This window comes from Trichomycterus rosablanca, chromosome 11 (assembly GCF_030014385.1).
Source record: "Trichomycterus rosablanca isolate fTriRos1 chromosome 11, fTriRos1.hap1, whole genome shotgun sequence".
NCBI lineage: Eukaryota > Metazoa > Chordata > Actinopteri > Siluriformes > Trichomycteridae > Trichomycterus > Trichomycterus rosablanca.
Window position 1 is genome coordinate 35,485,483 of NC_085998.1, and position 72,089 is coordinate 35,557,571.

Here is a 72,089-nt window from a genome sequence, read left to right on the forward strand (position 1 = left end):
AACTGGCTCATCCACCCCATGAGGAAGCTTTCATATTACACTACTGAACGTATGATAAGGCACATAAAGCCATTAAAGAATGGATCGATGTCTACACTCACTCCTGCCTCACTAAGCACTTTACGCAGTGTAAATCCACCACGTTTTAAAAAAAATTAAAGTTCAGCCATCAGAAGCACTTTGTATGCTTTGTGAGCAGCAGGTCATGTAAAGCACTAGTGGACAGTATGAGTTTACTAAAAGGACACTGTGGAAGTTGAAAGTTGAGGCATGAGATGTCCATCCTCTGGTTACCCAGTCGATACTCATAATCTTATCAACACCATTCGAATACTCATCTTGTGCATTTAAAACCATCAGTAACATATGTACAAAATATACAACATAGAAATACATAGATAATAGATTGTTACAACAAGTCCTACAAAAAAAAATGACCAGTATTGCAGATGCCCCTCAGTCTCTGCATTCCCTCCAATAGAAAATGCATCATAATCCAACAGTCCGTAATTGTTGTGGTAATTTACAAACATAATAAAGCTATCAAAAACAATAGTCTCAATGTCAAAATCACCTAAAAATGTTTTTTTGCTCCATTGGTTCTCTACAACAATTTTAGTTAATATGTACAAGCCCTATAAAATAATTTAATACATAACAATAATAATACACACTTTCTACACGCTGAGGGCGGGCGTAGTTCCTGGATGGAGCACAATGTGTGCTAACAGTCGCTAAAGAACCGGGTGTCGTGGAGGGGTCACAGGGACGAGGTTGTAGAGTCAACGATCTCTCTGCCGTTACACACCGTCGGAACAAACTGGGCACTCACCGACGCTACAGAAAGACAAACGAGATCAAAATAAAAGATCATTTCATTTATATACTATTTATTTTCTCTTTTTCCAACAACAATTTTGTCATCCTTAAAAGACCAGGCGCAGCACAAATCTTCTGCTAGTATATGACCACAAACTGGGATTTTGTCCTACATACGCCTTTTGATACACGGTGCCACCTAATAATTGTGTGAAAATGGTCGATCCCCAAGCCGTCAAAAAGCTGAGGAGGAAGGCAGGAGGGTAAACACACCAATCCATCACACTGCCTCAAACATTTACACATCCACCTACACCCAGGACCAGTTTAGACCCAGCAGTACGTTTTCTAAATGTGTTTGGGAAGTGGAAGGGTAACCAGTTTACACAGAAGAAACCTAAGTGCATTCAGACAACATGCAAAACTCCATATGTTATTATTATTAGGATTTTTTAACATGTTTTACACACTTTGGTTGCATTCATGACAGGAACGGTAGTTTGTAGTTACACAAGATTCATCAAATCAAGTTTTAATGTTAAACACAGTCATGGACAATTTTGTATCTTCAGTTCACCTTGGACTGTGGGAGGAAACCGGAGCACCTGGAGGAAACCTATGCAGACACATGGAGAACATGCAAACTCCACACAGAATGGACCCGAATTGATCCACCTGGGAATTGAACAAGGGAGGCGACAGTGCTACCCACCTGACCCTCCTCATGTTACTTTGCAAAAGACATTGACGACATTTATCAGTCGTCTCTATTCAAATCATAAACAATGCAAGTGACTGAAGGCTAACGGCCGTTCTTAGGAGCTCAGCAGTGGATGAGGTTTGAACCAGTGACCTTCTGATTGCGAGTCCAGTACCTTAACCAATATGCAACCACTGTTGCAGACACTTTTCTAATGTTGCCTGTCTTTGGTTAAATAAATAAAATACTGTTTTATAAAGTGTGTTGTGTTTCTTCATGTAATAGCATGTTTTGTTTAACAATTCAGTGTAAATTAATTTGTGTTATTTACACCATATGCTAACACATTCATAATAATAATAATAATGTAATAACAATACAGTTATTATTATTATGTATTATTACACCTGACAATAAGCTTGTTGGATATTCCATTCCAAAGGCATGGGCTGTAATATAAAATTGCAGCTCTTTAGAAGAGTCTGGCATGTGTCTGTGGGAATTTGTGCCTATTCACTTAATAAAAGCAGTTTTGAGGTCGGGCAAATTGTGGTTTAAATGGCTTTGCTTGCAAACAGCATTCCATTACAGCTGAAATGTCTTCAGTGGGGTTTAGTTTAAAGCTCTGTGCAGGCCAATGAAGTTTTCTTACATGAAACTAATCAAACCAAGACCTCATAGAACCTGCTTTTAAAATTGTTGTTTTCCCTGTTGCCACAAAGTAGAAAGTATAGGACACATTTAAAGAATTGATATTTTACACCTGTTAGCAAAGGGTATGACTTAAACTTCTAAACGGAATAAATAGGAGAGGTGTTCACATACTTTAGTGTATGTAATGAGAACTGCATTAAAACAGCAATCTGCGTACTTAATAAATAATATAATGTAAGTGCTGTAACTTTCAAGAGGTTTTCTTAAATAATGATGAACTGAGGTAGCACTATAGCCTTGCCTTGTCTTAAAGTTTACTAACTCAAAGACACTGACTGGTCTTCAGCCGTCCATCTTCTGCTCTTGACCTCACCGTCACCCCACTTCACCTCTCCGACCATCACTTTGTGTCCTTCTCTCTCTATCTCCCAACCCTTTCTACTTCCAACCACACTTACACTCTTACAACACGCCCTAATCTTCACTCTCTATCTTCCTCCTCACTCATCTCAAACGTCCTAACTTCATTACCTAACCCTGACATGCTTGCTACCCTTCCACTCAACTCTGCTACCAATACTCTACTCTCTTCTCTTTCAACATCTCTTGATCAAGTGATGTGATGTAGAAGTGATGTTAGATGGTTCCTCACCTTGTGAAGCGTAGTTAGGGGTAGGACCACTGACACTGAAGCGGTTCAGGTTTAGTCGGTGGGTGGGCACATTTTTCTGGGGTTGAAACATGATGATGTGGACCTTAGGAGCAAACATGCAGCCCAGAACCACGAACCCACTCAGACTCACCGATATACACATTGTGGTGGTCTGAACCTGGGAGAGAGAAAAAACTAATAATTTTTTTGTACATTCATGCATATCATACAATGATATTACAGCTGAGGTTACACATACTTATTGTCATATTTATTCTGTTTTTTTTGTGATCTAGTGATCTTATGCAATAACTCTATGATCCTTTCCCCTATTAATTTCCCAGCACTGGACTCTACATCTCTAAGTACACACATATGTATATATTTACATATGGTACATAGAGTGTTTTATTATATAGCTATATTATTTTTATATATTTTATTTTATTCTACCCTTTTTATTTACTCTATTTACTGTACTTACACTGTACTGGAGCTGCTGTGACACTCACATTTCCCCCATGGGGATCAATAAAGGAATCTTATCTTATCTTATCTTATCTTATCTTATCTTATCTTATCTTATCTTATCTTATCTTATCTTATCTTATCTTATCTTATCTTATCTTATCTTATCTTATCTTATCTTATCTTATCTTATCTTATCTATCTCATCTCATCTCATCTCATCTCATCTCATCATCTCATCTCATCTCATCTTATCTCATCTCATCTTATACATTTTTTGCCCAAAAAGGGTAAATTGTGTAAGATTATTATTCTTTAATTTTTTTGTCATGGCTGCAAACTTTCCTCCTTGTTCATTAGTAATTATGATTAACTACGTCTTGTGACTCTTTGGTGCTCATATTCAGCATATTGGACTAGTTTGATTTCACCCATTGAACAGAGCTGCAAGTATTCAAAAGGAAAAGTTTGGGAAGTGTTATACTATATAAATTTTGGAATTATACTTTGTGCCATATCTGAATAACCTTTAGTTTCATGATCGTTTGTACATACAGATGTCCTAAAATACACAAAAAATGGAAAAGTGGCCTCATTGCCAAGGTCGTGCCACCCAGTGCTATGACAGAATTCTTCTGAATTGTCAGATGTCATTTAAGAACCACCCAAAATAAAACAGGTCTAATGTTATTTAGAAGATGCATATCTTCTCAAGCAGGCTTTATATTTCTATGGGCAGAGGTTGCCATGCAAAAAACCCTTGGTCTAAAATTAACATGTTAAAAGCTTAACCAAATTAGAGTTAAGCAAATTGGGCATCAGTGGCATTGCAGATATTAGGCTACTTGCTTTCTATTGGTAAACTAAATAAATACACTATTTTGGTGTAGAAATATTTTCTTTGACTAGTTACTGTGGTAGGTTGCAGTGAAAAGAATTCTTTATTCTATTTGTGCTCTCAACTCTGTGTAAACTTGTACAAAACGAAATGTCCCTGCGTACAAAAAAGACACAAATTAAAAATGTTGGGACAACTTATAATGGTTATAATCCATAATCAATTCCCAAACTCACTGCTGCTTTTAAATAAATGGAGCCTCTTACAGTAGGACCAGGCTCATATAAATGTCCATGGTTTAGGATTAAAGTCCTGGCCATGCAATGCTGTTCTTTCTCAGTTTTCAAAGTTCACCTGCTTGGTTTTGTTTGACAGGGTCCATTCTTAATTTCTTTGATCTGGAAATATCTCTTAGTGATTCTTCAGCTGTCAGCAGCCTGAATGTAAAAGCAGGCATGGTGGACCTGGTCCTTTCTAACATAGATGCTTTTTTTTCTTCCTTCATTGACTGCAGCCTTGAAAAACTCTAGCAGAACAGAACAGGCTGAGAAACTTCTTGCTCACATCAGCAGGTTGTGGGTCTGTACAGCAGCGTGTAGTTAGCGAGTATAACTTTTGAAAGCAGATGCATTTTATCCATATGATACAGTACAGAGCTAATCACGCTGAACTCTGGGTGTAATCCCTGACTGGTTTTGGTGGAAGAGATGATAAGTGTTATTGCTTGCATTATGCTGATGCTTGAGGTACTCATTATAAAGGGCTGGCTGAGTAAGTGCCATCTGGGTTTAAATTTGCTCGCTTCTTTCATTTCACTGACTTGATGCATCCTTGGGGTGTGATGAAATGCTGTACTGTATTATGCATATCTTACAGCATCCGAGTCTGGGCCAGAGTACAGCTATAAGGGCTTTTAATTGTAATAATACACTATATAAAGTTTGTGGCCATCCCTTCTCATTTATTCTAGAGAGCAACATTTGTTTAATATTTATTTATTAGGATTTGGTTACTTTCATGACAGAAACAGTAGTTACTCATTACACAAGGTTCATTAGTTCACAAGGTTATATCAAACACAGTCATGGACAATTTAGGTGTCTCCAATTCACCTCACTTGCACGTCTTTGGACTGTGGGAGGAAACCGAAGCACCCGGAAGAGACCCACGTGGACACAGGGAGAACATACAAACTCCACACAGAAAGAACCCGGACCGCCCCACCTGGGGATCGAACCCAGGACCTTCTTGCTGTGAGGCGACAGTGCTACCCACTTAGCCACCGTGTTAGTCTGACCTCTAGTATGTCTAAAGCCAGTGTTTCCACAGACAGAAAGCTTCAACATGTTTGGAGGAAGATCAGGTTGTCCTTTCTGTATTTTTGCAGTAGACGTTGAAAGTGGGTTCTGACTGCCAGTCATGAAGCTGGAGCCACACTGAACCCTAGATTAATATTCTCAATATTCTCAGAGTTCTCCTCTCTTCCTTTACAGACTCATGATCACTTTTCCTTAGGCTTAAATGGCAGGATATCTAATTGCATTCTCAATGACAGGGTGTTTTAAAAAGGTAACCAGAATAACTTCATTGCATTGCATTGAAAAATAAGACATTTTTAACATGCACAATCTGTAAAGCGCCCACCTGCTGTATAGCTCGATAGGGAGCGGATATTACAATATCACGCCCACCTGCCAGGTCACTATCGGCCTTTGTTGTTTTGTTCTGAGTGCTTGGGTTGTCACTCGCTGGTGGACTGATTTTTCAGAAAAGAAAAGAACAAAGGCAGGAAAAAATAGGGAGTAGGCAGACAGCCACTTCAACACCTAAAGCTCTCTGTGAATACCTGCCCGGCATGCCACCACAACCCCACTGGAGGCAGCTTGTATCCAGGGCAGTTCGCTTGTAGCAGCCAATATTAAAAGCTTAAAAGCTATCGGCTCCCAGAAAAAAAGCTTAAAAGAACGATAGCAAATAACAGCCAGGAGGAAAGGAGCTGGGCAGAGACAAGTCTAAAATTTCAGTCTCATAAAGGTTAAAGGTGAAATCACATGCAATGAGCCAGTGGTGAGCTTGTCTATAAAGAAAGACTTTACAGGTCATCCTCTTGCACTTAATGAGGTGCAGAGACTGTCAATTTAGGAACCGGCACTGTTAGTCATCTGTGCCTGAATGCTCCCTCCTGACTATTAGTGACATGGCAGGTGGGCATGATACTGTAATCCATACTCTTTGCTAGTAATGTTACACAATCATAAAGTTAGTAATCCTACAGGCCCTTGATGAATTACGTTAGGTGGGTGATTAAAATAATAAAGACTGCAGTAAAGTAAAATTGGTTTTATTTAATTACTTAGTTTTAGGGTTAACTTCTTGAATGCCTGCTGGTTCCAGTAACACAAGGCGTATATAGTGTTGGTTTATCTTAATAATAATTAGACATATATTTTTTCCCTCAATTTACCTGACAATTTAGTCATATCCAATTACTCGACTGCATTACGCTTCCTCTCTACTTATGTTGACCTCCACTCTGACTGAGAAGAGCCGTGACTAACACATGCCCCCTCTGACACGTGTGCAGTAGTGAGGTGAGTTCATATGCGGATCAGCTTTGTGTACGGAGAGATGAACCCTGATCCACATTATCCCTCATCTTTGTGCAGGCACCATCAATCAGCCAGCAGAGGTCGTAATTGCACCGGTTATAAGGAATCCCCTCTGGCACACTACCATGAACAACAAGCCAATCTTGTTTGTTTGGGTGCCCAGCCTGCCAGTAGCAGAGCTGAGCTCCAAACCAACGAATTCGAGATGTCAGCTCTGGTGTGCTAGCGTGTTTTACCGCTGCACCACCTGAGCATCAAAAATAATTAGTTGACATATAATTAACTTCTTTTTTTACAGTATTTGCTGGGACATACCCTGTAGTCACTCGATGTGACGTAGAAGATGGGCAGGAAGGCAAGCCAGATGATGCAGGTGGTGTACATGGTAAAGCCAATAAACTTGGCCTCATTGAAGTTCTCGGGGCACTTGCGGGTCTTGAAGGCGTAGACAGTACACAGCACCACAAGCACGATGTCGTAGCTAAGTGAGAGCAGCATACTCGAGTCACGTACGTTGCACTTGAGAATGACTGTCTGTCTCTTCTCAGGCAGGGTGAATCTCCGCGTACCAGGCACCTCCAGCAGCAGCCACATGGACACCAGGAGAAGCTGGACAGAGATGAGCGCCAGGCAGATGAAGACCTGTGAGCTCGGACTGATGAAGCGTGGTCGCTGCACACCTCCCTCTTTCACGCCACTGAAGATCCGGGCAATACGGTTGGTCTTCGTCAGCAGTGCCGAATAACAGACGGCGAATGAGGTACCAAGGCCAAGGCGGCGCAGTGCACAAACTGCCGGCGAGGGCTTGGCGATGAAGATGAAGGTCATGGAGTAGGACATGAGGACTCCCAGAAGCAAGATGTAGCACAGCTCCCGACCTGAAGCCTTGACCAGCGGTGTCTCATTGTGGCGGATAAACACCGCGAAGACCAGCAAGGTACAAATGAAGCCGACACATGCAATAGAGACAGGCCCGATAGCCCAGGCGTCCTCCCACATAATATAGTCCTCGGGTAAGTCATAGCAACCACTCAGGTCCGCCCGCGGCCACTGACCCTGAGCACACGGGGCACAAGTGAACTCATCTGGCAGGTACTCGTAAGACTCACAAGGGGTACAGATCCAGCAGCAGTACTCGCCAGCCTGCATCTTCTTCATCTCATTTGGAGCGCAAGGGTCACTGCATTGTGAGGTGGGCACACCTGTTCCATGTGGCCAACCCATCAGGAGCTCATTGAGGGACAGGGTTTCTGCCCACTCGCCCACATGGACGTACCCATACTTATCATTACCCGGCAGCCTCTGGTAATTGAAGATGTTGTAGCGGCCCATGCCATCACCATACTGGTCAAACTTTACCACGTTCTCCGAGCCGTGTGGAGAGAATGGAGCTAAAAAAGAGAAAGATGGAAAGAGATTGAGCAGGGCGAAGAAGTAAAAAGGTGAATTAAATAAAGTAAGTGCAAGAATGTGAAAGAAAAATAAAGGGTTGCAAGTTAAGCTCTTAAAAATAAATCTCAGAATATGCTTCATATGCAATAGATAAAAAAAACACAAAAAAACAAAAACATGTCTCCTTCACAGTGTCAGTTTAATACTAACTTCAATTAGGATCAGGAGGTACTGCACGGTGGCTGCAGGCACACAAAGCAATTAAACAGCAGGCTGCTAAAACCATAGGGGAGCATAATGAACCCTCTGGTTACAGATTCTAAACAAAATGTCAGTATACTGAAATAGGACTTTCTATAAACAGCAACAGCAGCCTGTGAGAGGAAAGGCAGTGGGTGTTTGAACAGTTTCTTATTGTGTTTGGGTTTAAATACATTCAACACCCACACTCAAAAGCTACTGTAGGATCATGGATAAGGGACCATAATTTATTTATGCCTTATACACTTTTGGTTACATTCATGACAGAACAGGTAGCCACTCACCACACAAGACTCATCAGTTCACAAGTTTTAATGTCAAACAGTCATGTCTCCAATTCACCTCACGGGCGGCACGGTCGCTTGGTGGGTAGCACTGTCGCTTCACAGCAAGAAAGTCCTGGGTTCGACCCCCAGGCGGGACGGTCTGGGTCCTTTCTGTGTGGAGTTTGCATGTTCTCCCCGTGTCTGCGTGGGTTTCCTCCTCCCCACAGTCCAAAAACATGCAGTCAGGTTAATTGGAGACACTGAATTGCCCTATAGGTTAATGGGTGTGTGTATGTGTGTGTATGTGTGTCTGCCCTGTGATGGACTGGCGTCCAATGAATGAATGAATGAATTCTGTGCTGTGAGGCGACCCACTGAGCCACCGTGCCACCCTACCATAGTACATTACCATGATACACAGTTCTGTTTAAAGACTGTGTGTAACCCAGGTGCAGATTGGTCAGGTAATTCATGAAAACACAGGACTGTGTTAGCTCAGTGGATACAGTACTGGATTGGTAATCAGACGGTTCAAGACGGTCACTGGTTCAAGCCTCCACCACTGCCCTTAACCCCTAATAGCTTGAAAAAAAACAAATGTGTGCTAATATGAGGTAAAAATCTGGTCAAAAACGTTCAACTTCAGCCCTACTCAATAAAAATAAGTTAGATTGGTTTATCATGTGAGGAGCGTGAACATAAACGTAAACACTGGTGTCTCACACTGTTCTCAGGACGGTCTGGGTGTGATTCATCACTGCAGGCGTAATTGCCCCAAGAAGGAAATTGACTTGTCAAATAGGGAAAAGTGTTTAGGCATTATGAATCCCATCAATCAGGAAGATAATGCTGATGTCAACACACACATACACACACACACACACACACACACTCACACACACACACACACACACACACACACTCACACACACTGACAACATGCAATTGCTCTTTTCTGTGACTGAATATATTGAGAACATACTGTACGTCTTTGTCTAATGTGTTCTTTGATAAGCTGATGGTTATAGTATTATGCTTTAACACTGTTTTGCTGTCAGCCACATTTATGAATAACGGAAAGTGAACTGAAATAATGAAGAAAGTATTTTTTAACTTATGGATGAATGGGTGTTACGATAAATTAATCTTGATTGGCTAAATTAGGGGACAATTTGGCTTTTGGGATTAACTTCACCAAATTTCTGACCTTAATCCTATCAAGAACTGTACTACAAAATCAAGTCCATGCCTGAATTTGGTTGAACTTACTAAATCTGTTTGCTCAATCAATATGAGTGTTCAAAATTCCAATAAAAGTCTTGATGATGGTTGTAAAAATCAGCTTACTGAGGAAGAAATAGCAAAGTAATATACAGTTGGGGGAACACAACACACAAACACATATATATATATATTTTTTAATGCATTTTCTCCCCATTTTCCTTCCTATTTAGCACATTTAATTTGTCTTCCGCTGCTGAGAGACACCAGATTGTATCCGAGGAGAGCACGTCGCTGTACATGGCTCTTCCGACACCTGTACAGCCCTCCTGTTCTTGCCCCTGCTTTCTGCACAAGCGTTTCTTCCACCAATCAGGGTCCTTACACAGCGTATGGAGACCCACCCACCCACACATTGTCCGGCCCCCACCCTGCAGATACGATAGCCAATTAGTTTCTGCTGCAGGCACTGCCAATTATGCCAGCTAGATGGCGCCCAGCCGACAGGGGAATATCCCGCTGCGCCACCTGGGCTCCACAAACACATATTTAAGATGCAAAACGAGAATGTGAGAACATCCACCACATCACGATACTTAATCTTACTTAACATAAATTAACCTCATTTTAAATTAATCTCATTTTCCTGTTTTAGAGCAAAACATAACACGAATCTTTGTGCTCAGACGATGCTCCACATGCCCACATTACTTAAATTAAGTAATCAGTGCCTGCTAACAGGATAATTACCTTAAATGTAATTACTTACGACAAACACAAATTGCATTTAATCAGCTTGTCTGAACCTCCGGAGGACAGTTAAACATCCAGAACAGGACAAAACAAATGAGGTTTAATTTTCTACTTAGATGTATAAAGTGAATATAGGTTCTTAACAATCTGAAATAAAAACTGGCATACACTGTAAATAATGGGTTTCTTGTAAAGCTTTCTAGTTTATGATGGATAAGTAAGGGTTCTTTCATGGTGCCCTGTAACTAATCTGTGTAATTTTAAATGAAAACAATGGACACAACAAATAGGGATCATATCAGAGCAAGATTTCTTGAAAGCATTTCATCACTCCAAGAAAAATGAGTCAGACGCATCTGCATTTAACCGAACGTACTAAATGTTTCTCCTGTATGTCCGTCACAATAAGGCATAATTGCTCTCCTCTCTTTACTTTGCTGTCTCATTCAGAGCACTGTTTGTTAGGTACACTTTACACTCCTTACACACCATGGTGACACACCGGCCTGTTGCCCGTCAGTTCTGTCATGCAGAAACTGAGCTTGTGCAATCTGCCCCTTCACCTTCCATAACATCTACATCTACATAATCCACATCATCTTCATCAACACACAGAGAAAGAGAGCAACTTTCTGAAGTATTCTTACGAAAAGTACATCCTATCACCTGCAAACACTGCCAACAACAACACACACACACACACACACACACACACATGCTTACAGTTCCCTTCACAATTATTGCCAACCCTGGTAAAGATGAGTATAAATGGTTATAAAAAATACACCATTCCTTTAGAGGTATTTGGTCGTGTCTGAGAGACTGAGAGACGCTTATAGTCTGGATTTAGCACCATCTAATTTCCACCAATAGAGAACCCTAGTGTGTGTATATTTATATATATACTATAATACTTACTTACACACATACATACACACAAAAGCGTATACATACAGATACCACACAAATAATTTCTTACTGTTGCATGCTGTAGGATACTTGGATGGCTTGAGTAATGTAAAATACTTACATTTATACACATAAGCACTAAACTATCACTGCACTGTCCAGGGTTCATACTCAATGATTAAGTACAAAGGGGTGTAACTAATTGCCCATTAATCAACCAAATAATCAAATTTTATTATTAATATGTTTACCTAGATGTGTGACATGTGGGTCCTGTTAAATCTAGTGCAAAGCTAAACATTTAACAATGAAAATGAAAACAATACACAGTCACATTAGGTGGGGATGGTGTAGAGATGCCTAGCTGCTAGGGTTCGGACGACTTACCATAATTGATTGAACCACTGATTCAGCAATTACCTATGTTCTGTCATCAATCTGTCATAAAAACTATAAAATAAAAGCGCAATTGGATTACTTAGCAAGACAATAATCTGAAACACTAAAACGTTACTTATATACATTATATATTGCTTATGAATGGCTCAAGAGAAGCAGAATAAAAGTCCTGACCTTACCTCTATAGAGATGCTGTGGGAGGACATTACACTGGCAGTTATTTCAGCTATAAACAAGTACATATGAAAAGGAAACAACTTTCCTTCAGAACCAGGGAGCAAAACAGAACACAAGCAAACAATACGCACAATGCAGATAAAAAAACATTAGAAGGCTTTCGAGCATGAATTTGATTAATGTGGCTGAATTAAAGCACTTCTGTAACGAATTCCTCAAAAGTTTCATGCAAGACTGATCTTTACTGGTCTGTTTAATACTAGCTTTATTTAATCTTGCACAGCTGTAGTGGAGGACATCCAAGAATGAACACAAATGATTCAATAACCGCATCGACTCATTTATACATTTGTGCATCAGTGTGAAAATGTATAATTGTTTATATTGTGTTTATGCATTCTGTGCAACAAAGAACTCATTTACTCTGCCAAGAATGTGTAACCAAAAACCATATGTTTTCACTAGACCAACAAAACTATCCTGGCATGTCAGGCTGGATGAAATACTATCTTAGAGTTTTGCATAACTCATTTAATTCCTCTACAAAATAAATATAAAAAACAGAATATATTTGATCTATTTACCCTATTTTGGTGAAATGAGGCCTGAAACCATCAGTGTCAGACTACCTAAAGACATAATGCTGTTGCATCTCGGGTAAACAGTTATCCAAACTCCTTATGGTGTAGTAAAAGTGGAGTTTATGGACTGGAGCCTCATAGTGGATTGGAATATGCCACGGGGAAGCGATCACAGTTAACAACAACAGATGGTATCTGAAAGACATGTTTCTGTGCATGCTCGCCATAATAAATCTCCCTCCCACCTGATCTATAAGCTGTTCCATGCAGGAGTGAACATGGCAGGACAGCCTTCTGTGTTTAGTTCTAGTTTCGTTGGTCAGACTGTGATCATGTGTAGGCGTAGGGCTCGTTTTGAAGAGAGTCTGATCTCTTATACACCTGAAAAAGTATATTTCATCCGGTGTCTTCATTTGCACTACAAAAGTCTAGTATGTTGAATTCAGACCTTGACTTATTCCTGTCGATCAGTCCCCAAGTTAATATATAATAATAATAATAAATACAAAAACTCAATAACAGGAATAATAAATATCAGTATGTGGTAAACAATTAAAAATCTGCACATCTAAGAGACAGCTTTTCTTGTTGTGTGGGCTCAGAAGTGTTATGTGTGGGTGGCGACAGTCTGAGATCTGGCCGAAAAGCACAAAAAAAAAAAACAACAACACACTAACATCCCAAATGGCCAGCATGATTGAGTCTGTGTGTCTCTGCCACTACATGTGCATGGGCATGTGTTTACTCAGTGGGTGTGAGATCACTACAATTTGATATCTTCAAAGTGGTATCTTCCTTTTCCTCAGCTGTGGACAGATCTTCCCCTTTTTGCTCTTGGATTACTTTACCAACTGGTGCCATGTGCAGACTAAATTACCATAGCAACAGCATGGTGGCACAGTACATTGGGACAGTGGAAGCCTAGTGGGTAAAGCTTTGGGCTATCAGTCAGAGGATTGTTGGTTAAAATCCAGGCTCTGCTATGCAGCCACTGTTGTGTCCTTAACCCTGTCTGTTTGAACCAGCAACCTTCTGATTACTAGCCCTGAACCCTAACCACTGTGTTACCACAACTTATATAAAAGTACTTTTTCTAGTCTGTACTGAAAAATAAAAACAAATCATTCTTCCCAACAGAATTATAACTTTTTGAGCAGCAGCCAGCTTTTCTTCACCGCTTATGAGCTAAACTAATGAAGGTTAACAAATTTGGCTTTTGGGTTTTCCAGCCACCTACTAAGCCAGCTGCCTAGAGGCAGGTGTGCCTAATTAGGAAGAAGCATTTAAACAATGTGAGCATACAAATATACATTTGTTATGCGAAAGCATGCACTATCAATAGGTTGTAGTATTGTAGTGCCCATGTTTTATCTTCTGTCTGTCCTTCATCTCTATTGTCTTGATTTGCTAGGTGTGTAAAAGCTAGAACATCAAATATTGTCTAGTCCTCAAGCCTGTTACAGTTTTTCCCAAATGTTAAAACACATTTCCAGTAACAGAAGCTCCATTTCTCAAAACTCCAAACATGAACTGAAGAGCGTTAAGTACTTCACTCAAAACCATGCTGTCTCTTTTCCTTCTACCCCCTATTCTTTCTTTCACTAAACACAATACACAGCTATCATACGCTTCTCATACAGTGCATCAAATAAAGACTGATATGATGAGCTCCAAAACTCTACCATCAAAAGTCTTCATGTATGGTTTGGCTTTATGATGCTGTGTTATATATTCAGATCCATACAAGTGTGTGGAAAGGATTTTTCTTGTTTTGAAGTGTAAAAAAAGCATTTACAGTACTACATGTATCTATCTATTTCCCTGGCTGCTCCCGTTAGGGGTCGCCGGCGGATCATGATTCGCATTATTGATTTGGCACAGTTTTTACGCTGGATGCCCTTTCTGACAGAACCCTCCCTATTTATCCGGGCTTGTGAGCAGCTAGGTACCTATAAGACAATTCAGCCTTTCCAATTAGCCTGGCTGCATGTTTTTGGACTGTGGGAGGAAACTGGAGCACACCCACTCAGACACAGGGAGAACATGCAAACTCCACACAGAAAGGACCCGGACTGCCCCACCTGGGGATCAAACCCAGGACCTTCTTGCTGTGAGGCGACAGTGCTACCCACTTAGCCACCGTGCCGCCCACAGTACTACATGTATATGCTACAAAAATTTCATTTATGTACCAGCAACGTACAGTACAGTGACAGTATACAGTCCGAGCAATTGAGGGTTAAGGGCCTTGCTCAAGGGCCCAACAGTAGCAACCTGGCATTAATGGGGACCTTCTGCTTACTAGTCCAGCAAAACACCTGGCATGGTGGATCAATCCCTGGCATTCATCTGCATGGATATCATCACATGCCTCCTCCACTGCCTGGAGTAGTGCCACACGCGTGGGACAGTGGTAGCCTAGTGGGTAGGGCTGTGGGCTGTCAACTGAAAGGTTGAGAGTTTGAATCCCACCTCTGCCATGCATCCACTGTTGGGCCCTTGAGCAAGGCCCTTAACCCTCCCTGCTCCAGGGGCGCCGCATAATGGCTGATCCTGCACTTTGACCCCAGCTTCCAAAACAAACTGGGATATGCGAAGAAAGAATTTCATTGTACTGTACATCTGTATATGTATATATGACAAATAAAGGCCTTCTATTCTATATTCTATTCTAAATGGGGAATATGGTGGAAGTTACAGCACTACGAAATGTGTTTTTTTGGCAAACCACTGGTGGACCAGAGGAACAGGTGTGTCCTGTATTGAATCAACACTCGCTGAGGATGAAACAGGTATATCCACACACATCTTGTTTAATACCGACTCCCTGTAGTGAAATATATTCACATTTATAGACCACATTTTTAGACGCATCCAATCTCACTACTTATAACTCTCTCACCCACGTATCCTGTTATCTATTCTGGATTAGTAGCAAGTTCATTATATTGGCTGGTGCTGTGTATTAATTCCTTTTCCTCCAAATACAACATCAGTTTCTCTGTCTTTTTCTGGTTCTCTGGCTACATCATTCTGTCTATAAGTTTCTTCCATTTGTCTTCTCCCCTGCATCGCTCCCTCATAACACCCTATTGGTCCCAACTGCAAACCCCACATGTCTTTGATTCTGCGCTTGAAAAATGAGGATGGTGGATTTCAAAGAGAATTTTCTTCTGCTGACGCATACAACCCACTCAATCGCTCTCAACGTTTTATCTCTCCGAGTCTCTCGTATTCTTTTTCTCTCCAGTGTAGATGCACATTCTTATTGCATAGATATGCACACAACCTACATGGTCCTTTTGTTTTATTTTTCTACATCATACACTTCTGGGTTACATTTTGTAGACCTTTGCTTTTTGGGATACTATATCTTTGGAAAAATGTGAGCACTGAAATTGATTTAGTTCATATGATACATCATTTGTTTAATACAAAGATTTAAAGATACAACATTTAAAAATGAAGATGAGTGGTAATAGTGTAAAAACTGAATAGTGCCATGGCATAATTACTGCCAGAGCTTGATCATCTCCAATAAGTTAGAATTTGGATTTAATTTATTTTATTTTATTTAACTGGCTGTGAAATTAGACTTATCTGTGATTAAGTAAAGCAACATATGCTTACTTTACTACTTATAAGATCTAAAAAATAGGGAAGACAAAACACCTTTATCTAAAGTGACTTTCAATTGTGACTAAATACAATAGAAGCATCTGAGAGTTAAGGACCTTACTCAAGAACCCAGCAGTGGCAACTAATTAAATGACCTTCTGATCTATAGTCCAATACCTGAACCACTCAGCTAACATTGCTGACACTTAAGCTAACATTTACACTGCACAGAATTGAAAAGAAAGGTCAAAAACATTGTGGTAGAAGAAGAAAGTGACAAAACTGCTGGAACAACAAGGTATACCACAAGGTAAAACCCCCAAAGATTAAAACTTACTTGGAATAATCTGGAGTTATTAACTCATACTATATGGTGTACACCAGGGGTGTCAAACTCATTTTCACCAAGGGCCACACCTGCATTATGGTGGCCCTCAAAGGGCTGATTGTAACGTATCCTGCTGTGATTGCAGTCGGCCTTTTAATTCTTGGACAAGTTGTTGTTTATCTTGGAGGCTAATTTCTGTGTTTGGTGTCAAAATGCCAAATTTATACTGTATATGTATAACGTACAGTATATCTACATTTATATTGTACTCCGTTACCACAGACACGGCCTCATAACACAAGAGACGTATCGGTTTTTCTTTTTGAAGCACAAACTTGTTTTCACTTTCCCTTCTTTCATTAAATTCTCTTCCTTCTGCTTCAATTTTCTCTTCTTGTACATTTTGGGATTATTTGTAAATATTTCTCAACATCACTTGTTGGAAAACTGCCTCAGTTAACTGCTGATGTGGAAACTGCCATCTAGTGGCGGGATGCGGTCACTTTGCTGGTCAAAATCGGCATGCATTGTGGGAGATGCAGCTTATTTACGATTTTACAGTGGTTTTTAAATGGTTAAGCATTTTAAATGGTTAAGCATCTCGATTAAGATAGTCCAATCTGGTAGCTGGTCCAGCTAATGTTATAATTGTGTAGCTTATCTACTTATGTCACTAACAAATACAATTTTACTATCCTGATTCATTAGCTGTCTGAAGCACTTGTAAATAAATAAAATAAAATATTTGGTCAAAACCCAAACATGGTGCAGAAGTTAAATTTTCCATCAAATTTGGGATGTAAGTTCAGGAACACTATAAATAAGTTTGCAGTCTGGCTTTTATTCTCACATCTTAATAACTTCACCTTTCTCCATCGTCTTAAGGGAGTTTCTACTTCTCCCCGCTCCCTCATCTCTGTCTTCATAAGTGTTTGTGTACAGTCCAGGATAAATGTGGCATTAGCTCATCTAATATTGCCACGCCAGCCTGATCATTTTAACATGGTTTATTTTTACCTGCTCCCTGTGCTCGGCACCTGTCAGTCAAAAACAATCCTGTCAGTGGTGGTGAGCTACAGTCTCAGCTCGTGTCCCTGTCACAGATACGGGTCTGCCGGCGCAGTCAGTACGTCTCACCCTGGATCTAAGTGCACAGCCACTGTGTTTCCACTCCCATTAACCACAGACTGACACAGACATACAGCATGATGCTTTATGCCCACACATGCCCTTCTGCATACCACTGTGAATAATGAGAAAGAGGATATGTTATATGAATCGGAAAGGAAAAGCCTAAAAACACATCATTTATTTTTTATCTTGTCTGGAGCCTACCTGAAAACACTGGGCATGAGAATGGACAGCAATCTGGACAAATTGCCAAACCATAGCAGGGCTTCCTCACATCCAGAAGCATGTTTTTAAAAGATGAAATAAAACTGGAGTAGCCGAAGGGAATTCACTCATGAAGAATATCCAAAACTCTAATCAAAGACGAGGATTAAACACAGATCCCTGGGACCATAAAGCTGTAAGGCACCCACACTACCTGCTGTGCCACTGTTACGGATTCCTGCAGAATTAACAGAAGATTTTTAAGTACTACGTAATCCTGGATATGATGGCACAGTGGTGCACCAGGTGTGTGATGCCCTGCAGCGGACTTGTGTTCTGTCTAGGGTGTTTTTCTACTATGCATATATCATTTCTGGATGGCTGAGCATCATCTGAAAATCACGTTGCACAAATGTGAAACACTGGATGTTTGGCGAGAGCTACTATTCAAGCAATGGGTGTATTGTGAAAGACCAGGTCTATGTTGACTTTACTCATGATTTGCAGTCCTAATATTTTTGTACATTAATATTTGACAGATATGGGGTAAAACTAATTTCACCCGGCCGCTCAGGTGGCACAGCGGTAAAAACACACACTGGAACCAGAGCTGGGGTCTCGAGTACATCGTATCGAGTCTCAGCTCTGCCTCCTGCCGGCTGGGCAGTCACATGAACAATGATTGGCCTGTTGTTCAGATAGGGGTGGAATTAAGCATAATTACGACCTCTGCTGGCTGATTGATGGCGCCTGCACAGAGACGGGAAAAGAGTGCTGTCAGGGTGTGTCTCTCCGTACACAGTGCTGATCCGCATTGCACTCGTCAAAGTGCAGGTGACAAGATAAACTAATTTCCCTAGAACATTGTATTTGAATGACCTCTAAGGTTGCCAGGTTGTTGCTGTGTACAGCACATAGAGCATGAGTATTGCATAGCATGGAAGAGAACATTCATTCATTCATTTTCTAATCTGCTTAAGATGGGGGGGGGGGGGGGGGGGGGGGGGGGGGGGGTTCTGGAGCCTATCCCAGCTTTACAAGGCACACGGTAACACCCTGGATGGGACGGCAGACACACATACACACACACTCATTCATTCACTTATAGGGTAATTCAGTGTCTCCAATTAACCTGACATATTTTTGGACTGTGGGAGGAAACCCATGCAGACACGGGAAGAACATGCAAACTCCACACAGAAAGGACCCGGACCGCCCTGCCTGGGGATCAAACCCAAGACCTTCTTGCTGTAAGGCGACAGTGCTACCCACCGAGCCACCGTGCTGCCCGGAAGAGAACATGAATGGTAATATGTTAACATGTAACATGCCACTGAGAATAACAATTGAACCCAGACAGCCTAGCTGAAAACTGGACTGTCTGGTTGCAAACTAAACGCCTGGCAACCCTAGAACAAAGCTAGACCCACTTCATAGCTATGACTAGGATTTAAATATTGCAAACATTGAAGCGGCTAATTTAATTTCAGTGAATTTGGTTAATTTCTCATAAATTTAGTTACATTTATCTGACAAGTGCATTCTGGAGAAACTTTTAAAGTAATTTAGGAGTGGGTTGCGTAGGAGGCAAATACTGATAACATCACTTGCAACTGGCTGGCTTTTTTTAGAAGCCACAAAGGGATACAGGAACGTGTCCCACAAGAAAAAATACCATTTACAAACCCAGAGATAGAGCTGCATTACCTCTAAAGTTGACATGAAGCAGGAAGTCTCTGTAGAGCCTCCTGCCATCGAGACTGCGCATTGCCTCACACAGACGTGTGGTGTTAGTGCATAGTGACCGCTGCATGCGGTGTAGCGAGTGTGCCATGGCATACACGGCGTTAACCACGAACATGATTTTTGACTCGGGCTCAAAGTTTGACTCGTCCACCGCCAGTTCAGGGTCACACGGAGGCTTCTGAGTTTCTGCAACGTCGTGCGATTTTCCACTCAGCGAGCACTGGAACTTCTGTTCCCAGAAGTCTTTGTACCACGGGTTCCGGTGGTTGTTCAGTGGACTGAGACTCTGGAAGTACCGATTGAACTCTGGAATCGGATGAGCGGCGAGTTCTAACGTGATGGCACCATCTGCTGTAAATTCGTTTCCTTTAACGATGCTCTCCTGTGCCCCCCAGCCATCGCTGGCCACCCAGAGAAAGGAAGCATTGAGGCGGGTAGCAGCACCCAGCAGCTCCCTGGCATCATCGCTCCGCAGGAACAGCACAACCACCCGGGCATTGGGCTTTTGCAGGAGCTGGCGCACTACCGCTTCATAAGAGGAGCGTTTGGCATTCGAGCGTCCCACTTTTTCAGAGGTCGCGATGCAAATGTTGCGCAGGCGAGCCTCCTGCTCGAACGCCTCGATTCCCGTCTCGCCATAGTCGCCCTCGGATGCCACCGTAGAGACATAGGTCCAGTTGAAGGCACGCAGGATCTCAGCCATGGCCTTGGCTTGGTAGAAGTCTGGAGGGACGGTGCGAGCGAAATAGTCATAGCGGGATTTGTCACTCAGCTTGGCACTCGTTGATGCATAGCTGATCTGAGGGATCTGGAACAGGCGCAACAAGTTGGCGACCTAGGAGTAAATAACAAACACATTTCATTACAAACACTAAATAAATAAACAAGCAAGAGCCATCATCAAATCTGAGATACAGAAAATATTTTTTAGCCAAATAATATCAAATCGCATCAGAGCCGTTAAACAGGCAGTGCCACTGGGGCAAGGCAGATTGGGTTGTTATTTTGGTTAGTCTTAGCTTGGCATCCCACAAGCTACCACGTCCACTGCTTCAAAACTAAGCTCATACTGAGCACTACGCTGTCAGCCTTTTTGAAACCCAGACTGTCGAGGTGTTGTAATCCATCGAAATATTTTTTCTCTCTGTAACAGTCGAGCATGTGTGTCAGATCCAATAGACTTTTAAAGCTGTAGGCAGCACAGTGGCTCAGCTGGTATTGTGGGTGCTGCAGAGCAACATGGATTCTACAGACCAGGGTTGGGTCCTTACTACAGGTTACTGACTAAAGAGTTTAGCATGTTCTGCCTGTGTCTGTGTAGTTATTCACTAGTTATAGCAGTTTCATACCTCCTTCAAAAACATGTAGATGATGGATTATCTACTAATTTGATCCTAGGTGTAAATAAGTGAATTAATGCAGTTGTAGCCTAGCGGTTAAGGTACTGGACTAGTAATCGAGAGGTCGCTGGTTCAAGCCCCACAAATGCCAGGTTTCCACTTTTAGGCCCTTGAGCAAGGCCCTTAACCCTCAATTGCTTAGACAATATACTGTGACAGTACTGTAAGTCGCTTTGGATAAAAGCATCTGCTAAATGATAAAAATTTAAATCTTAATGTGTGGGTGAGTGTTGCCCTGTAATGGACTGGCATCCTGTCCCGGGTTTATTTCCACACTGCAGTGTTTTTGAGTCATTTTTGGGTGGCATTAGAACCACCGTGACCCTGACCAGCAGAAGGTGGTCAGACAATTCTGATTCTGAAATTTCTGACTCCTATTTGATCTTTTCAGCTAGAACAACAACCACTCTTCTGAGAAGGCTTCTCACATGACTTTAAAGTATGTATGTGGGAATTTGTGCCCATTAAAAGAGTCAAAATGGAATTCTATGGCTGGGCACCAATGTTGGTCAAGAAAGCCTCAACTGATGTTCCAGTTCATTCCAAAGCTGTTCAGTGGGGCTGAGGTCAGGGCTCTGTGTCGGTCACTGGAGTTTTTGTCTTTATAGACCTTGCTGGAACAGAAGAAGGCCTTCCCTAAACTGTTGATTTAACATTACAAGCAATTGTTGTGGGCGAAACACATTCAAAAATTAGAAGGGGTGTCTCAATACTTTTGTTTATATAGTGTATATCTGAAAGTGCTTTATGGCTGTTCCTCAGAAACAAGGCAATATTTCAGGAAGGGAGAAGATAAGATATGAGCAAAACATAGGTTCCAGATTCCAGAAGCACTAGCAAAAAAACTGGCTTTTGCTAAGCTTAGATATAGAGGGTTATGTAAAACTATGCTAATTCTCCCAGCACTGTGTTTGGTTTCCAGTGCCGCAAGAAGGCAGCAACACACAAAGCACACAATAGCATAGCCACCGTGCTAATCCAGGCACGTATGCATAAGGGAAGGAACTGGAGCAAGCAGGCTTGATTTAAATATGGGTGAGTAAGAACTGGTGTGTGCGTTTTTCCCCCCAAACGCTCTCTTTTAAATAATGGATCAGGTACTCGGGAGCTGTGCAGGTTTTTACGCCCGTGTGTTTTGCTCTATTTTCTTAAATCACTCAGTGACCTGTAATAATTTGGTTAGACTATAAGCTCAACACTTCTGCATACAAATAACACTGCAGAATAATTCATGTAACAGCCTGCAATGCGCGCACTTTGAAATCACTCCCTCCACGTTTTCCATTATCTGGTGCGTATATACGGGAGTTTGACGGACAGATAAAACAACGATTTTGGTTACAATTACCAAAATAATCTTTTCTGGGTCTGAAGTTCTGGGGGTGTTTTGCACAAAGTGGATGAAAGCATAAAAATATGATCATATCAGTATGTTCCAGCAAGACAATAGACTAAAGACATGCCTAATTGTTTTTTTGGAAAGGCCAAACTAAGCTTTTGACGTCTTGACCCTCACCCCTATTAGGAATAGAAGAGCATGTGCCAGCAAATCAACACATTTATTGTAATTTTATAACTTCTGTCTAGTGTAGCAGTCAAAGATCCATCCAAAGTTGTGCTAAATGCTGAAATTCTGGATTTATATGAATCTATAATTGGCCATAATTAAAAAAAATCCAGCTTGAAAGTGCTTTAAAGACACTAAGAATCTTCACTATACACTGATCAGCCATAACATTAAAACCACCTCCTTGTTTCTACACTCACTGTCCATTTTATCAGCTCCACTTACCATATAGAAGCACTTTATAGTTCTACAATTACTGACTTTAGTCCATCTGTTTCTCTACATGCTTTGTTAGCCCCCTTTCATGCTGTTCTTTAATGGTCAGGACCTTCCCAGGACCACCACAGAGCAAGTATTATTTGGGTGGTGGATCATTCTCAGTACTGCAGTTGTGCTGGTATGAGTGGATCAGACACAGCAATGCTGATTGAGTTTTTAAACACCTCACTGTCACTGCTGGACTGAGAATAGTCCACCAACCAAAAACATCCACCCAACAGCGCCCCGTGGGCAGCGTCCTGTGACCACTGATGAAGGTCTAGAAGATGATCAACTCAAACAGCAGCAATAGATGAGCGATCATCTCTGACTTTACATCTACAAGGTGGACCAACTAGGTAGGAGTGTCTAATAGAGTGGACAGTGAGTGGACACGGTATTTAAAAACTCCAGCAGCACTGCTGTGTCTGATCCACTCACACCAGCACAACACACACTAACACACCACCACCATGTCAGTGTCACTGCAGTGCTGAGAATGATCCACCACGTGAATAATACCTGGGTCCTGACCATTGAAGAACAGGGGGAAAGCAGGCTAAAATGGTATGTAGAAAAACAGATGGACTACAGTCAGTAATTGTAGAACTACAAAGTGCTCCTATATGGTAAGTGGAGCTGATAACATGGACAGTGAATGTAGAAACAAGGAGGTGGTTTTAATGTTATGGCTGATCGGTTTTTACATTACATTTTTGGCATTTAGTAGACTCTTTTATCCAAAGCGACTTACAGTACTGTGACAGTATACTGTCTAAGCAATTAAAGGTTAAGGGCCATGCTCAAGGGCCCAACAGTGGCCACCTGGCAGTGGTGAGGCCTGAACAAATCAAATGAGCTCAGCCCAGAAAAGTTGTTTTAATTATTAATTTAAAAAATCATGCTGCATTTCGTGACTGGATATGCAATCAGAGATGTCTGTTCACAAAATAGCAGAATCTTAACCCACCTGTATGGAGACGCTGCTGTAGGAACCTCCAATGACCCCAGCTATAGCCAATGGACTGTCTTCCTGAAATGCATAGGAACCATCGGGACAGATAAACTCAGTGTCATCCACCTTGGTCAACGAGGCCCTGACGAACTCCAGCGCCTGCTCCAGCGCATACGTATCCCTGGAACACGTGTCCAGTATGTGGACCCCTAGTGAGACCCCTGGTAGCAGGGTGACATCCCGGTTAATATGGTCTATAGCGAAGAGCATGGCCTCTAAGCGCTGGATGCCTCGGTCCTCGTTGATTCGCCCACACTCGTCCATGCCCAGGCCCTTCTCGTGGATGGGGAAAAGGCCACCAAGAACAAGGTCTCCGTCAATCTTAATTTCCCTGCGTGGAGAGTCACCACTGGACAGCAGGACTCCGGCTCCAAGCAACACGAGCAGCAGGGCTCGGACGGCGGACGACATGGTTGCACGGAGACAGATGGAGCAGGCAGCAGTGGAATGCTTTATGAGGGGGTGTCAGAGGCAGGGGACAGCCATGAACCAACCACAAAGAATAGAGTATGAACGCACATGAAGATATGCTAATGATGAGTCCGTCTAAGAGCTGCAAAGATACAGACACAGAAAATAAGATGAGGGTTAAAACAGAGCTGAAGGATAAACATTTTAAAAACATTTAAAAGCCATCCCTGGTACAACCAAAACATCAAAGAAAGAGGTACTGGAAATTAAACTGTGCCTCTGCTCAAATGTCGCTGAAGAATTTTGCTTGTTCTATCAAGTCAAAGTTATTTGCATAGCACTTTTTACAATAGACATTGTCTTAAAGCAACTTAAAGCAACAGATTTCAGGACTGACAGACCAAAAACCCCTGTTGAGCAAGCCAAGGGTGACAGTGGTAAGTAAAACCTCCATTAAAATTACAGGAAGAAACCTTGAGAGGAACCAGACTTTGCAGGGACCCATCCTTCTTAGGTGGGCTTCCTCAAGGTACTCTGTCCCCGCCCCCCCCCCTTCCTTTTACAAAATGCAGGAGGTGGATTGAATTCTAAGAATTGCCCCTAGCTGTGAGTGAGTAAATAAGTGAACCTGTAAGTGAGGGTTGCCTTGCAATGGATTGGCCCCTGTGTACAGAATGCATTTTTACTTTCACAACAGTTAATGTCTTTAGTTCCCAATTACAGTACATTTCCTTCATCAACTGCTTTATCCTGGTCAGGGTCACAGTGTGTCCAGTTCTACTGGCAGCAACTGGTGACAGGGCAATTGGTGTCAATCATGTCTCAACTCCTCTGAGATTTAAACCCTGATCCCAGCAGTAGTGGGCTGGTGTAACAGACCGCTACACCGCCTGAGCGTTTGGCACAAAACATTGTTAAAAGGTAATACCATGGTAACACCATGGCAACATGTTGCAGTCATCAAATTTTAAACAATTCATGAACATTGATAATGTAAAGCTTGCTTGACTGTGGTCAGTGACAGTATGGACTTGTGTTCCAGAAGCTTCTAATTTTTGTTCTAGTTTTTTGTTGGCAATTGAATAAGATTTGACCATGCTGAGAAACTTCTCAGCATATTCTTTGTTCCATGTAGTTTATGTTAGATTTCCAAGGTCATTGGATAAACTTTCAACCACACACACACACACACACACACACATACAAACACACATATTAAATATTTATTTTCTCTCATCTGTATCCTGGTAAACAAACGTCAGAACAGATACACAAAGATGAAGATGCAACTAAAATCAATAATCACAGCTGGTGGTAGAAAAAGCTAAAGTAACTAAAGTCACAACGTTGAATTAAAAGGAGGTTGATTATTGGAAGAAATTACAATCCATCATTGCTTGGGATAAATTTTTTCTACAATGTAAACAAATTAAAATGTAAATCAAGACTGAAAACAGTAATTTTTACATTTCCATCTTCCTGTATTTAAATGACGGTTAAAGACAAGATAATTATTGCTTTACTCAACATGTTTGTGTAATTATACACTCAGTCTAACAACTGATGCCTGCAAGACGTTTCTAAAAAGATGCTACACAAGCAGCTAGGACTAAAACATTTTAAAATGTTCAAAAAACATCTTAAGCAGGTGATGCTATCATGCTTGGATATTAAGCTGAAGAACGTCCAAGCTAGTTGTTTGTATGTATGTATGTGTAGGGAGATGTATGTACAGATGTATGTATATACATCTTTGTTCATTTGCTGTATTATTTAACTCACTCAATCACTTTCTTAACCGCTTATCCATTGTGGTCGGGGGGGTTCTGGAGCTTATCCCAGCTTTTCAATGGGCACGAGGCACACAGTAACACCCTGGACGGGGCGCCAGTCCATGGCAGGGCAGACACACATACACACACACACACACACACACCCATTCACTTATAGGGTGATTCAGTGTCTCCAATTAACCTGACTGCATGTTTTTGGACTGTGGGAGGAAACCGGAGCTCCCAGAGGAAACCCACGCAGACATGGGAAGAATATGCAAACTCAACCGGACCGCCCCGCCTGGGGATCGAACCCAGGATCTTCTTGCTGTGAGGCGACAGTGCTACCACCAGTGCTAATGCACTTTTTAGTGTATACTGATGAATACAAGGATTTTAATTCTAATTAAATCTAACTTAAGTCTAATTAAATTTATTTATTCATTTCTTTTTTGCTTTATCCAGGTCAGGGTCTGTGTGAGTCCAGCACCACCTGAACACATTAGGTGCTAAAATACATAGAACATGCCAAACTCCTTACAACAGGGTAACTGAGGAATAACTGAGATCCTCAGGACCATGTTGCTGTGTAGTAACCGGTAGAACTGCAGCGTCACAGGGGAATCTGATTCTTTATCTTTTACAGTAAAGACTAAACACAGGCGTGTAAATAAATCAATAGAATGAATAAATAGCTTCTCAGATAGAAGGTTCTAGAACTCTGATATCTAAGCCAGTGTTTTGATCTCAAAGCTTTTAAAAAGCTGATTCACTTCCCACATTCCAGTGCCAGATAACGCTCATCCCCAGCGATGCTATCTTCAATTTGCTATGCTACACAAAACGTAGCGGCTAGGCCTCTGGTGAAAGCACGTTAACAGTGGCTAACTTTGTTATCTTTTTGTTCTGATTCAGTTGGTCAGCCACAAACTTCAGGCTCCAGCCAAGCAGCCACAATAGATTTAATATCACACAATACCTGTAGATGTTGTGTAATGCATTACAGTGCGAGTCTTCTTACTTTTTAAGTAAGCTTTTAATTACAGATGGAAGCTCAGACATGTCACTCACTGACATGTCATTTTAGCTCTGTACAAGTGCTGAATTCACTACAGAAGGGTGGAATTGTGCTGCTTTCCAGTCTAAATACACAAAAAAGTTGCAGATTGCATTCAGGTTATACTGATATACTGGGTAAGACATTTGGAGCTCTCAGGGCACATCACATTTACTGTCTACACAGAGTAAATAAAATGTCAATCAGATTGCTGTATTCAATCTTGGTATTTAAAAAGAAAAGTCCAGAATGCCTGCTGTACCCAGTTGTGGGTGAGTATGTCAACAGAACAGTAACATAGATTTCTTTGCTCAAATACTTATTAGTTTGTTTGTTCGTTAGTTTGTTCATTTACCATTAATTTGTTTATAATAACTACTTTATGCTTATTACAGTGGGTTAAACGCTCTGCTTAAGCCAAAATCAACTCCGGACAGGGCGTTAATCCATTTTAGTAAAACACACACTTACTGATTTCCTTCACACCTCGAGGTAATGAGTGTGAGTGCTTCACAGAACCATCAATCCTAAGAACCTGAGTTTGATCTTTGCCTTGATTCCACACTGTCTGTGAAAGGTTTTACCTGTTCGCCCCATGTGTGTCTGGGTGTCTACCTGATTATCTCTAATTACTCTAATTACCTTTTACCTCCTAAAGACATGCAGAGGAAGAATTTGCTACTTCTTATTTCCTCTATGTGATTGAGTAAGGGATTGTAGGGAGTATTTGTCCCTCTGTAATATATTGAGTCCTGTCCAGGCTGAATTCCTACCTTCTGCCTTGTGTTCCTTATTTTTGGGTGGTGACACAACACGAATCTAACCATATTAAAGCAGTCTGTAAAAATAAATCAATGTTTGAATGAATCTGAGACAAAGAAATATGAGAACAGTTTAGGGCACCGGATACTTCGTCCAGGTACCGCGTGTTGGCGCAGTTAATGGGGACACAAATAAATCAATAAGGCAATTTGTTAAAAACAGGACCGCCGGTGGGCAGCCGTATGCAGTTTTTCAACCTACATTAACATTAGTTCCTCAATCTGCGGTTGAGGCAAGTTTTATAACGTCTAACAACAAGCAATCAGTGGCGGCGTCGGTCCCTCCTCGAGCCACGTACGTTCAGCAGTTCCTCTTGGTTAATCGTGTTAATTAGCTTAGTGGGGTGGGTCAGAGGGAGGAGGGGGTACAGGCTCTTTTTTGGGTACAGAGAGTCTCTGAATATAATTGGATTTTTCTTGCAGGCGGTTTCTAAACACCATGCTTAAATCAAAGAGTCAGCTTACAAAATCAATTCCAAATCCCAGAGTAACCCGTCTCACCACAGCAACAGTGTTCTTTATGAGGGGCTAAAGTTTTGCCTAAAATAATACAATTATTAAAAATCCTCTCAGATTTAAGAAAGTCAAGGTTGTATGATAGTGTAATAACACTTGACTTACATAATGGCATTAAATCTTTTACACCTGGGACTTTTCAATGGACTACTGAAGGTTATAGAGGATCTAAGGCCACTATATCTGTTGATTCTTATAGCTATTTTTCAACTCTATACTGTATTTAGTAGAATTCCAATTATTACCAATAAAATCAATCAAGCATAAATTTGTATTTATGAATATACTGTATTTTTTTCCCTTTTGGCTGCTCCCGTATATAAAGGTTGCCATATTAGACTTGACACAATTTTTTTTACACCGGACACTCTTCCTAAAGCAACCCTCCTATTTCTGTGCACTCATACAAAGGTTTTTTTCACGAATACATTGTTTGTTGGTACTTTTAGCCCCCTGCAGGAAGACTAATGATCTCATTGCTATATTGTTACGCCTCAATAGAAACAACTCGCAGCCCGGTGTGGAACCTCTGCATTATGAAATAGGAATATTATGCAATAACACCGGGCATTGGGCACAAGGTGAGAATATTAACATGGGTAGAATATACCAAATTTCACATAGACAGTAAGCAGAGTTTATAACTGAACTCACTTGAGTTGGCACACAAATTATTATTTTCATTTTAACTAGATTATTAATGACAGATTTATGAGCATTTTCAAACAAAATGGTCTTTCCAACTTTAAATTGTAGCTGTTTTTAAACCAGATGTTACAAGTTTTGTACCCAATTTTGTACCCAAAGGCAACTGTTTGTGTGAAGTTCAGCATGCCATATTTTTGTGGGTACTCACATTTTACATTTGCGACATTTTGCAGTTGCATTCATCCAAACAACTTACAATGCAAATGATTTAAAGATGTGATTAAAGTTGCAATTAAAACAGTTTAATCTGTAACAATTAACTAATATGACAATGGGATCCTGGGGACATTGTATTGACTGCATTTATATGAAACTGGACAAAACTGCATCATATTGCTATCATACCTATAAATGTATTCATTACTGGGTTTAGTTTTCTGTATTGCTAAATGTGTGCCTCTGTATCTGTGAGTGTGTGTGTGTGTGTGTGTTTATTTGTGAGTATAAAAAGCTTAAACATTGTGCATTTATTGAAGTGTATCATTTGCAAAGTTGGAAGCCTGCAACTCTTTGACATGCATATACACTCAGTTACACAGACACACAGACACAGACACAGACACACACACACTCACACACACACACACACACACACACGCACGCACGCACGCACACACACACACACACACACACACACACACACACACACACACACACACACACAAACAACCTGTGGTATCAGCTCCTGCTGTGCCTAGTGTAGTCGATCCACCCTACTGTTTTATGTTCCCCAAACTGTGAGAATAATGAACACCACACCATACACATTCTATTCTGGATTGTTTTATAGACAAGCAACTAGGTAGTAAAACCACTCTGGCTTTAAACCATTTAGAATTAACTTATTTCCTTATTGTTTGACATCTAAACAGCTTTAAATAATCAGAAATGGAAATTTCCTAGCTTATTCTGTGAGAATAAATGGCTAAATGCTGTTTCATACAGTTGGATACTTTGAATGACAGTGAAAACTAATGCTGAATGATGAATGCCCAGCGCTGGGTTTGTGCTTATCCACTTAATTTGCTTATTCACTTGTGCTAATTCAGTTCCAAACATTTGTGAGATCAGGCATAGATAGATGCTAGACAACAAGGCCAAAAACCCAGATGTTTCAATTTATTACAAATAGGTTTAATAAGATTGAGGTCCAGAATTTGTGAAGGCCACTGGAGCTTCTTCATGCCAAATGCCTTTATGGACTGTATGGACTTTGCTTTGTGAACAGGGACACAGTCATGCAAGAACAAGAAAGAACATTCTCTCTTTATTGTATATAATTGATTTATACACCTGTGAGTGAATCACCTCAGAATTTGGAAGGGTGTGCACATACCTTTGGCCATATAATGACCCAAAGTCAGGAGTCTCCCACCTCCCAAAACTGCTTCCAGTAAGTAACTGTTTAATTGTGCATTGCCTGTCCATTGCTGGACACATCGTGATGCTGAACATTATAAAAATGATAGTAAAAATAATTGAATAAATAATTGCTTTTTTAAATAAATAGACTCATGCTTGTTCAACACTTCATAGCAGAGTCTGGTTTCATAACAACAAATAGTGATGTATTGCCTTTTCTGCGTGTAACAGCCCTAGTAAAGTAACAATTAAATATTAATACAGTCCTTCTTATAGCAATAAACCCACTGGTGCATGATCAGTACCAATTTTAAAAGGTAAACTATAAAACAGCTACACACAGCAGAAGTGCAGAAGGCATTATAGATCTGGATGTGTCTGACAACTACAACCATTTAATTACTGTAACGTAATGAATTTCATGTTCTGCTGAAATGAAAGAAAGAGCTGAGATGACATTTTTATCATAATGTGTGCAAGGCTTATGCTTAACTTTGTAGTTCAGAGCCATAAATCGATATATTTATTGATTGGTAATTAATTTCATGATGTTAAAACAAATGTACATTTGTATGAATGAGTGTAAATCTGTGCACAATCTTTAATCCTGCAACAATTCAAGAACAGACAGGAGGATGCAATAAACAGCCTAGATTTAACTAAATGATGTTACATGGGCAGTGGAAGCTCAACAGTTCAGCTACTGGACTAGTAATCAAAAGGTTGCTGGTTCAAGCCCTGTTACAGCCAGGTCGCTGCTGTTGAGCCTCTCATTAAAGCACTTATGTTATTTCATACATACTGCGGTCATTTCAATTATGCATTTTATTAAGGTGGAATAGTAAAGCATTCATTGAGAAGTTTACTAGATGGCTGTTTTACTCAACAACTGTCAGTAGAAACCATGGATTGAAGGCATCCTTTGGATTCCTCCTGGCATAAGTTTATTGTCTGTCTATTTAAACCTAATTCACCAGGCTCTATCAGTCCAGGTTTTGCTATTAACTTATTACCTGTGTCATACCCAGAGCCCCTTTTTTTATTCAGTCTTGCATGATTTAGCACTAAATTTAGTATATAGCATGATTTTTATTTTTTTATTTCCCACCCACAGATGTTCACACATATCATCTAAGCATTGGTAGGTGGGAGAAGAGTCTGGATTTCGTCACAAAATAAAGCAATTATTGGAAATAAATAATAAGAAACTTGAAATGCAAAATCCAAACAATAAAAATAGTGTCTTTCAGAATGGTAAGTAAACACTCCTGTAAGAATATCCAGATAAATTTAATCATTTTTTTGGTGAAAACGTAGAGAAGTAAATGTTGGCCAAAAGATTTGTACTCACGTCTCATATGTATAACAGTGTCTACATATACATGAGCTCACGCAAACATTTAAATGCATCATGCGTATGTGCAAGACGAGGGGTGAAATATTGAGCCGAGGATTTATAATGTAAAAAGCATAGCTGAGTTTTAAGCAATGCAGAAGGGAAAATCTAGAGCTCTGCTTCACCCCCCCCCCCCCACCCCCCCACAGCCTGAAAAAAACCTCCACAACTACAAAGCTGCTCTTCTCTTTGCTTAGATTTGCTTGGCAGCGAATGGGACTGACAGGCTGCTGAAATCTCTTCACACTTCTGTTTGTGCTCGTGTTTCCACAGATAGGCGAATACCGCCACGGCTATTTGTTGATTTGACGCAATACTTATGCAGCAGTGTGCCTATTTGGGGATATTTTTAGGGAGTACCCTATAAATTGTATTTACATACAAAAATACAATTTGTAAAATGACTTGGGTCTTTCATTAAAAAAAGCACATCTCTTGTCTGTTTAAATTTGTCACTTTGTTAGATAAAAATATTTTATAAAATATAAGAAGCAAAACCATTTAAGTTAAAAAGATCATACATGCCTAATTTTACAGATACTTAAGGATTTGAATGTCTACACACTTTTTAAAACACCTGCTTATTTCCTAAAGTGATCTGATCACCATAATAGTGAAATATTCAGGACATTCCAGGCTTACATTCTAAATCTGGAGTGGATTGTAATCAGATCCAGACACAGTGTCAGTCACATATTCAGCACTGGATTGTTGCAACCATAATTAATTAAGAAAAAAAGTATCATGACATATTAAAGTAATCTACATTACAAAAGTGAGTCAAATATTTAATATACTGTATGATTATTTCCATAGACTAAATACACTACATGACCAAATTCTTAGCATGATAAATAATAAAGAAACAATCCCTATGCATTACCATCGTAAACACTTAATTCTGACCAGGGTCATGGTGGGACTGGAGTATATGGCAAAACATTATGCGCAGTGCTGAAAAACACCATTGATATAGTGCCGTTCAATCATTACACTCCTACCTACTGCAATTATACTATGTGTTCTGCCACTATGATGCCCGGAGTTGCTGCTGGTATGGACCCCATCACAAAAACACTATGTGCAAGCCAGAAAAACACTTTGTATCAGGCACCAGTGTAACACAAGGCAAGGCAACTTACACACTTACAGTTCTCAAAGACATAAAATCAAATGAATCAAACAACCTGGACATGTATGAAAATGCTGTAAGACATATCATGCTCTTTGTAGGTGTAGCATTTGCTTTTTTCCCCTAATTGCATACTATAATTTTTAGGAGCTTGTCTGTACTCTTTTGAATAAACAGTCGGTACCGGTGGTACTTGTGTCTCTATGCTTAATGCTGCTTTAGCATAAGGGGTTTATTTATATGCATCATGCAGACTGGGCTCTCGAATGTCGGATTATCTCAACACAGCTTTTTTCCTGCATTATTTTAAGCGCATCATTTTGAGCACACAGAGATCAGCAACACAGTCCATAAGTCAGATACAAGGGAATCTGTATTCCACTCAAACACTCCTCTACGTACATCTTAGTTTTTTTGCATCATTTTAATAGGTAAGAGCACACCATTGATCTCTAAGCCAGCATTTAGTATTAATCCTGTTACTTTTGTCAGTTAAATAAAGGCTCAACAGAATTAACAAATCACAGACTCTCATTTTTATTGTATTTTACAAAATGATTAGATTTCATGGTTTGTCGTTTAAGCTAAAAGCATACATACAAAATGATTAATTCAGTATTTTTTATAGTTTTTTACTTGTGTTTAATCCTTGTGTATCAATGTAATCCTATTTTATCTGTATATAAGGTTTATGTGTCTTTTTTAGTCTCACACATTTTGGTCTCAATGTTTCACCTGCTGATCACAATGTCCAGTTTCCGTTCCGTGTTTGTTTATTGGGATTTTAACGTCATGTTTTATACTTCTGGTTACATTCATGACAGGAACGGTAGTTACTCATTACACAACGTTAATCAGTTTACAAGTTTAATGTCAAACACAGTCATGGACAATTTAGCATCTCCAATTCATCTCACTGCATGTCTTTGGACTGTGGGAGGAAACTCACGCAGACACGGGGAGAACATACAAACTCCACACAGAAAGGACCTGGACCGCCCCACCTGGGGATCGAACCCAGGACCTTCTTGCTGTGAGGCGACAGTGCTACCCACTAAGCCACCCTGTGTAAAACATAAACTACACACCTAGGCTAAGTTGAAATGACCCAAAAATGACCTTTTTCAGGTATACTATGGCTCAATAGCTAAGAGCACACAGGGCTCATTTTAACATGATTTTACACATGCCCAAACACAAACACACCACACTGGAGGTCCAAAGACACTCTGGTCCAGTAAACACATGGACCCCCCAGCTAAAAACAGCCTGAGTCAATATGCTGGTTTTGCAACCACATGATTTTCACATTTTTTTTATTTTATTTAATTTATTTATTGACTTATGTATTAAATATACTGGGTCCAAGATCAACATACAGCAACCTTGGGCACCTAGTGTAGGCATTACAAATTGTGACACGCTCTTCTATTCTTTTTTTTTTGTTTTGTTTGTATTTATGGTGTTTATAATCTACTATGCATGGTGACATTTTGAGCCCATTTAAATACAGATAGTTTGACTGAGACAATCAGATCTTCAGTAAATAGTTGTAAACATGCAGCAGTGTATCAGGGTGGTGTGGGATGAAAGAACCGATTCAGTTCATGAACCGAGTCAGCAGGCGTAAGGGCAGTAAGTATTCTTATGAATGACCACGAACAGTTCAAGATTCTTTTCTAGATTAATTTAAGCAATATATTCTTTTATCCCATTTTTGTGAGATCGCTTCAATACCAGTCTACTTTACCGGCTGTGTCTATGTAAACAAACGACTCAGCGTCCGACTGAGCTCCGGGCTTTACTTAAATAACGCCGGATACAGGTGTGGATCATTAGGGCTGATGAGCGCTACAGATGTTGGGGTTTGTAGTCCTATTAGAACTACTACTACTAGTAGTCGTCCTGCGCACCCCTCTACTGGTGGTAAAGGTTGTCGCAGGACGATTTGTTACCAGCAGATTGTGCATTATTTTCCCTTCTTTTATTCATTCTTTGTCTGCTAACTATCTTATTCTTATTAAAGTCACATTGGGTTTGAAACCTGTCTGGGAAACACTGGGTACAAACTGGACTAGAAATTGAAGCGACTCCCAGTCCATTACAGGACACAGTGTACAGTTACACATAGGACCAGTTTGAAGTTCCTGTTTCACCCTTTGGCATATTTTTAGAAAACTGTAGGAAACCAGGGTACACAGGTGACATTTACACTGACACCGAGACAAGGGTCTTAAGATCTCTGGAGCTGTGTGGCAACACTACTGTTTTTACTACATCATCGTGCAATTTATTTCTCATTGTTTGTTTGTTTATTAGAATTTTAATGTCATGTTTTACACTTTTGCTTACATTCATGGCAGGAACGGTAGTTACACATTACACAAGGTTCATCAGTTCACACAAGATTATATCGAACACAGTCTTGGACAATTTAGTATCTCAAATTTACCTCACTTGGACTGTGGGAGGAAACTGGCGCACCCGGAGTAAACCCACACAGACACGGGGAGAACTGCACACAAACCCAGGACCTTCTTGCTGTGAGGCGACAGTGCTACTCACTTAGCCACCGTGCCGATTTATTTCTCAATAAACTAAGACGAGAGGTGAGAAGTACCACAGAGTAACACCCTGGACGGGGCACCAGTCCATCGCAGGGCAGACACACATACACACACACACACACACATACCCATTCCCCTATAGGGCAATTCAGTGTCTCCAATCAGCCTGACTGCATGTTTTTGGACTGTGGTAGGAAACCGGAGCTCCCGGAGGAAACCCACACAGACACGGGGAGAACATGCAAACTCCACACAGAAAGGTCTTGGACCACCCAGCCTGGGGATTGATCCCAGGACCTTCTTGCTGTAAGACGACAGTGCTACCCACTGAGCTAATAATCAAATTTATATATTATATACATGGGCTATGAAACTAAATGTAAGGAACAAACAATCATTTCTCACCAAGCTTAAAAGGCACATACTGTACCAGGTTTGTATGGGCATCTGAATCAGCGCTGCTCTAATGCGCCTGGGCTACTCGGGTGGATTTGGAGCTTTGAAGCTTATGGCAGTAGGCAAGTTTACTCACTAAATCAAACACAACAATCATACACTAATTCAGCAAGGGTGCCTTTAAAAGACCCACTGTTTATGTTTATAGTTCTGGTATTAACAATAGTTTATATTACACTGAACACACTGCCATGTAAATACAATTATAAATAATGAACATTTTAAATGTAAAAATTATTTAGTTTGTGTCTATAAATGTATTGTAACATTTTAAATATAAATTCATTTCCACAGCAAAATCTTCTAAACACTCACTCTATTGATATAACACTGCTCATATTTAATTGTATGGACGTTACAGATGTTAATTTAACACAACGCTTCTGTAATGCATCTACGTCAGTCGTGCCTTGTTGGATCTTATAAGAAAAGTTTGTCATACATATGATACTCATAATATTGGCACTGCTACAAACACCAATCACGGCATCTTCTGTATAACACCAAGTGTTAACACAGTTCATGTGAACCCCAAATGAAATTAACAAGTGTTTATTTTGACACTGACTTTTTTTTATCTAGCCGATGTTTAACACTGAATATTTTATCTATAAATTAAAAAAAATACACTGAAACAAGAGTGAACACTGTTAAATTAACATGCCGTATTTAAGAACATCCAGACTTGACTATTGCTCCTACTAAGGTTTTATGCTTCATACTGAACGTCACAATACTGTTTTGCCAGTATGATTTGGATTTAACACTCAATTGTCCACTCAATGGTTCAAACAATTGAACAATTAAAAAAGCTAATACACATCTGGGCATGTTCTGGGAGGAGACAACAAAACACACAACAATAATCAATCCCGAAGTGACATGAGGAAACATGATAAACCCCACATGAACAGTGAAGAAGTAAGGATCATACTTAGGACCCTGGAGCTGTTCATTACCAACAGTGTCTACTGCACGGCTGTGGCATCTCGACTCTGCTTTAATGTGCCCATGCCAGCTGGTTAAAAATGAAGTTTAAAGTAGGAGAAAAGTTCAATCACACAGATCAAAGATGCACAAAGATGATGAATGTCCACTGCAGGAAAAGCTCTAGGTATTTCAGTTTTCTCTTACATGTTAACAACATGGAGAAGGTGTGTTGGCTTCCTTAAATTGCCAATAAGTGTAAGATAGTCTGTGAGCATGTTTTGCTCTGTGACGGTTTAGCAACCTGTCCAGTGTATTTCTGCCTTGCACCCTGACCAGGATAAATTAATAAGTTAACAAAAATAAATACTGTCAAAGTGTCGCACATGCAATGCAACTTACTCATCACATGCATGTTTTGACTACCACTGCAACCACAATCTGTTGGCAACAGCAAAATCTTTAGTGACGAATTGCCACTCCAGATGTTACAGGTGTTGATTAAACACTCGACTCTTTCCTGTGTAAACTAGAGTTTTAAGTGTATGCATGTGCAATGTGCTCTTCACTGCACTATTTCATCACTATTTGCATCTGTTTACTTTATCCCAAAGCATTTGATCAATAATGTAACATTCCTCCACTGTTCATCATTTAAACAGCAGAAAACATTTTAAAGCAGTTAAAGTATCAGTCCAGTTACTTTAAAGTGACCCTAAAAATGTAAAAATGCTGTACCTGTGGTGGAGATCCCAGAGGGTCACATCCTGCATCCTTACAGAAACGATAAACTCCAGATCTGTGGTCCACACATGAGGAGCGCACTGTAATCACTGAGAGATAAAGAGAGAGAGAGAGAGAGAGAGAGAGAGAGTGTAAGAGTGTGTAAACGAGTAAGAGAGAAAGCGTGCAGGATAGTGTTTGAGAGAGAGAGTGAGAAAAAGCAAGAAAGAGTATGTGAAAGACCAGGAGAGTATGTGTGAAAAAGTGTGAGAGAGTGAGTGCAAGAGTAAAGGAAAGTGAAGAGAGAGAGAGAGAGAGAGAGAGAGAGAGAGGACTGAGGAGGCGGCCTCGCCTCAGGATGCTTCTGTCTCCTAGCAACACAAACTGATGTAGTGCGGATGCGCTCAGAATGGGATACAGAATAAAACTCAGTCACAATCCCCTTTACCAAGTTAAACGCAATATACACTACATATCACACACACACACACACACACACACACACACCACACAATCGCTGCATACAAGTACTTAAAAGAGGCAGTGAAGAGAAGGTGGTGAATGAGGGAGAGGAAAATGAAAATTTCACCTGCACTCATTCGTGATGTTGGCTCTTGACTGCAAATAATCCTCCACCCTGCTGCAAACAATACACGAGCCTACAGAACATCATAACTGCATTCCCTCAGCGTACCTCAGCCGGACCTGTTTAAAGGCGAGAGTGAAAAGTTTACATACACTTGAAAGACATACAGTGTAGTCCTAGGATAGTAATGATTTCTGGTGCTGTCTTTTTTTTTCTGTGACTGAATGATTGGAACATTGTTTATCAATTAAATGTAAGAATTTGAAGTCTTATATAAGTCTATTGTGGGATTTCTGAAAAGCTGCGGAGTTAAAAAAACACACAATAAAGACCGTTAATATTGTGGCGTCGGCGAGTTGTAAGGAAACGTGGATGCTCTCTAAACTGTATGAGGCAGCACTCTTTATTTTCATTTGCTCTTGAGTCAGTTACAAACGCATGAAAAGGAGACCAGACCTGATATACAGCAGATCCTTCCCACTCTACTATAACAAGTCAACAGAACAGGAAGGTCACTAAACTAAACACAATGAACAAATATGGTAACTTTACTAACTCACTTAATGGGTTTGGAGAAGCTCCATTGGTAACCATTGACCTTAAAACCACTGAACACTACTGTAATGAATTAATGAATTATTATCCAACTAAGGTCAGTGTCAGACCTCAAAATTTTTTTATTTGGCACAACATACTTTTAAGTCTTCCTAGAAGGTTGATTTAAAGGGGGTAAGTTTATATTGTAGTGTGTGCATGCTAATCTAACTAACTGGTGTGTATAGTTTCTTACCCAAATGTTCTGGGTGTGTTAACTGGTGTGTGTTAGTTTCTGCAACTTACTGTCTGTGTGTTTTGTCCGGTTCTGGGTTTGAGTTTAGCTTGAGTAATATTTCTTCCTGTCACAAAAAGCACCTTTGCTTAAAAGCCTTTAATTGAATAATCAGACCTTGAATCTGCACAGTCTACCTAGAACCCTGCTATACAATATTAATGGCCTTGGTTTTAGAATAGGTCATCAAACAAGCTCATGGCTGGGTGTCATAACCTTGAAGGCTGTCACACAAGAAATAATCCTCTGCTTCAAACTTGAGACCTTAATGCTTGACAAAAATCTCTTGCTTATCATATAGAGCCAACATTTTTTATTCAAAGAACAATCTGGAAAAATATAAGCACTTGAGGGTTTAGGGTCTTGTTTAGGAGCTTAATAGTGGCAAATCAGTAATCAGTGCTTGAACCAGCGACCTTTTGATTACTAGTCCTATACCTTAACCACTGAGCTACACTGCTACCATTGGTACTTGATTACATCTTGATTACCATTGTGACAAATTTTCAGTCAGACAAATAGGTTTACAGCTTTTGTTTCTTCCCAACGTTACCACAAATTACAATTTAGTACATTAATACAGAGCAGATATGTGGTATACAACTATATCATGTACCAATCTGGTTTAGTCCTACATCAACACTTGTCTAAAGCCCAACACTGTCAGAAAAAAGCAGGCAGTTAAATATGAAATAATACGACAATGCTGAGGATAAATTGGCCACTACCACTCAAGTCACTCGGGGCCTTTGATAGGGATGAGTGAAGAACTCAGCAACGTATGCTGCAGAAGGGGTACTTGACTTAAATGAAGCCATTAATGAGGGATTTGTAATTTGGTAATTAGCCTGTTGAAATGATGCTACGTTTATAGAGGTTATTTACATCAAATAAACAGAGACCATGCTTACTGTAAAGTGCATCCAGCATGACCAGCACTGAGATATACATTTAAAAAACATCATCTAGTAACCTCCCACTTGCCCAGCGGGTACATTTAACAGAGACTCGATAAGCCCTGCACCAAGGGAGGAAAAGTCAAATAGCCAATTTGGTAGAAGTTTAGTGAATACATTTCACGCTTGATTGGGACTGTGCTGTGAAATCCCCCTGCCATCTTTCACTTCTATAGCACCTCATCCTTCTATACCTTCCTCACCCTGGTCTGAGCGGCCCTGTTACAAAAATGTCATTAAAATGCAGGTATTTAAAGCTCGGATTCGTCCTGAATGATCCTTGATTGGACGAGAGAACCAGACATGCATGGCTGAACAGTAGCGTGCACCCCCTCCGTTTTTGTCCGTGCTCAACCATGTGTAAAATACAAAATGTTCATTTTCGGACAAAATGTAATAATTCACTCAGTAGCACTTTGTAAATTTGCTAAAGCTTGGTGAGGAATAAGAATATATGATTTCTCATTTCTCTTCTGTGTGAAATAAAAAGATTGTGGGCGTGTTTTATAAGGTGTTTCACATGCATTGCATGTTGTTGGCGCTCTAACGATCAAAACCAATGATTCAGATACACTGCCAACATCAAACACACGACGCAGAGGAGAGAAATCTCTAAATCTTAAAAGCCTTCCTATTGTGTAGGGAAATTTAAAAACATGATCTGTGATTTCATTTCTGTGCACTGTTTAAAAAGCACCTAACCATATAAACTAAATGTATCAGTCCCTATAATGATTATTAGGATCACATTATTAGGCTTATTATATAGGTTAAGTACAATTACTGTATTGTTTAAGTTGGTTCAGGAAACTCAGGAAAACACAGAAATCAATCAAAAGCTAGGACTAAACCTGGTTCTGCACAAGTCCAGTGAGTCCTACAAAGAAACATTTTACAGTATATATAGAATGCCTTTATTTGTCATATATACATATACTGGTGTACAGTACAATGAAATAAGCTAGGGTCAGAGTGCAGGGAGCCTCTCTGGAGCTGAGAGGGTTAAGTGGTTGCAAGGCAAAGCTGGGATTTGAACTCTCAACCTTTCAATTAATAGACCAAAGCTCTACTTACTAGGCTACCACTGTCCCCTCAGTGTTCCAAACAGCACAAGTTATAAGGTACCAAATAAGGTTTAACCAGTGCTTTTAGGTACTTGTTGAGTTGTTCATTTCTGGCTTTATAAGCAAGAAGTTTGAAGTGTTTTAAATCTGATCTGACATTGAGCTACATGAAGTTTGTGAAGAAAATGCACCAGTCGGGTGATATGAGATTACGTTACTAGAAGGAAAACCAGACTTGTGATTACCATTTGTAAAATTTGCCAATTTGCCACCTGAGTGGCTTTCAGGAACAAAAATGGTCAAATGTTTTGATGTTGTTAAATAGGAACCTGCATGACCAGGTCAGTTTAAAAATGTGAGCCAAAATCTACAGCTACTTATCATTTTCTTTAAATACTTCTCAGATTTGTTGCACATTCCTACATGATCATTCAAAAGGACAATAAAGATGGAACCATATTTCCAATAAACAGAACCATATTTCTTATTTCTGCAAGAACATGCATGCATGTACATAGCAGGTAAACATGAAGACTTGGATGCTTAAGGTTAATAACTGGGAATCTGCGTCAGTGTTATTGGTGACCCAGTATAGCACTGATTGCTGTAAATGAGCAGGTTACAATGAGGCAGAAGCGACAGGCAGCGTTTATTACACCTAAACTTCACCTGTATCTGAAACAATGAGACTGGAAAGGAATTGTTTTAAAAACCCTTGAGGGTCTCTCCCAAACCCCCCCCCCCCCCCCCCCCCCCCTCTTTTATCCTGAGATGACAGACAATTCCGTGGGCTATTTACAGCTTCACATCAGACGATGTTGCTTTGTTATTGCACAGGGATGTATGCAGTTGTGTGAACGGTGACTTCCAGATGTAAGGCTTTCATGAGCTGCTTACTAATGTGAATTATTTAATCATTTTGTCATCATTTAGATGTCTATGGGGAATATGAATCACTACCTTTATGAGTCATTGAATTGCATTGGTTTGGGATTTGGAATAGGCTATGCCACCTCTTTATAAACGAATGTACTGTGTGTCCATGTTTTTATCACTTGTAACTTGGGGTAAAAGAAAATACATGTACACATGTACACACTGTATTGGGTTAAACATGACCATAATGGCGAACCAAACCTGCATCTTTATTTGAACCCAGATGTAGCTGTAGTATATAAAATTAATTTGGCAGAAAGATGTGAAGAAAAAAATCGTACCATCAGTTGTGCTGAGCGTCCCTTCCCTCTACAAATCAATGTGGCAGTTATGAGTGGCACGTCAGTACACATTCCAGTTTTCATGATGACTTTTCATAGGCTTTTTACTTGCACAGTAGCCTCTGTGCCCATGGCGCTGTAAGACAGGTTTGGCAGTGGACAGTGTCATCTGCATTCCGTTAGCTTTTAAGTCATAGCAGTCCTGTTTTCTGGTGGTTCCTGGCTCTGACCCTCTAAACAAATTTCCTTTTAGTGCGTGGGTGCACCATCATCAAGACCTGATGTCTCGGGTTCAGGTCTCCACAGTGCCATCGGACTGGCCAGACACTCATCAGACACAACTGGTCCTGTCGAGAAAGGGATAATGTATAGGGTAAAAACTTCCTTGCTGGGGCAGATGCGACTTCTACTGACCACTAGACTGGTCACTTCATTATATTTATTTACCTTATTAGTATTGGTTGTATGTGTACAGTTAGACACTTGCGTTATTACTTGTTGATGCACAATGTGTCTTCATCTTTCTCAACATCTCTCTTTTGAGGCTTCTCACAAGATATCTTGGAATTTGAGATTTCTGAGATCATGCACTAATAATTGATGAGAAATCTTGGCTTGCAGTTGATGTTCCAAATTTTCTCAAATGTGTGTAATAGGGTTCATGTCAGGGCTCTGTGCAGGCTATTGGAGTTCCCCAATACCAAACTCATCAAATCGTGGTTTTATGAACCTTTCTTTGGCTGTTACAATGAGCCATAAAAATAAACATTGCACCATTACTTGCACTTGCACTAACAAGAAGTGGTGTACCTCTAATAGCATAAATATGAAACTATATTGTTTTTATATATGCTTTAATAGACGATAAGACACCCTTCCCCCTTCCCTTATGTTCCTCGTAGGAAATAATCTGATCCGCTTGTCAGTCGGATATGTTTCATTTCTTCGGGCACTTGTGCTGGTATGGAGCTTTGATGGAATGTTTTAAGCAATCCTCTGCCATGCAAGATGGAGCTTTGAAGAATGCTGGCTTTGTGTGTTTGTATGCAAGTGTACCGGACAGAAGTGCTTTGTTTGGTCAGAAGCCTTTCACACAGCAGCGCCGACACTTTTGTGCTGGTGCCTCACCACAGCATCCAGCCGAGCTGTCAGAAAAGAAAAGGACAGCTAGTGAGAAAAAAGGGATGTGAATAGAGTGACTGAAAAAAGGACCAGAAGATAGGGGGAAAAAGTTGGGAAAGGGGCAACAGAAAGAAATCAGAGAGAATATTTCAGAATCTGTAGGAAAGTTGTATTTAGTATGGGAATGTGTATCAGGGTTAATATAGATTTTTTATTTGCAGAGGGTGGACTTGAACCCCTGACCTTGAATCCTGACCCATGCAGACACAGGGAGAACAGCAAACTTGTTAGCAAACTTCACACAGAAAGGACCCGGACCGCCCCACCTGGGCCCCACCTCATTTTAGCTAATTTCAGTGTTAGTAATACAGTAAACGGTGTGATGAAAGGGCAAAAACATCTTACTTTATGTCTTACAGTGCACTTATGACAACCAGTTCTGCACTGTTCCTGTTCTGTCCACCTTCTCTGTTGTGAGCTGTGGATGTTTTGTGTCTTTTAGTTGTTACTTTGTTTTATTTATATTGGCCACCTTATTTACTTGTGATTATTAGCTTTTTGTTAAAGGATTTTTAGCCACAGTATTGTTCTATACAGTATTGTTTAAGCATTTGTACGTGTTCTTTTTTTATTATGTAATGGGGCAGGTTAGCTTGTGAGGTGCGACCCATGCTGTTACAAGTGACTGCATAAGAGTTGCTAAACACTCAGTTAAACTTAAAAAGTCTAAATGTTTAAATAATTTAGTTACAAAAATTGTGAGATGGTTTTGTTAGTTGTTTAAATGATTACTCCAGTTGTAAAGTTTATGTGTGTTTTGAATTTGTTTGGTGAGTTTAACACTTCCCCCTCATGGGGTGACTCCATCTGCTGCTCTCTCTCTAGACAAGTTCAGCCCAAATGTTTAACTAAGCAACCAAATCTAAGTATTGATTCAATTATCAATGGGTTATTCATCATTAAAGCAATGCCAGCTATGCCCCACTGATTGATTTTCATTCAGTGACTTCATGTATAAATTCTCTCTCACCTCCATTGAGAACCCAGCCATCAAATGAATTGTAGTATTCTCTATAAACTGTGTTCAACAACAAAATGTACTTTATATTCTCTTAGGGTCCCTATACATTTTTCTTAGCAGCTTAAATCACTTTCTAGGCACGGTTTAATACATCTGTGATTTCTCTTTCAATAAAGTCTCCTCTGTGTATTTCTGAACATTTATTTCCAGTGCTCGGCCTGTGTAATCTGTATTGGTCATATTGATTACCTCTGCCTAGATTGGCTTAATACTCAAGGCCACAAAAAATGTACCTGAGTGGATAAAGGCAATCTCTCAGAATCGGCTTACAAAGAAAGCATGGCCATTCATACAAATAGCTTAGCTATCACAGGAGCATGGCGTATAAACAAATACTGTTTTATGCTTAGAAAACCACTTACAGTAAAAGTAAAGGTCATAGCCAGATTTCAACAAATCTGATAACCTTCTGTTCTGTACATATAAGAACATGTAACACCGCCGGGGATTAGAAAACTAGAACCCAGCAATAGTGGGCCAGCATAATTCACTGCTGTGCCACCTAAGCGCCCTTATAAATCAAATGTAATGTTTTATATGGTAGTATATCATTTAAAGTATTAAAGTATTATAAGTACAGAACAGCTTAAGTCATATGCTTAAAAGCTTTCATACATATCATAACATCTTATACGAGCTTCTATAATAAATCAAAGCTGAGAGAAGTTTGGCATGTTGGTCTCCTAGTACATGTGAGTTGCCTCCAGGTTCTGTTTTCTTCGTCCTCCTTCCAAAACATGCAGAGGGTGGACTTAAACTCCTGACCTGTGCTTCAAAACCTGGATTGGGAAAATGAATGATTGAATAAACTACACATAGTAGGACTACAAAAAGAAATCAAATCTAATCCTATTATCCTATTATTACATTATAAGTACACATACAGTAAATTCATTTTAAATGCAAACATTTTGTGAAAGAGCAATTCATATCCCATTTTCACAAGTGGATATGGGTGTTGGGTAATGCTCTTCTTTCTTTTAGATCTTTCACAACATTTGTTGTGTTTTACTCAAGTTTTTGTGGGTGTAACATCAAGTAATTCAGTGCGACAAATTCAATCCAATCAGAAATTAGGATTAGGATGTACTATTCACGTCACTCAGGCAAAATTAAACCTCAGTTGGGTTCGATCCTGGGTCCTGGGATTGATCCCCAGGTGGGGCGGTCTGGGTCCTTTCTGTGTGGAGTTTGCATGTTCTCCCCGTGTCTGCGTGGGTTTACTCCGGGTGCTCTGGTTTCCTCCCACCGTCCAAAGATGTGCAAGAGAGGTAAATTGGAGACACTAAATTGTCCATGACTGTGTTTGAAATAACCTTGTGAACTGATGAACCTTGTGTAATGAGTAACTACCTGTCCTGTCATGAAATCCTAATAAACAAACATTAACTGTTATATATATATATAGTTTTTACATTGATGCTGAAAAAACAACCAATTTCTGACCTTTTTAGAAAATAATTTTCTTATTTAATTGGCAGATATTTTAAATATTATTAAACACTATTAAATGTTTTATTAAACACTTAATGCCTTTTTCTAGGTAACATTTATTAGTAAGTCTAAACTAGTGTTAACAAGTTTTAACAAACATTTAACACAGGTATTACATTTTAATGAATTATGCAATGCGTCTCTTAATACAGGACAGATGAAGGTAAGGAGGCATATGTTTGCTGTTTGTACAGATAGATTGTGTGCCTGCAGGGTTGGACATTAATGAGTCTTGGTAACAAAGGTATGAGTGCCAGACTGAGGCAGTAAAAGTCCTCAGGACACATCTGACTTTACACAGTTACACTGCAGAAAAAACAAAGACACATTGTGCAACAGAACTTTTATTTTTAACTTGTAGATATTGTATTTTGTGACAAATGTACTGTTTTTATTTGCACTGTGTATATATTGTATTGTCTTGCACTTTTGTTCTGTGTTGCACCCTGGAGGTCCTGGAGGAACGTTGTTTTGTTTCGATATGTACTTGTAAATTGCTGAAATAGCAATAAAGCCTCTCTTAAACTCTTCAACTTTTAAAATAAATATTATTGCATTATTAAGACAGTGGCAGTGATAACTCAGTGGTTAAGGTACTGGACTAGTAATCAGAAGGTTGCCGGTTCAAGCCCTACCACCACAAAGTTGCCACTGTTGGGCCCCTGAGCAAGGCCCTTAACCTCAATTGCTTAAAAATCGTGTTCAGTCATAACTGTAAGTTGCTTTGGATAAAAGTGTCTGCTACATAATGTAAATGTATTAATACTTTATTATAATATTTTTAAGGCAGCATCCTATTTTAACTAAGTAAAAATAAAAGTAAATGCTACAGGGTGGGGGACAAAATAATAAAAATAGCACATTAAAAGAAGCTTGACTTTAAGTTGACATTATAATTACAAACACAACTGCACAGATTTGTTTGCCAAAAACACTTTAATATGTCAGATTTCAAACATGAGGTGTCATAAGTGTAAAGGTTATTACCAGTGCTAAATGAACATCACCTTAAGCTTTTTTTAAACAATGTAGGATAATCATCTTACTCTAAACAAATGTAGGAGAGCAATCATCTTACTCTAAACAAATAAATATTTCGACTACCACTTTTGTATGGATTTCTTAATTTTGTAATACATACCTTAATACAAAATATGACAAATATCAGACTGTGTTTAGGACTAGAGAGGCACTGGCCACAATGGCAGGTCTGATGTCTGTATGAGATTTTTCCACACAGAAATAGAGACAGTACAAGACAACACATGCTTGAAAGTGTATGAAACAGAGGTAACATTGACATAGAAATAACAGTAAATTCTGGAATTTTCTACCATTAGATTCTGTTATTTTACATTGAAAACAGTGAGTTCATGTGTTTAGTGCTTCATCGTGTGGCTCTGCATCCTTACTTTGCATACACTCCATTCATCCCGTCTCAAATATTCACAGCCTACTAACCAGCACCCCACTATTCGTTAGTGTTTGACCACCAGAGCCCTGCTCATCAAAGATTAACACTGGTGTGTTGAATTATTGATTTATCAGGCTTGCCGATATAGCAGCTGTGTAAGACTTCTTAAAAATGACTGGCGTTTGAGAAATCACACCGTTGCACTGGTCAGATTCTATTCAGTATATTCAGTAAAGTTGTGATTTCCTGAGTGGGAAAGTCAATGTAAAATAAAAATATTACCCAGACTAGTGCTGGGTAAGCTCATCATCAAGGATACATCACACTTACTATATACTGTATGTGGGGCTGGAAAACTTGACTCAATTTTTTTTTTCATAGACTTGTGTAACACAGTATCATGCTCACCTGCCATGCCATTTGTCCCATCAAGGACTGCCACACTTCTGCCCCCTAACACATTCCACCTTTGATTGCTGCAGCAGGCTTCTTGCACTTGCATACAGTATAACCTGTTTAGGCTTTGACTGGGGGACGATTGGAAGATGTTTTTCATCCCCCTGTCAGGACACTCCCTTCTTTGTTTTATCTAACTGCTGTTCAGTGTAAGCTATCGTGTTAGCACTCATCTTTAACGCTTTATGGCAGAGTGGCGAATCCTGCTTAGGGCAATAGAAATATTTTCCTTTTTTAATTTATTCCCAATTATGTCTGACTCCATTTACTTCTTGCACATGAGTCGGATATTAACCTGGTGGTGAGTCCCTGTCTTTATCCTCACCACCCTGGTACAATCATGTTAAGACAATATGTCATGGTTTAAGAATATAACTGTTCAAAAGGCCTACTGTTTTCAAATTAAAAACCCTAAATATTAAACACCATTACAGTAAAGGCATTTACCAGGGTAAGTGTCTCAAGTTTTTTTTAAACATTTTCTCAAACAACTGCAAATTCATAGAGCTAATACTTACCAAACAGATGTCATGTAAGTTTTTTTTCTATTTATTTATGCATTTTCTTCCTTTTTATCCTGATTTTAGCGTAGTCAATTTGTCTTCTGCTGCTGTTGATCCCTGATTGCGTTTGAGGGGGGTATATTGCTGCTCACGAGCCCTCCGACGCGTGCACAGTCCTAGCGGACCCCTTCTTTGTGCCCGTGCTTCTGCACAGGTGCCTCGGTCTGCTAACCAGGCTCCTTACACAGCGTTTGAAGACCCCACTCACTTGGTCTGGTCATTTCCCCACCCAGCAGACACGGTGGCCAATTTGTGTCTGCTGCAGGCACTGCCAATTGTGCCCGCTAGATGGTGCCCAGCTGACTGGTGGCAGAGCCGAGATTCGAACCGGGGTGTTCAGAATCTCAGCGCTGGTGTGCTAGCGGAATATCTTACCTGATTTTAGTGTCAGAACTGAAAGTATACATAAACACTAAATACAATTAAAATAAAATACATAAAAAAATATAATTGTGTATGTTAGGAACAAGCATGTAGCAATAATAAAGCTACAAAGCCACAGGGCTAATGAAGGGGTTTAAGTAATTTTATTCAAAAACACTAGATTTAAAAGCTAACACACAGTGTGTTTTTAGTTGTAGTACTGTTTTAAAGCTACTGGTAAATATAACATGAGAAGCCGCAACAGAACCCGAGGAAAACTGTGAAAAGATGAGAAACAATCCTGCACAGTATAAATTATGCACTATCATTATGTGCAATGACCTGCAATGTTTCGCCGCATGCTTCCTCTTCAGGACTCCGGGGCTAAAGTGGCTCCTGTGGTGGGCTAGTACAGACCCAGACAGGGTCATTAACTTCTAGAGGTGACCCACAGAGAGGTCCCAAATCTGGCTGCTCAAGCCTGGAGAGACTGTGTCATGCACAGCTTGCTCTTTTACTTTCTCTTAACCTCCTGAAGAGAGGACATCTGTCCCACCGGCTGCCTTTTCTGTTCTCCAGCACGTTACCTTCACACAGATTAACCAGAGACATACTTAATTAAGTTAACCTGTCTGCAGTGACACTATAGCACTAGAACTTTATTGTTAATACGGGCTTTAAATAATATTATGGTAAGCAGTAATGCATTTGCTATGAAACAGCTTAACACAACATGTGACTTATGACAACTTTATTATACATTGATTAAAACCTTTATTTTATGTGTATGTCACAACAATTGCTAAACACAATCTCCCACTGATCATATAATAAACCGGCAGCACTCGGTGTTTGGTCTTGTGGTACTGATAAGACTACAGGAAGGCCACTTTTCTTTTAGAAAACCTTCTTTTAAACGGTTTTCTTTTAAAAGTTGTTTCAGCATTTTTTAATTAAGCAAACTGCCCAACCAATAAAAAATGATCAGATACTTGAATGCTGATAAAGCAAAAAAATTGGATAGCAACGGGGTTGTATCTGTACTGGGAAAACCCTTGACTGACTGGCCTTTGGCATAAATACAAAAAAAAATGATTACTGTCCCCAGGGTACGATTATCACAGATCTTAATCTTGAGCCCTGTAATACAGCTAAAGTCAAATGTTAACATACAATTGTAAGGGACGTTTTGGTATTTTACAGATGACTTGCATTGTTTGTTTTTTTGCCTGAATGATTTAAACATAATTAGCTTTATAACAGGACTTCCTATTTTCTCGTTATGGATAATGATTAGCTATTGTTTGTTTGTTTGTTTATTATGATTTTAATGTCATGTTTGTAGCCTAGTGGTTAAGGTACTGAACTAATAATCAAAAAGGTCACTGGTTCAAGCCCTATCACTGCCAGGTTGCCACTGTTGGGCCTCACAGCAAGAAGGTCCTGGGTTCGATCCCCAGGTGGGCTGGTCCAGGTCCTTTCTGTGTGGAGTTTGCATGTTCTCCCCGTGTCTGTGTGGGTTTCCTCCGGGTGCTCCAGTTTCCTCCCACAGTCCAAAAACATGCAGCCAGGTTAATTGGAGACACTGAATTGTCCTATAGGTAACTAGCCGCTAGGATGCATAAACCAGTGCATTATAGTGCCGGTCCCAAGCCCGAACAAATAGGGAGGGCCGTGTCAGGAAGGGCATCCAGCGTAAAAACTGTGCCAAATCAATAGTGCGGTTCACAATCTGCTGTGGCGACCCCTAACGGGAGAAGCCGAGGAAATAGATTAAACCATTAATGCATGAAACAAACCAGCGATCTGATTCTTCTAAATCAATCACCCAGTTAGGGTTAAAGCGAGAAGCATTGTTTTGCAATTTTGCCATGGCACACTTGTGGATTGAGTAGCTAGCCTGTCATGTTTGATTGCAGTTTTAACCTAACACTTTCACCTCCTTAGTTTACTAAACAGCTTATTTTCTTTTATTTTTTTGCAATCTGTATTTTTAAGCCTTTTAAAAGGTTTTGCATTGTTTTCCTGTTTTTTGTCAGCTTGCTGGTTAGCTCATGGTGCACAGCAGAGTGTGTAAACATTTCTATAAGCCCACTGTTCCTTTACACCTGTACTATTGTCATTGATGCCCTTGTCTTCATCATTGGGGTGAAAACTTAAAGTTCAGCAAAACCTCTTTTGCCAATGTCTGTTAAAGTGCTTTAGAAATAACCTGAAATAAATTGTGGGACTGGTGCAGTGATTCTATGAGGGACAGAGAGGGGAAGAAGTAAATTCCCCAGGTTTGGCCACAGACTCTTTGATAGTGTCACTCTTTTCTCTTAGCGTGAGGAGCACATAGGAAGTGCCAGAGATCTGGACTAAAGATACATTCTGAATAAAGCACAGCGGTCACAGAGGTAATAGGGAAAATGTCACAGATGAGATGAGACTTCCTTCAGGTTTGTTCTTAGCTTTTGTCCTCACTGTTAGCTGTTCACTGTTTTATTTTTGCCATAAATAGGGCACAATATATTAAAAAGGAATATGAAAAAAAGAATCATTGTAAATGTTGTTGCGTGGCAAATAAAGCTCTGTTAGTAAGTATAAAAATGTAATGATTTATGGCTGTGAAGCTTTTGGAGAGCGAGGAATCTGAGTGATTTGTCAGATTTGATGAAGCAGGGATGATTTCAGAGTTCAGCTTAAGGTACGGTGCAGTTCATTATCTCTCCTCTTAATATTTAATTCAGCGATCTGAAAAAGTGATGTAACATTCATGAAGCGATCTGTCTCAGGGTTGCAGAGAAACATTCATTTTAGCTAGATAGGTTTCCTCTGACTATAAGACATTCTTCTAATAAACCTCCTTTTCATTCCAGACTTACACAGATGATGAAGGTGTTGGCCCGGTTTAGCTTCCGAATACTGAATTGTCAGAAGTGGTTTTATTCGCTGTGTTTTAACCAATGAATTTGTCTATTTCCGACTGGCCTTGGATTGTGTGACAAGCTCAGTGACGTAATTATGGCTTTCATAAAATAATAACTTTTTAACAAGCCAGTTATTACTTTCTGCTATCCGTGAAAGTGGAAAATTTATAAGCAGCTACAGTTCCGCCACAAAGCAGTGAGCCAGGAAAGCTTATAAACAGGACTGCCAAATGTATAGCGTGTAAAATTTTATATCAATATTGAATTCTGAACAGTCCTCAGAATTAATGTCAGCACTTTTCGCCAGGAGCCTGAAATCACTAAGGTAACTCAGGTTGTCAATTGGAGTGGTATAAAGCAACCATCCGTTACACTCTGGAGCAATGAAAACATGTTTTCTGTAGTCAGTTTTAATCTAACGTAACTACTGTTCAACAGATACCAAACTGGTGGAGAAGAAATCATGTTTGAAGGCTGTTTTTAATCATTTGAACTGAAATCTGCAGCATATACAACAGGCTGTTAGTTTTTTAACTGGTATTAAAATTTAAGATTAAATAGTTTTTAAACTGGTGTTGAATTTAGGACTAAGCTTTGTGTAGGCAACTGGACTACAAACTCATCATGTGACATATCCATGTCTTTATGGACCTTGCTTTCTGTAGAGCAGCATGCCACGTTGTTGCCACAATGTTGGAAACATATCATTTGTAATTAGAAATGGGGTCTAGATACTTTTAGCCATATAGTGTGGGTCCTTTGGGAAATTACCAGATTAAACTGGTTTGGAACTCAACTGGCCTTGTCTTATCTACATCAGTATACAATACTATAGATACTATAGAAGGTTGTCCATTAGAATGACCATTATTTGAGTATGTATGTGTTCATATGAACAGCATATAGCCATATTATTCTTGTTGAGTCCTTATTGGACAGTTAGCTCTTACTTTTGTTTTGTGTATATAAAGGTCTGACGCTATTCTTAGGTGTCAGATGTCCGAACAGTGGTTGTCTGCAGTCAGTGCTACTGCTTTATTCTCTCATCTGAGAAAGTCACTCACACACTTCAGCACACATCGCTAATTAAACGGGTTAATTATCCTCCCCTGCCGTGTGCCTCTGCCCTTCAAAGTCACCGCATAATGCCTAAATTTTATCCCCTGTTTCCTTTTCTATTCTTGGTCATCATTGTAACCTGAGCGTTAGTTGACTTTGATCTAAATCAGTGTATGATAATTCAGATTCATACAGATCACAATGTGATTTTACTCTGTTTACTTGATTTCTTTACAGAGAGATGATGGGCTGTCCTGCTCTGAATCTTGGTGTGTGCCAGTAAATCTGGGTAAACAGATACGACAGAAACCAGTCCAAACTGAGAAGTTGCCAGCCCGTCTTTTTACACAGTCACTCACAGACAGAGACATTAAGAGTGAATTAAGTCTGAATCAGACTCTAATGAACAGATATAATTCACAGATTTGGATATGATTTAAAACAGTTCGATATCTGCAGAGTTTGTTTTTCAATTATGACTATGCACAATGCATTTGTGCAGTAAAACGTCAGCTGTTTGGAAAAGTTGTTTAAAGGACAAAAATGCAGTCTGTTATGCCTACAGTAATAAATCATTCAAACAGAAGCATCTTAGTTCACAGTAATTTCATGCTGTTTAAATGGTTTAGAAAAATCAACCATCAGCAATTTGGCAGTTAAAAAAAACCAGAATCTGAATCAAATTGGCAATAGAAATTGCATTATCATTGCACCCCCAACAATGCACCAGAGTGACTGCAATTACCACATTTTCTAAAGCTTTACCACAATTTGTGCACATAAATATTGCATTTGTCGTGCCATGTTTTCATTTGCTATGAGGGTGGCACGGTAGCACAGTCGCCTCACAGCAAGAAGGTCCTGGGTTGGATCCCCTGACGGGGTGGTCCAGGTCCTTTCTGTGTGGAGTTTGCATGTTCTCCCTGTGTCTGCGTGGGTTTCCTCCGGGAGCTCCGGTTTCTTCCCACAGTACAAAAACATGCAGTCAGGTTAATTGGAGACGCTGAGTTGCCCTATAGGTGAATGGGTGTGTGTATATTTGTCTGCCCTGCGATGGACTGGCGCCCCGTCCAGGGTGTTACTGTATGCCTTGCGCCCATTGAAAAGCTGGGATAGGCTCCAGCAGCCCCCCCCCCACGACCCTAATTGGATAAGCGGTTAAGAATGTGAGTGAGTGTTTTGCTGTGATATGCGTCTGTAATTTCTTACATCCAGATCCTTAAAATGATAAAATTACAGGCTTTTAATAAAATAAAATGATTTTTTTTTAGAAAAAGATGCAACTGTGCAAACTGAAAGCATTCATGTGTTCCTTTTGTTTATGTGAAGATGAATTTGCTGCTCTAAACTGCCTCTGCATTAAGTTAGTTTGTGAAAGTGTGAGTTCGCCAAAATGGCCAAAAAATTCTTGCAGATACACTTCAAAATCTTGTGGTTACCAGAATACCGGAGCCTGTTATAGCTGCAAAGGTGGGGGCATGTCCATATTAATTCATTCATTGTGTATTGTGTATTTAGAATGGGATGTCTAACAAGCATATATCTAGGTGTCAACATAGTTTCAAGCTAAGCTAAAATACAATTATTGTAAATCCTTTTTTAATTAATGTAAATTTTGCAAAGTATATAGATGAATGGATGGGCAGGCAGCCAGACGAATGGACGGAAGAATGGACGGGCAGACAGACATATAGATTTAGATTTTTAAGAGTTTATAATTTAACTTTTACTTAATTCATGTTTTGTTATCATTCACTGATAAAAACTACCATCTAAAACTACCTATGGTCAGCCAGTAAGTCAGTCATTCTCTCACTTTCTGACTCTTTCTAAACTATAGGCTTAAGCTGGCTAAGCCTCGCTGTCTGTACAATCTGTGCTCTCATGTCGTCTCGAGGACTCAAGCTGCTCGGCATGAAAAGAGGTTCTCCAAAGCGGAAGAGAGAAAGAGAAAGAACTGAATCTCTCCTTCAGTCTGGCTGTCTGTCTCTTAGCTTCACAGAGCCTGACTTATCCCCCTCTCAGCATCGGACCATAGTGCTGTTAGTGCGCCGGGCTGTTTCTCTGGAGATATTGCTACAGTGCTCCAGTAACACTGCTGTGTGCCTCTCACATTCACACTCACATAAAAGAAACACTACACCAGGGCCGTCCTGAGTAATTAATTAGCACATGGAAATCCACTGCCAGTTAAAATGAATGATTGATGGTATACTTGGTAAGAAAACAGCTTGTTCACTTATATTTAATAATTGTTGTATCCAATTATACAATTATGTATAAAAAGATCAACACACTCAGAAACACACTAGCAAACATGACAGAAATAAATATCCATTGAACCCATTTTGATTGATGTGTAATAAACTCAGCACTTAATTATAAGCTCACCAACAAAGATTGGACGAGGTTTCATTTCCTTTGAAGTGTCAGTTAGTGACAAATTTATGAACTTTTTCTTGTGAATAGCATGCTAATGTAGATATAGCCAAGAATGGCTAATTGACATACTAGTGGCATCTGATATAATGAGTTAGGTTGAAAACACAGTGTGTGTGTGTGTGTGAGCACAGTAGAACTGTAGCTACATTATGGCAAGTCATGTTCACATCTACCCATGTCAATGCTTCTCATTCAACCCATTTTAAAAGCATCAGCAATAATATGCCATCAATTCATGTAACTGAAACACCTGAACTCAATAATCAGAAGGAGTGTACACATACTTTTGGTCATATAGTGTCTGTTCAAACAACTTATAACTCTTTAACTGAGCTGGACTTTAAGGTAACTTAACTGTAATTAATGATATTAAAATAATACTAATAAAAGGTTCCTGACAATAAGTAGTTTAGCTCACTGACAGAAGGAGCTGCTGGACACCTCAGCAATTTAAATAACCACATAATTAAATAACAACCTGATAAATTCATCTAATCAAAAACTACACACTTCTCAATACCGGAATTAATGGCTGGGTTGCATGTTTTTTTATATCTTAGTCACTTGAGCAATGATCATAATTAAAACTAATTGTAATTATTAAAAATATTTTTAAAAATTACTAATTACTAAAAAATAACTAATTAAAAATCATTTTCCACATTAGAATAGATATATGTTTAGTAAAAGCCAAGGGATGCCTTTAACCCACAGTGTCTGCTGCCAACTGTTCAGTACACTGATTGATCCATGATAGTGTTGGTGATTTGGAAATCTGCAGGTCTAATGATTGGCTTGCATACAGACATCCTTTCCTAATGAAGTATCTTTAATCCAGAAAATACTGTTTAAATATTCAGCATTTACAACTTACAAGATTCCTGTCTGAAAGCATCATTACTCGATATGTTTCATTTATTCAAGTATTTATTTCTTCATTTGTATACAATGGATTTGAATAAAATGTGTTGTCATGTGTTGTTTACTCAGTTATGCAAACTTGCTTTACAAAAAGGAAGAACTGGGCCAATGCTTTTAAAACCGTCTCTCTGTGCTGCAGCGCCTCGCTGTCACAGTTAAGTTTTTTTTGTTTTCATATCCCAATACACGCTATTAGAACTCATAAGCCCTCCTTCATCGTTTAAACGCACGGCTGAGAGCGTGGGCCGTTTGTTCTGAGCTGGCACAAATTGTCTCCTTTGGAAAACAGGAGCGATATCATTGACACAAAGCGTTCAATAACATTTTAATCACACACACTGAGCCCTGCCAAAACACTTTCACAGCTAAATATAGGGAGAAAGAGGAAAATCAGCAGGCTTTAATCAGTTTAATAAACCAGCACATAATGTGGTTAGAATGTATTATTATGAATTTAACATCCACTACAAATAGAATAATTTCTCCACATTATTTTTCAATTTGAGAAATTAACGACGCCCTATTTATTACACACAGAACTATGATTGACAATATTACTGCACAAATGCCAAGAAGTGTGGTAATATATCAAGATTAAGATTATTGTCGTTCATTAGCACATGTGTACAGAAAAAAGTAAATTACTCACAATTAAGATATAAAAATATAGTAATATAAATAATGTGAAAAATATTGTCCTTTAATAAGATTGTGGTACAGTTTGTACAGAAGCGTGTGTGTTTAATATATAAATGTGTGAGGAGATGGGGGGGGGGGGTGTTGGGTAGATTATGTTCATCAGGATGTGGAGTTGGCACGGTAGACGGCCTAAAGGTTAAAACTATTCCTGAACCTGGTGGTGCGTGTTGTGATATACAGCGATCAGGCATAACATTATGACCACCTTCCTTGTGTTGGTCCCCCTTTTGTTGCCAAAACAGTCCTGGCCTGTTGAGGCATGGACTCTGACACCTTTCTATCAGAACCAGCATTAACTTCTTCAGCAATTTGAGCTACAGTAGCTCGTCTGTTGAATCGGACCACACGGTGCAGCCTTCACTCCCCACGTGCCTCAATGAGCCTTGGCCGCCCATGACCCTGTTGCCGGTTTACCACTGTTCCTTCCTTGGACCACTTCTGATAGATACTGACCACTGCAGACCCCCCAACACCCCACGAGTGCTGCAGTTTTGGAGTCATCTAGCCATTACAATTTGGCCCTTGTCAAACTCACTCAAATCCTCACGCTCGCCCATTTTTCCTGCTTCTAACATCAACTTTGAGGATAAAATGTTCACTTGCTGCCTAATATATCCCCCCCACTAACAGGTGCCATGATTAAGAAATAATTAGTGTTATTCACTTCACCTGTCAGTGGTCATAATGTTATGCCTTGTCGGTGTTTAATACGAATGTTAAAATGTTTAGTGTTATTACCTGGCAACCCAATCATTCATAGAAAACTATTCATTAATTTTTCTCTGTAGGAGATCAGTTGTTGCTGTAGTGTGTGAACACCTTACTATGAGCTTGTTGGACATCCCATCTCATGGAGCTATTACCCTCCCAACAGCCTTTAATAATCTGGAAATGGCTTTCCACAGATTGTTGCCAGCATAATTAATTGTATTTAATTGATTTAATACACCCGTTAGCCATGAGTGTGTCTGAAACACCTGACCTCAATAAATAGGGAGAGGTGCCCACATCATTTTGGCCATTTGGTAAAACTGGACTTAAAAAAAAAAAAATTGTTCAAATGTGACAATTTTTGGTAAGATTTTGTATGCAAGGTTTTGAGAGATTTTAAGTTTTCTTTTTAAATGAATTCCTTTATGAACTTGTGCTTTGCATGGTTGGCTGTTTCTAGCACTAAAACTTAGTGTGGTTATATCGGCAAACTTTCTAAAACCTCCACATTTGGTGCCAAACCAGATTAATCTATAACACAACAAAAATAACAACCCCAACCTTAGTAAACAACCTAAACCTTTAAAATGATTGTTTTATTGATTCAAAAACTGACTTAGACATTTGATTTAGATGTTATGAGGTGTTTTTTTAAATGCACGTCCAATTTTTACCCAATTGCGTCATGCTTCCTCTCTACTGGTGCTGACCGAACTGATGCACGCCCCCTCTGACACGTGAGCAGTAGCCGACTGCATCTTTTCACCTGCGCGAGGCGAGTTCATATGCGAATCAGCCCTTTGCACGGAGAGCCACACCCTGATCGCATTATCACTTTCAACTCTGTGCAGACGCCATCAATCAGCCAGCAGAGATTATAATTGCATCAGTTAGGAGGTCCCTATCCGGCACCCTTCCCTGGATGAACAACAGCCAAATGTTGTTCATATAGCCGCACAACCCAGCCCAGCTGGATGGCAGAGCTGAGTTTCGAACCGGCGAGTTCACTCTCATGATAAACAGCTTCACACTTAACTGAAATATGATCTATTACTCTATTATTCTTTATCAATTTGAGTCTAAGTTCATGGTTTTAACAAGTGAATGTTTAATAAGCACATGCTGCATCCCAATCCACCTTCTATATGCTAAATAAAATGTTATATAAACCTTTCAATCACTGACATTTCTCAGAGCCTTGTCGTCAGATGTTTAATCCCACATAGTAAAACTTTGTTTTCACCTCTTAGCCAAAATTCAAGGTTTTTCCAGACTTTTTACTTGGTTAGATAATAATTTTTCTCTTCCCTGCCAGGCTGCTAAGATACTAATAAGCAGAAAGAGTGTGTATGTCTGTGCGTGTGTGGAGGCCGAGCTCTTACAGTGCTTAGTGGGTGAAAATGACTAAATATACCACATAAATATGATTGAAGATGTCACTTCACAGTGATCTTGTCACACAGCCACCCCGCCAAGTCCGTCTTCCACCTGTTCTTTCTTCACTCTTCATCACACGTACACACACCTACACACAGTGCTTTTATTATGACAGACTAGTGTTCAACAGGCCCTCCTGGTGGCTATAAGGTGTATAAAGTGTATATATAGACACACAAGCTACCATTTAATTGATCAGTTGCTGCTTTCTGACTGACTGTGAACACAAATCATTTGCAGTTGGGTTGTTTTACATCTCAGCCAGTAAATTGCAACAGTAATTGTGTCCATCATTTTAGAACAACTGTGTATCAGCATGAAGTACTGACCTTTCAGAGGTCAACATAGTGAAACAGTGTGTTACTGGTAACAGACAATTTGCAAGTTCAACAAATGAGAAACTGCACCTAGTTTTTTAGGCAAATTTTATCCTCAACAGACATTTGCATTGTTAGTTGCTTATCAAAACTACATTAAAATGAATGAATTTCGGGTGCTCAGGTGGCGCAGCGGCAAAACACACTAGGACACCAGAGCTGACATCTCAAATGCGTTGTTTCGAATCTCTGCTCTGCTTACCAGCTGGATGGGCGCCTACACGAATAATGATTGGCTTGTTCGCAGGGAGTGTGCTGGAGGAGATTCCTCATGTAATTGTAATTACGATGTAATTACGACCTAGGCTGGTTGATTGATGACGCCTGCACAGAGACAGGGGATAATGCGTTGATCAGGGTGTGTCTCTCTGTACACAAAGCTGATCCACAAATGAACTCCCCTTGTTCAGGTAAGAAGATGTAGTCGGCTACTGCACACAGGTTGGAGAAGGCTTGTGTCAGTTGCAACTCTCCTCAGTCAGGAGTGGAGGTCAACATCAGTAAAGAGGAAGCGTAATGCAACCAGAGTAATTGGAAACGACTAGATTTGGAGGAAAATTGGGGGGAAAATGCAAAAAAAAAAAAAAAAGAATAAATTTTAATACAGCCTTAACAGGAAATACAGGAAAAAGCCTTATTTTTTTCCTTTTATTATTGCATTATAACGCATTATTCTTTTCTTTAATGTTTGGCTTTTCTACCCATAATAAAACAGCATTTCACCAAAAAATGTTTTTCTTAAATATTATTTTCATCTTTTTTAGTGGATAATGAAAAAAAAAAATAGGCTTTTGGAAAATGCTGAACCATTACCTCCCAATTTCATATTAGTCTGTACATAGATCTTCAACTTAATACTATAAACAAACAAGATAAATATTCATACCACTGCTAACCAAAAGAAACATCTGCATGAGACATCTCAGTAATAGTTCAGCAGCTACTGCACTAATAATTGAAAGGTCATTGGTTCAAGCTGCCAGGTTGTCACTGTTTGCCCCCTTGAGTAAGGCCCTTAACTATCAATTGATTGGATTGGATTTGGTCACATCCATAAACAGTAAACTGCCAAATGTAAATTGTATTATCTGCAAAAAGCAACACCCTTGATAAACTCCAATATTTAGGGTAATATTTAACAATGAGCATCCCATTAAGGTGAAGAAAACTATAACGAGAGCTAAACATGACAGTGGTGGTGTGATAATGTTGAGGTGCATTGCTTCTAGGATGACTTGCCATTATTGTGGGGACAATCAGTTCCAGTTTCTATCAGAACATTCTTTTCTGTTATTTTATTTATGCATTTTCTCCCTTTTCTCCCATTTTAGTGTAGCCAATAAGTCATTCGCTGCTGGGGACCCAGATCGAATTCTAGGAGGATAGATTTGCCTGACAAGCTCCCTGCGACGCGTGTGCGGTCCACTGATCCTTTCTTATTCGTCTATATTTCAGTGTATTCGTGCGTGAGCCCAGTCTGACCTCACAAATACTTTTTTGACTAAGTAAGCACAAATTTTTACAGAAACACTTTAAAATCTTGTAGAAAGCCTTGCTAGAGAATCGGAGGTTGCTGTATGCATAATTGAAAGTAACTTTATACTCATGCCTATGGTTGTGAAATGAGATGTCCAACACAATTTTCTCTTATTAGGTGTCCTAATATTTTTGGGCATATAGTGTAAACAAGGGAACAAACATACACAAAATCCCACCAATTGGATCACCTCGAGTACACTTCATGCAGCTTGATCGTGCTAGATGTGCTAAAAGCACAAGGTTTTTACCCTAGAGAAGGTCTTAAGTGGCCGTGCTGAGGACATGAGAACACTCTACCAAACGAAGAGGCTGTGAACATGACTGCACCACTAATGGGACAGACTGATGGAACTGGGGGCATTAACACCCATGCTTTTCTGTGTGCACACTTTAACACATCGGCCAAGAGAGGGAGAGTGATAAATGAGAGCATCTGCTTTAAAAAGCCTGATGCTGCAATGCTGCCAGCATTGTTTTGTGACAGAGCAATAATTTGCAACATAGACGTGTTAACTTTTATCACAATTTTCTCTCTAATTTATACACTGTTCACCCCCACCTCCCTTACTTAGTCATGACTATTTGTGAGATTACCTTGTTTCCTGTCCATGTCCAGACTCATGAGCTCACAGATGTCCCAACATTGGCAGTAGAGACAGTAATGATATTCTTTGTTTATACACATTTATAATAGCAGACAGGTTTGGACTGCAGACAGGTCAGTCTACTACACACACTCTCTTATTTTGCAAGCATGGTGTTGTATCACTAGTGGGTAGAGCTTTGGGCTATCAATTGGAAGTCTTAGGGGCTAAACAGTGGCAACCTGGCTGTATTGGGGCTTAAACCAGTGAGCTTTTGATTACTAGTCCAGTACCTTAACCACTAGGCTACAACTGCCCTGGTTACATTCATGACATGACAGGTAGTTACAAGTTTAATGTAAAACACATTCATGGGCAATTTTTTTATGTCCAAATCACCTCATTTGCAAGTCTTTGGACTGTAGGAGGCAACTGGAGCTCCCGGAGGCAACCCACACAGACACGGGGAGAACATGCAAACTCCACACAGAAAGGACCCTGACTGCTCAACCTAGGAATCGAACCCAGGACCTTCTTGCTGTGAGGTGACAGTTCTACCCACCAAGCCACTCTAAAATGGATTAGAATGTATTGCACTTTTAAGGTTACATGCATGAACAGTAATACACAACAGTATAAAACAGTAAACAAAGGCACGACTACTATGTTACTCTTCTGTGATTAGAGTAGTTTATGTATTTCTAGTGCGGTTATTTTGTGTTTTAATGTGGTACCAACATACACTACAGGTATTGTGGCATTATGCTGCCATACTATAGGTATTTGTAAAACCCTGCCACGGCAAACATCCCTTTAAAAATCTAATGAGAAATATTTGCTGAAAATCATTTCTATTTTTTCTTGCTTCTTGCTTTTAGAAATGCAGAATGCAGTTGCAGTATTTTTATCTCAGCAAAATGTAGTGATATCACCATTATGCTTATTATAACTCACACATAATAGCTCAGTCAGGGTATCAGCCGCACCACAAATTTACACATTATAGGTAGCTCAATTAAGCTATCATCATCATTACAACTCACAAATTATAATTTTATACATCTGATCATTTGCTGCTTTATAATATAGTTCAGAATTTCACCCAGCAAAGAGCTCGATCAGGACTGAAAGAGCGACAAAGCACTGTATCATCATTTAGTCGTTTGGGATTTACTATAACGAGTTGGTTCCTTATGAGCCCCAAGTAATGATGACAGAAATGACTGCACATAATGGCACTTTTTCTCCACATCTCTGTCTTCCTATTAACAATTTAAACTCAGCCAGTCATTTATCAGTCCAGCAGCTTATTAGGTCCAATATTTATAAGCCTCAGTGAGGAAATTCATATTTCAAATGTGACTCGATCTTATCTCTTTGATTGTATTTTAAATATTTATGTTATTACATGTGTATGACAGGCTGACGTACATCAGAGATAACACCCCTTCTGAGCAGACTTTCTTCTGAGAAACTTTTAAAGAGAACCCCTTTTCATCCACTTCATGCCTAAATCACCCAGGCTGTCTGAAACTACATACAGTATAGACAGCATTTCAAACTGATTATTTTCTGCTATTTATATTATATAATATATTATTATATTGCAGTATATTAATCACTGACAAACTTTGGAAGTAAAATAGGCAGAATTGATGTGCTCAGTGTCAAGCTTTTATTATTATGTACAAAATCAGAGTTTTATAGATTTGATCACGTACACTGATGAGGCATAACATTATCACCACCTTCCTAATATTGTGTTGGTTCCCCTTTTGCTGCCAAAACAGCCCTGCAACTGTGCTGCACTGTGCATTCTGACACCTTTCTATCAGAACCAGCATTAACTTCTTCATCAATTTGAGCTACAGTAGGAACCCCAATGAGGAATAATTGGTTTAATTGCAAGCCAAATAGGCACTAATTTCCACTCATCTTCAAATCTTGTGAAAAGATGTTATAGCTACAAGTGGGGGGTCATGGATTTGAAATGGGATGTCAAGCAAGCTTATAGTCAAGTGTCCACATACTTTCGACCATATGACATACATTATTAATTGTTTCTAGCTCTTAACAAATTCAAAATATTAAATTGTTTTACAAATGTACAATCGTGAGAAACAACTTAAACCAATCGCCTGAAAAAATGAGCATGAGAAAATTAGACTGAAAATAATAAAGAAAGAGAATGAGAGAGGGACTCGGTGGGTAATTGGGTAGTTTGGATTGAGCGGTACCATCAGTAGGTTGAAGTACAGGCCACACACACTGTAGTGTTACACAGAGAACTGGAGCATGGGAACCACTGCTGTGTTTATAGTCCTTTCGAGTAGTCCACCTTTGCAGGCCAGTATCACTTCAACACACAATGGGCCTGGCCTCTCACAGAGCCTCTCTCATCCATGCCTTCTTCAAATCCCACCACACAATCGGCACAAATGCCCACGGCCACGAATACCAATGTCCAGATTACAGAGAGCGAGCTCTCTTGTTAAGTGGATGGATTCATTCAGACTGCACTTCAAACCACATCTTAAAGAATCGGTGACAGACTTTCCCATCTGCTTGAATGCCGGCTCTGTTTTTGGGTTTTATTTTGATGACTGAATGATTTAGTCCTGTTTGCTTTTCAGCACATCGTGGGATCGCAGGATTGATGCAGAGAAGGATATTTATTTCCCAAATTTATTTGCCAAATTCCCAGAGTTTTGTATAGTGGAGTTATTAATTAAGAAGAGTAACAAAGATGTTATGTAATACCCGAGGTTTAAAGATCTGATCTGTGTGCATGGCAAAGCCAGTAAGATAAGCTAGTTTAAAAAGAACATCTGAAAGAAAAATAGGTTCTAAAAATCTTTTTCTATTCAGAGCCAAATGGGATTTGAACATCTACATTTGATCATAACATCTACAATTGAAACCTCTTTCTCCTCACGTTTAGTGATACATCACTTGTTCTCTTTAAGAATGGCAGTGCATTTCCACTTCAAACTGTGCTTTGTAAAAATAAGTACATCATATTATCATATTACATCATATTTTTAAAAGCAGACCGGTGTTATTTTTATTATAACATTATAATAGTAAATTCAAAAATTGATATACAGTAGACCCTTGACTTACGAATTTAATTGGTTCTGAAGGGCTGTTCCTAAGTCAAAATGTTCGCTAGTTAAACCTATTTTTCCCATAAGAAATAATGTAAATAGAATTAATTTGTGCTAGACGTCCAAAACCCCCCCTTACCTAACCTCTCTAATGTCTTAAATGGTCTTTTTTGTTATAAATACAAGTATATTTCCCCTTAAATATTAAATTATAGAATAGACATTCCTGTAATAAACAATAATAAACAACAATACACAGTAGTACTGTACTGTACATAAAAAACACACATCACATTTCAGTACAGTATGTGTGCTGTACCATACACCATAATACATTTCCTTTTTTTATAAAATGTATCTACCAGAAACAACAATAACGCTCATATTTCTCTATTATTTCCTTCTTTATTTCAATAGTATTGGAATTTGTAGGTACTTTTAGACTACTTTTAGATTTCCTTCTTCTCTCTCACTCACTGTCCCCTCTGCCTGATACACAGTGACATCTACTGGCAGGAGTAGTTATACAACACCAAATAGTAATAGATTTTTTCATTTTCTCAACACTATGCTTTCTCTGCACCTACTTTTGGGGGCATTTTAATATAGATTTTTACAAAATATAAAGAAAACACCGGAAAAACACAGTACGCTGTCCGAATGTTCGCTCACTGTATATATATATATATATATATATAGAGAGAGAGAGAGAGAGAGAGAGAGAGAGAAATGGGTCTACTGTACACTATTAAAGAATACATATGTTATAGCAGTCATTGATTTTGGCAACTTGGTTTTTCTGTTTATTTAGCTGGATCAAAAATATACATGGGGCAGTGGTCGCTCAGCGGTTAAGGTACTGGACTAGTAATCAGAAGGTTGTTGGTTTATTCCTCACCACCGGGAAGTTGCCACTGTTGGGCCCCTGAGCAAGGCCCTTAACCCTCAATTGCTTAGATTGTATTTGGTCACAATTGTAAGTCACTTTGGATAAAAAAAGCTTCTGCTAAATGCTGTACATGTGCGTTGAAGTGATACTGGCCTGCTAGGTGGGCTACTCAGAGGGACTATAAACACAGCAGTGGTTCCCATGCTCCAGTTCTCTGTGTAACACTACAGTTGTATACATAGGGCAGTTGAAGCCTGTGGTTAAGGTACTGGACTAGTAATCGAAAGGTCGCTGGTTTAAGCCTCACCGCTGCCAGGTTGCCACTGTTGGGCCCTTGAGCAAGGCCCTAAACACTTGATTGCTTAAACAATATACTGTCACAGTACTGTAAGTCGCTTTGGATAAAAGCGTCTGCTAAATGCCAAAAATGTAAATGTAAACTAATCAAAAATATACATATAGCACATAATATTAGCTTATACAGTATTTCCTTCATGTCCCTCACAGCAAGAAGGTCCTGGGTTCGATCCCCAGGCGGGGCGATCCGGGTCCTTTCTGTTTGGAGTTTGCATGTTCTCCCTGTGTCTGTGTGGGTTTCCTCCGGGGGTTCCGGTTTCCTCCCGCAGTCCAAAGACATTCAGTCAGGCTAATTGGAGACACTAAATTGCCCTGTAGGTGAATGGGTGTGTGTGTGTGTCTGCCCTGCGATGGACTGGCGCCCCATCCAGGGTGTTACTGTGTGCCTTGCGTCCATTGAAAAGCTGGAATAGGCTCCAGCAACAACCCCCCCCTCCCCACGACCCTGATTGGATACACGATTAATAAAGTAAGTGAGTGAAGTTTAGATGTTTATATGGCTTTTCCAGACCCCCCCCCGCCTCCCCAAACAAGCCAGAATTTAAAGTTGGAGCAATTAGCTGAAGAACAGACTTAGACAAAAGACCAAGAAGCCCAGAGGATCATGAAAGATTTTGTATACAAATTCCAAGATTCTCTGCTCTGTATTCTCATCCAGTTTTATAGAAGACTCAACACTGTTATGATGGCAAAGAGGAAAAGCAAAAGCTACTAACGCAGTGATGGCAGTAAATGTAGAAATGTAAATAGTGCTGACGATGATGTATTTTTTAATCTGACTCACTGACTCTGCATACAGCCCTGTGCATTTAGGAAAATATCTGAATACCATTTTATGATGACAACAGAATCTGGGTTTAATCATTTCCTTTCCGCCTCATTGTTGAAAGTGCAATCTGTGTATGGGGAGACACTTTGCAGTAGGTCACCATCCCAAGCCACCGCGGCACAGGTGCCTTCTGCTCCGTCTGTCACTCAGTGCGTTTGAACCAAGATGAAAAAGATACATCAATCCCTCTTTTTGCTTTGCTCTTCATTTTTTCCCCGATTAAACAAAGCAGTGAACACGGCTCTGTGAACAAAAATGGAGCAAACTGCCAACAAAAGAGACCTCTGTGTGTAGATGTGTGTGTCCTTGCATCTTATCCTGGACTGATTCTCAGACTGATTAAAGCTGGTATCTTTTTCAGTACTTTCACTTGTTTATGTTCTTTTTATATCTTGTTCTTAATTACATTGTTAAATCTGAATAAATATCAATATGTGTAGATTTTATTTTCTTACAGTACAAAGGATAAAAATGGCCTGCAGGGAATACTGGTGTGTCGTGGATAAAGTAATTATATGATGCATTATCCTCTTTATTATGGTCTTTTAGCCAGTCTCCCATCCATTAGACAATATGCAGATAGGCCTGTTTGTTTGGAAATAAGAAGAGGAATAGCCTGTAATTGCCCTGGATTTATATTCTATCGACTTAATGAGGCTGCGCATTTAAAAAGATGTGAAGTTTAGGGTTACAGCTGGACACCGGAAAGCTACTCATTAGCATCTTTCTCTGTCTGAGCCATATGACGGGGTCGTGTTTTTACTACATTAGGCTGAGCCGGCAGCATGATATTTAAATGCACCAACTCATAAACAAAAATCCAGTACTGTATAGTGAAAAAAGAGTCACATTGTTGAGATAATTTTGACCTTTCAGTCATTGTTTGCAATATCTTCAGCATAGCAAACTAGATACCAAATAATCTTGTGTATTTTATATATAGTTACTGAGCATGGTGTGTGTTATTTACTAAAACTATGTGTGCAAATGACAGCATGTGCAAACAAAGTAAAAAAAAAACACATTAAAATTCAATGTATGCATATGCTAATTTCCAGAGACAACCACTGTGAATTCAAATCTCCGTCACTCATGCAAGACACAAAAGACTAAAGAAATCCTGAAGTTAAAAAAATGTAAAGTTTTTATATTTGTTTATTATTGGCAAATGTGTAGTAGATAACTATTTGCAAAGACATCTTCATACATCATTTCCAATCCAATTTCCAAATTCTTTAATGATAAAATGTGAAATATGGTTTATTTGGTGGATTAAGTGGACAGGATGTAGTATAAAAAATGCAGTACATGTATAGATTTGTTCTTTTTTTTTTAAATATTTTTTTTGTTTATGCTTTTCCCCTCCGACACGTGGGCAGCAGCCGTATGCATCTTGTCACCTACACTTTGACGAGTGCAATGCAGATCAGCACTGTGTACGGAGAGACACACCCTGACAGCACTCTTTCTTTGTCTCTGTGCAGGCGCCATCAATCAGCCAGCAGAGGTCGTAATTGCATCAGTTATGAGAGAGAGAGAGTCAGAGAGTCAGAGTCAGAGAGGTTTTATTGTCATTTCAGCTACATACAAGTACATATTGAAACGAAACAGCGTTCCTCTAGGATCATGGTGTAACATGGTACAAAAAGTGCAAGACAATACAAAACAGTGTAAATACAACAATAAATACAAAAAATCCTATAATAAATAACTACAAAAGATATTCCTAATTATCCCTAATATAAACAAGTAATTAGAAGACAGGACTAAAGACAAGTAAAAGTAAATAAGGTGCAAAAATACAAGTAAGGTGCAGAAATTACTTGTGCAGTTCCAGGAGGTGTGCAAAAAATGCAAGTAACATAGTCAAGAGTCAGAGTCCCTATCCGGCTTTAATATCCCACCCCCATCTGAACAACAGGCCAATCGTTTTTCATGTGGCCGCCCTGCCCAGCCAGCAGACAGAGCTCAGACTCGATACGATGTATTCGAGTTCCCAGCTCTGGTGTTCCAGCTGGTGTTTTTACCGCTGCGCCACCTGAGTGGCTAGATTTCTTCTTTTTAACCTCTGCAGCCATGGTGCATCAGATTATACATGCAATCTCTCTTTTATAAAATCCTAAACAAATCTGTAATAAATACATTTTAGCATTCTTTATTTTAAACCCCTTAGAAATAAACACATAGAGTTACAGGTTATTTTGTACATATTCTGTTACCAAGTAAAAAGAGCATTTCTTTCATTTTAGCATTTAGCTAAATGCTTGTTTTTCATACTCATTAACCAATTAATTTTGATTAGAGTTTCTGTGGGTTTGGAACCTATTTTTCTATTTGTCATTTCAGGGAAAATAATTTACCTACTTAGTTGTGTTTAGATAAAGGTAACCAGACTACACAAACAAACAAAACCTACTTGTACACACTGTACTTGACTGTAATTAGAGGTGTAGAGTGGTATTTATTGAACCCTGCTTCATTTAGCTGTTTGCCACATACTCTGAGCTGATTTCTGGAAATACCAATATTGTAAAACTGAGCTATCAAGCCTCTGATCAAAATATATCTCTACCTCCTCTGCAGATTAATGTGTTATTTTTTTCTATTTGATGTTGTACTCAAAAATGCATTATCTGTTCTTAACATATTCACTTTTATTCATGTAAAACATGACTCGGCCTGCAAGAGTGAAGGGAAGATAATGTGTTTCTGATTGCAGTGAACTTGCAGTCTCAGTCTGTGCTTGTAATTGCCAATAAGAGGACGTGGAACTTCGCAGAACAGCATTACAGCCTGAGTTGGACTGTGATACTTATTAGGCTGGATGTGAAAATCATCCTATTGGTGCCATATAAAATATCTGTTTTGCTCTTTTTATGAGCGTCATGAACCAAACCCATCACAACAATCTACTGTTCTGTCCTTGGTTCTCATTCAGTCTTTCTTTCCTGACAATAAAGAGCCAGCTGCAACATTCAAAAAAACATATTTTCACATGCTAATATGATGGCACTGCATGAGTCAAAACCGCCTCATTAGCAATTCTCTCTGACCCGTCTTCTATTGTGTTTGCATATTAGAGCTGACCCGGCCAGTCGGATCATTTTAATCTGGATGCTGATCACACATTAATGCATTACCTAAGCTAATTAAGGCCAGGCTAATTAAAGCAAAGTCTATGATGTGCTAAACAGGATCAAACTGGAGCTGGGTATCAATTAACATGGTCCATTACTGCCTGCAAATGAACCTTAATTAATGATTGTGAGTGGTCATGTTTACATTTAAATAAAAACACCCTCACTGTTGGGATGTTAATACTGCTAAGCTGATATCTATAGTGTGTTTGTTCAGATGAGTAGCCTTTTATGTGTGTGACAAATAGCTATTTTTGCTAAGGACAGTTTAGCATCGGGAAGAATGCAGCAGGTGTGGTGAACTACAGACTCTTCAATAGTCTAATCATAATAATATTAGCATCACAAGCTGCTATTTGTGTGCTCTGTGTTTTTCTATTCAGGGTTTTCCAAATATGTGTGTTATCTCAGTTAAACCCCAACCTCTACCCATGTTACACTGATCCTGGCCTCATTAAAATGGCATCATTATAACAAGAAAGTGTGAGGTGGTTGGAACATGCTAAACTCATCACAGAGAGTGACCAAAAGCAAGGAATGAACTCAGGTCCCCAGGACTAATGTTGCTTTATGGTACTTATTCTACCAACTATGCTAGCTGAGTACTAAATACATGTTTTTGAAATAGTATTGTACAATCACAACAAGGGTTCTGACTGCACTGCACAACCAGTTCAATGCAGAGTCCTGAGTAGGAATTATAGATTAAACTGTCATGTGTGTAATAAATACAGGGGAAAACGCTAGCTGTCATATTCTAATTAAAGCATATTGTCTGTGTATGTAACAATCATATTACACAGTTTTTCTTCAGGCATAAGCCAGCTGAGTCCTTGTCCTCACTTTCCCTTTTGGTTCCCTAATCTAAATTGGATCAGCAGTAGGGCACAGGCCTGGCAGCCTAATGCCCTACGTGTTCTTCTAATCGATTGATAATGCTTGCTGAATGTTCATGAGCTGTGTCTTACTGGTGGTGCATGGTGAAGAGAACGCTAGACAATCTGTTCAATTTACTAAGGAGGTGATCAAATCACCTTGGATTGTTTAATCCAAGCATTATATGCAGCAGTGGAGTGCTTGCACTTTGGCAAATATGCTTTATTTTTTACTACGAATATGTATCTGAGTGACAGCAGCCAATGGGAAAATAGGGCATCATGACTGGAGACGAACATTCCACATCTGGTAATGCCAGGACATAATAATAAAATAATAATAATAAAAAAATGCACCTAGTTTTATTGGCCACTTATGTCTATTGTCCGGTGAAGATGTGTTGTTTTAACCACTGGTGAATGCCACATTGAACAGCAATGACTGTGGAACACAATTTTTCTGTTAAAAAACATGGCTGGCCTACAATTGATTTGGCCATGTGTTAGATTTGTTATCCTGGCAATAACAAATCCAGACGTTCATTTCTGAACCTCTTATTCCTGCTCACTGAGCTTTTTCAGTTTCAGCCTGAATTCTGATTAATAAATAGCTCTACAGAAGTTCATTAAAGTTGGTGTCTTTTAGGGGATTCCAGCTATATAAAATAACAGACTGGTTAAATGTTAGTTTATAAAGCTAACCCAACTGTGCAGCCAACCACCAAACATCGACCTGTGTTAAGCTGCTCACAACAACAGTTAATCACTCAAGCTGATGATGCTTAGAAACATTTCTTCTAATTAGACTGTAAATGTTGTGACTTTGGGTCTAACAGAATCCCTCCTGGCAGCCGCCTAGACCCTGAGGTTTGACTTTTGATAGTAAAGGGAAACTGTAGTTACTGACACTTTGATATCCAAAGCTTAATTTACTTCTGTTGCAGCAGAACAGAGATAAGTTGTTAAATATTGTTTCCATGGTCCTTAGTGAGCAGCGCCCTCCAGTGGCCGAAAATAAACATTGGTTCTGTCCTCGAAATCACTACCTGCTTGGTTCTACAGTACTATTCATTGATTGATTGATATATTCATTCATTCATCTTTAGTAACTGATCCATCAGGTTCATCATCAGTGAGCAGCGCCCTCCAGTGACCGAAAGTGAACATTGGTTCCATCTCCAAAATCACACTATATGCTGGGATCTACCACATTCATTAACTTATTCATTCATCTTCAGTACCTGCTCCATCAAGT

The 72,089-nt window shown here is 39.6% G+C and overlaps 1 protein-coding gene across 1 annotated transcript; it reads right to left on the reverse strand.

Moving 5' to 3' along the window:
* Positions 1-427: 427 nt before the first annotated feature.
* On the reverse strand, positions 428-24,377 carry grm3 (glutamate receptor, metabotropic 3). The gene is made up of 5 exons (XM_063004826.1): positions 23,922-24,377; positions 19,688-20,561; positions 7,056-8,131; positions 2,826-3,003; positions 428-837 (listed from the first exon to the last, which is right to left on the reverse strand). The coding sequence occupies exons 1-5, from the start codon at positions 24,375-24,377 to the stop codon at positions 761-763; spliced, it is 2,661 nt and encodes an 886-aa protein (XP_062860896.1). The 3' UTR covers positions 428-760.
* Positions 24,378-72,089: the final 47,712 nt, after the last annotated feature.

Coding starts and splice junctions, on each gene's coding strand:
- grm3 (XM_063004826.1), bottom strand. CDS start 24,377: ATGTCGTCCGCCGTCCGAGCCCTGCTGCTCGTGTTGCTTGGAGCCGGA. Junction 20,562..23,921: donor ACAGCAGCGTCTCCATACAG/GTGGGTTAAGAT, acceptor ATTTACTCCTAG/GTCGCCAACTTGTTGCGCCT. Junction 3,004..7,055: donor TCACATCGAGTGACTACAGG/GTATGTCCCAGC, acceptor TCTCTCTCCCAG/GTTCAGACCACCACAATGTG.